Source organism: Bos indicus x Bos taurus, chromosome 18, assembly GCF_003369695.1.
Source record: "Bos indicus x Bos taurus breed Angus x Brahman F1 hybrid chromosome 18, Bos_hybrid_MaternalHap_v2.0, whole genome shotgun sequence".
NCBI classification, from domain to species: Eukaryota; Metazoa; Chordata; class Mammalia; order Artiodactyla; family Bovidae; genus Bos; species Bos indicus x Bos taurus.
In genome coordinates this window covers 5211991-5284079 of record NC_040093.1, presented here as the reverse complement: position 1 = coordinate 5284079, position 72089 = coordinate 5211991, and the positions used below count along the sequence as shown (strand labels likewise).

The window sequence follows — 72089 nt, the reverse complement described above, 5'->3', positions numbered from 1 at the left end:
ATCCAGGTTTTCGAAAACTATTTCCATTGAAGCAAATCTTCCAACACCATGTGACGAAGGATGAATTCCTCGCTGCTCCTTAGACCTCTCTGAATCATCATCTCCATCCATTCATACCTACCTGAGTTCAGTTCAGTTCAGTCACTCAGTCGTGTCTGACTCTTTGCGACCCCATGAATTGCAGCACTCCAGGCCTCCCTGTCCATCACCAACTTCTGGAGTTCACTCAAACTCATGTCCATTGAGTTGGTGATGTCATCCACCCATCTCATCCTCTGTTGTCCTCTTCTCCTCCTGGCCCCAATCCCTCCCAGCATCAGGGTCTTTTCCAATGGGTCAACTTTTCCCATGAGGTGGCCAAAGTACTGGAGTTTCAGTACTTTAGCATCAGTCCTTCCAATGAACACCCAGGACTGATCTCCTTTAGGATGGACTGGTTGGACCTCCTTGCAGTCAGTACTTTAGCATCAGACTTTAGCATCAGTCCTTCCAATGAACACCCATGACTGATATCCTTTAGGATGGACTGGTTGGACCTCCTTGCAGTCCGAGGGACTCTCAAGAGTCTTCTCCAACACCACAGTTCAAAAGCATCAATTCTTCAGTGCTCAGCTTTCTTCACAGTCCAACTCTTATTTGAGTTACTAATGTTGAAAATTCTGCTCGATGAATGACAATTTTGAACCACAATGAAATAGAATAGTAAGGTAAGAATTCATACTTAAGTTGGAACTTTAATTGTTTTACATATTTTAACAGGTCTAATAGGATAGTAACCTTTCATGTGGTCTGGGCTTGTGTTGGAAATGAGAGAGAAATAAAGTTTATTAGAATGGGGGATGCTGTTAGAACAGCAGGCCAGCTCAAGGGAGAACAGATGTTGAACAGGGGTCCTTAGTCCACTTTCTAGCCAAGGTATGAGGAGTGGGATAGGGGTCTTGCAGATCATTTGCTGAATGGATGAGGCACATATAATGGGTGGAGGAAGAGTAAGAAAGATACTTTCTCATTATTGGGTAGGAGGGGAGAGAGTTTATACTGCTTAGGAGGACCTGAAATCCATCAGTAGTTACAACATGGGGGAAGGAAAGATGCTAAGAGTCTTGTTTTTCTGTTCTTGCACTCCAAGGCCCTCCTTGGTTTTATCTGCACTATAGTCCCTGGGTCACCACATACCTCCTTCTCTTTATTTTTAGGGCCAATTCTTTGGTCCTTGTTGATGCCCTGGTCATGTCTAACTACACATTTCACTTCTCACACATTTGGTAATGCAGTTTCAAGGAAAAGGGGGTGATGACCACTCTGGCTTCTTCAGGCTGAGCAGGGGAACATGGGGCTCTGGGTTCCCTTTGCCTACTCTGACAGGGAGCATTTATGGAAAGAGATGAGAGTCCATGGAATGATAAGGTGACTTGTTTCAGCATTGTCTAGGTGTTAGTCAGGGGATATTCTTGCACAAGCACTTGGAAACTTGTGGTATTTTAGAAGAAACAAACTGTACAAGAAAGTTAAAGGTACATGGCCCAAAGATGAAGAGAAGTAGAAAAGCTGCTCAGGGGCTAGCTGCCAGCTGCCGGGAGCCGGAGGCTAGCCAGGAGAACCAGGACCAGACATTGGTTTGTGACATTAGTGTTTCTCTAGGTAAGAGAAGAAGCCAGAATTGGGGCTCATAAAATCTTTACCTGAAAACATCTCACTCTCGGAAGGCCAGTTCTGGGTTTTTCCCAGGGCACAGAGTGCCTTATTTCTGATCTCTACTCTCAACAGCTTTCGGGGGCTGTTGAAGGTCAGCAGCTTGCAGTGGTCATGATGTCATCTTTGTAGAGACAGCTGGCAGAGTCCAGTTAGCAGGGTCCTTTCAGAGCCACAAATTTGACCATGCTTTGGGGGCATTTCTTGTCCACTGTGTCCTGCGGCACTGGGAAGGCTCATTCCCAGGTCTAGGGAAGGTTCCACTGATAGGCCACTCAATGTGCTGTTTCTAGAGCACGCCTTGTGAGGAGCAAAATCTCTGGACCATACCTGTCTTACTAGCCTCTTGGTCCAGGAAAATATTCCCTTTTCTTGCTTCTTCCTGTATCTAGAGTTACATTATTACAATCACTGATAGCATTTGGAACTGCATATCAGCATTTTATCACAGGCTCAGTCACACATTGAGTAACATAAGAATCAATCTTCTGAAAGAAGCAGCATAGAAAATAATATAGCTATAGCTAGCAGTTATTATTAAGTTATTAGAAGGTCATAAGTAAGAATGATAAGTCAAGAACTTTCATTAGGTAGAGCAGTATACCCCAGGTCATCTGACTTCATTTGTTAAATGACTAAAGCCTGGTGTTACACTCCTGTTTGTACATCATGGAGCATCTCATCTTTATCTGAAGATTGCTTCCTGAGATTAGCTTTAGAAACAGTGTCCTTTTTAATAACTTATTGAATGTTTTAGAAATATAACATAACAAGGAACTATCTCAGAAGTGAGTCTTGGTAAACACTAGACCTTAATTAACAAAACCAGAAACTTAGTTCAACAATGAAAAAACGTTAATATTCAATGAGACGTATTTTTTTCATTATGAGGGCATTAACCCTGTAGCCAGGGAAGGCTTTAACCCATCAAATAGAAATGAAGTTTGTCAGGGAGCCGGGAAAAACCAGGCAGCCATCTTGGATTTCCCATAGCACTGACTCTTTGATTTACAGCTATTGTTTACCCATTTTTAAATCCGCAATTTAGGACAAGTCAATGGCACCCCACTCCAGTACTCCTGCCTGGAAAATCACATGGATGGAGGAGCCTGGTAGGCTGCAGTCCATGGGGTCCCAAAGAGTCAGATACGACGGAGCGACTTCACTTTCACTTTTCACTTTCATGCATTGGAGAAGGAAATGGCACCCACTCCAGTGTTCTTCCCCGGAGAATCCCAGGGATGGGGGAGCCTGGTGGGCTGCCATCTATGGGGTCACACAGAGTCAGACACAACTGAAGCGACTTAGCAGCAGCAGCAGCAGCAGCATGGCCATGTTTTAATGACATCAGGACAGCAAAATCTAACCGTGAGGGGTTATTTTTGTAGAACAAGAATGAGCTTTGTCTACATGTACCATAGTCTTAAGTAATGCTTATTTACTTTACCAAAGTAAAAAAAAAAGATTTTTTAAATGAACATAAATGACTTAAAGGTAAAGAAATTCATAATGTCTTCTTGAAAGCTGCATTATAATAAAAATGTGTTCTATTAACATAGAGATTAGACTAAATTTCAGTCCGGTGCCAGCCGACCAGATAAGAAACAGACAAAATTGTTTATCAGGTAACCTTAGAAAAATCTTTTCCATAAATCTTGAAATAGCAGTATTCTTGCAAAGGCATCAGAGTGAAACCATACAGTTCAGTTCAGTTCAGTTCAGTCGCTCAGTCAAGTCCGACTCTTTGCGACCCCATGAATCGCAGCACGCCAGGCCTCCCTGTCCATCACCAACTCCCGGAGTCCACTCAGACTCATGTCCATCGAATCAGTGATGCCATCCAGCCATCTCATCCTCTGGCGTCCCCTTCTCCTCCTGCCCCCATCCCTCCCAGCATCAGAGTCCTTTCCAACGAGTCAACTCTTCACATGACGTGGCCAAAGTACTGGAGTTTCAGCTTTAGCATCATTCCTTCCAAAGAAATCCCAGGGCTGATCACCTTCAGAATGGACTGGTTGGATCTCCTTGCAGTCCAAGGGACTCTCAAGAGTCTTCTCCAACACCACAGTTCAAAAGCATCAATTCTTCTGCGGTAGGCCTTCTTCACAGTCCAACTCTCACATCCACACATGACCACAGGAAAAACCATAGCCTTGACTAGACAGACCTTTGTTGGCAAAGTAATGTCTCTGCTTTTCAATATGCTATCTAGGTTGGTCATAACTTTCCTTCCAAGCAGTGAGCATCTTTTAATTTCATGGCTACAGTCACCATCTGCAGTGATTTTGGAGCCCCCAAAAATAAAGTCTGACACTGTTTCCACTGTTTCCCCATCTATTTCCCATGAAGTGATGGGACCGGATGCCATGATCTTAGTTTTCTGAATGTTGAGCTTTAAGCCAACTTTTTCACTCTCCATTTTCACTTTCATCAAGAGGCTTTTGAGTTCCTCTTCACTTTCTGCCATAAGGGTGATGTCATCTGCATATCTTGAGGTTATTGATATTTCTCCCAGCAATCTTGATTCCAGCTTTTGTTTCTTCCAGTCCAGCGTTTCTCATGATGTACTCTGCATATAAGTTAAATAAACAGGGTGACAATATACAGCCTTGACATACTCGTTTTCCTATTTGGAACCAGTCTGTTGTTCCATGTCCAGTTCTAACTGTTGCTTCTTGACCTGCAATCAAATTTCTCAAGAGCAGGTCAGGTGGTCTGGTATTCCCATCTCTTTCAGAATTTTCCACAGTTTATTGTGATCCACACAGTCAAAGGTTTTGGCATAGTCAATAAAGCAGAAATAGATGTTTTTCTGAAACTCTCTTGCTTTTTCCATGTTTAATTCTGATTAAACTGCAACTGACAATGTAGCCTGGTCATTGCTGTGACTTGTAACACTTTCACAGGATAAGGAGAATCATAGTTGACCACATTTTATTAGGGCGTATCAGATCTATATGAACTCACATAATTTTAAGATATCTATATTAGTAACATCCACCGTACAGCACAATCTGAGAAGATTTATCACCCCTTCAACAGGACTTCCCGTGTAATTTAACATGTCCAATGAACCCAGGTAGTTTAATAGCTCCCTGGGACGTCTCAGGGGCCCTCTGAAGCATTCCAAAGTCAGCTAGACGCCAAGTTATTTAGGAAGTTTTATCAACAAATATCAAAAGGGATTATAACACTCAGTCAGATAAATCATATTGATCACTGGGAAACAATATATTCACTTAACCAAAGTAACAAAGAAGATTTCTTTTTCTTTTTTCTTTCTTTCTTTTTTTTTTTTTTTTTTGAAGTTTTGAAAACTTTTATTTTATATACAAAGAGCTAGTATTATTTCTGCCTAAGGTTGATGTGCTGGATGAGCCATCTAAGCAAGTTCGGTTAGTCCAACTTAATGAAGCCAATGTCCTTCGTATACTGGCGGAAACACTGGCGGCACATATTGAGGCCGCATTTCCGGATCAGACCGTGCCGGTTTGAGCAGACCCGGCTAGAGCGAGAACCCTGGCGGAATTTTCTCGGATGGCTCCAGTACAGCTGCTGGTGACCCATGTTGCTTTCTCGGCTGCAACGAGGTAAAAGGCCAAAGAAGATTTCAAAGGTAAGCATAGAACAGATCACTTTAGAGGTAAAGAAACTTAAAGTCCATCATGAAAGGCAGTTCAACATATCAAGAAAACTTGTATTTATGCACAAAACTCTTCCCTTGGGGTCCACTGGCCATAAAACCTTCTTATCACTTTCTGTACCCATTACTTTTTTCTCCCATCCTGAAACAGCCACCTATAAGTGAGATTTACTTCCTTTTTCCTTCATAAAGTGTAATTTCATTCCTCATACCTTCTTTACTGAAAATATACATGCTACTTTCCTTAAGCAATCAAGAACTTAAGCATTCTATAAATTGGTGAACATAAATACCAGTGATAATTTCTGAAAATAATTCTGGAGAACATCTCAGGATGTCATCAAATATTATTCATGAATAGTCCAAAATCTCTAGTTTCTCTGTAAGAGGAAGTTAGTCCTCAGTAAGGAATGTTTCAGAATCTTATTTAATTTTGAAATCATCTAGCTATTTAATAAATTTCCATCACTTAGTTTAGCACAGCTCTAGGAATTCAGGTTACCACAATCTAAAGACTGTTTTAGACAGACATTTCTAAAGTATAATTATTCTTAAAAGAGTGTATCTAAAAGCTCATATCTCTTTTGCATTTTCTTTGAAGTTTTTTTTTTTCCCCCACTAGACGTACTTTGCTGGCTGACACACTTGCAACAGATAAAACAATATAACAATATTTAACTTATAATAAACTTAGGCACAATGAAAATACTATTCTTAATGACTCTTAGACATATCTATATTAGATTAGCAAACAAACATTAATACTAGATATTGAATATTGAATAATTCCCAGTTAACATGAATCTGAAATTCATTTAGGTTAATTTTTCTTGTAGTTAGAACTGTCTGATTTGTAAGTGCTTACTTTTCATGAGGAGCTACCCCACGTCCGAGGTCAGGGGCAGTGGCCAAGAAGAGCTATCACACATCCGAGGTCAGGGATGGCGGCCTAGAGGAGCAACCTCACATCCAAGGAGTGGCGGCAAGTGGAGCTACTCCACGTTCAAGGTTAGTAGGTGTGGCGGTGAGGAGATACCCCTCGTCCAAGGTAAGGAGCAGTGGCTGCGCTCTGCTGGAGCGGCAGTGAAGAGATAACCCACGTCCACGGTAAAAGAAACCCAGGTAAGACGGTAGGTGTTGCGAGAGGGCATCAGAGGGCAGACACACTGAAACCATAATAACAGAAAACTAGTCAATCTGATCACAAGGACCACAGCCTTGTCTAACTCAATGAAACTAAGCCATGCTAGGTGGGGCCACCCAAGACAGACGGGTCATGGTGGAGAGGTCTAACAGAAAGTGGTCCACTGGAGAAGGGAATGGCAAACCACGTCAGTATTCTGGCCTTGAGAACCCTATGAACATTATGAAAAGGCAAAATGATAGGATAATGAAAGAGGAACTCCCCAGGTCAGTAGGTGGCCAATATACTACTGGAGATCAGTGGAGAAATAACTCCAGAAAGAATGAAGGGATGGAGCCAAAGCAAAAAGAATACCCAGCTGTGGATGTGACTGGTGATAGAAGCAAGGTCCGATGCTGTAAAGAGCGATATTGCATAGGAACCTGGAATGTAAGGTCCATGAATCAAGGCAAATTGGAAGTGGTCAAACAAGAGATGGCAAGAGTGAATGTCGACATTCTAGGAATCAGGAAACTGAAATGGACTGGAATGGGTGAATTTAACTCAGATGACCATTATATCTACTACTGCGGGCAGGAATCCCTCAGAAGAAATGGAGTAGCCATCATGGTCAACAAGAGTCCAAAATGCAGTACTTGGATTTAATCTCAAAAATGACAGAATGATCTCTGTTCATTTCCAAGGCAAATCATTCAATTTCACAGTAATCCAAGGCTATGTCCCAACCAGTAACACTGAAGAAGCTGAAGTTGAACTGTTCTATGAAGACCTACAAGACCTTTTAGAACTAACACCCAAAAAAACATGTCCTTTTCATTATAGGGGACTGGAATACAAAAGTAGGAAGTCAAGAAACACCTGGAGTACCAGGGAAATTTGGCCTTGGAATACGGAATGAAGCAGGGCAAAGACTAATAGAGTTTTGCCAAGAGAACACACTGGTCATAGCAAATACCCTTTTCCAGCAACACAAGAGAAGACTCTACACATGGACATCACCAGATGGTCAACACCGAAATCAGATTGATTATATTTTTTACAGCCAAAGATGGAGAAGCTCTATAGAGTCAGCAAAAACAACACTGGGAGCTGACTGTGGCTCAGATCAAGAACTCCTTATTGGCAAATTCAGACTTAAATTGAAGAAAGCAGGGAAAACCACTAGACCATTCTGGTATGACCTAAATCAAATCCATTATGATTATACAGTGGAAGTGAGAAAGAGATTTAAGGGCCTAGATCTGATAGATAGGGTGTCTGATGAATTATGGATGGAGGTTAATGACATTGTACGGAAGACAGGGATCAAGACCATCCCCATGGAAAAGAAATACAAAAAAGCAAAATGGCTGTCTGGGGAGGCCTTACAAATAGCTGTGAAAAGAAGAGAAGTGAAAAGCAAAGGAGAAAAGGAAAGATATAAGCAACTGAATGCAGAGTTCCAAAGAATAGCAAGAAGAGATAAGAAAGCCTTCCTCAGTGATCAATGCAAAGAAATAGAGGAAAACAACAGAATGGGAAAAACTAGAGATCTCTTCAAGAAAATTAGAGATACCAAGGGAACATTTCATGCAAAGATGGGCTCGATAAAGGACAGAAATGGTATGGACCTAACAGAAGCAAAAGATATTAAGAAGAGGTGGCAAGAATACACAGAAGAACTGTACAAAAAAGATCTTCACGACCCAGATAATCATGATGGTGTGATCACTGACCTAGAGCCAGACATCCTGGAATGTGAAGTCAAGTGGGCCTTAGAAAGCATCACTACGAACAAAGCTAGTGGAGGTGATGGAATTCCAGTTGAGCTATTTCAAATCCTGAAAGATGATGCTGTGAAAGTGCTGCACTCAATATGCCAGCAAATTTGGAAAACTCAGCAGTGGCCACAGGACTGGAAATGGTCAGTTTTCATTCCAATCCTAAAGAAAGGCAATGCCAAAGAATGCTCAAGCCAGGCTTCAGCAATACGTGAACCGTGAACTTCTTGATGTTGAAGCTGGTTTTAGAAAAGGCAGAGGAACCAGAAATCAAATTTCCAACATCTGCTGGATCATGGAAAAAGCAAGAGAGTTCTAGAAAAACATCTATTTCTGCTTTATTGACTATGCCAAAACCTTTGACTTTGTGGATCACAATAAACTGTGGAAAATTCTGAAAGAGATGGGAATACCAGACCACCTGATCGGCCTCTTGAGAAATTTTTATGCAGGTCAGGAAGCAACAGTTAGAACTGGACATGGAACAACAGACTGGCTCCAAATAGGAAAAGGAGTACATTAAGGCTGTATATTGTCACCCTGCTTATTTAACTTATATGCAGAGTGCATCATGAGAAACGCTGGACTGGAAGAAACACAAGCTGGAATCAAGATTGCCGGGAGAAATATCAATAACCTCAGATATGCAGATGACACCACCCTTATGGCAGAAAGTGAAGAGGAACTCAAAAGCCTCTTGATGAAAGTGAAAGTGGAGAGTGAAAAAGTTGGCTTAAAGCTCAACATTCAGAAAACGAAGATCATGGCATCTGCTCCCATCACTTCATGGGAAATAGATGGGGAAACAGTGGAAACAGTGTCAGACTTTATTTTTTGGGGCTCCACAATCACTACAGATGGTGACTGCAGCCATGAAATGAAAAGACGCTTACTCCTTGGAAGGAAAGTTGTAACCAACCTAGATAGCACATTGAAAAGCAGAGACATTACTTTGCCAACAAAGGTCCGTCTAGTCAAGGTTATGGTTTTTCCAGTGGTCATGTGTGGATGTGAGAGTTGGACTGTGAAGAAGGCTGAGTGCTGAAGAATTGATGCTTTTGAACTGTGGTGTTGGAGAAGCCTCTTGAGAGTCCCTTGGACTGCAAGGAGATCCAACCAGTCCATTCTGAAGGAGATCAGCCCTGGGATTTCTTTGGAAAGACTGATGCTAAAGCTGAAACTCCAGTACTTTGGCCACCTCATGTGAAGAGTTGACTCATTGGAAAAGACTCTGATGCTGGGAGGGATTGGGGGCAGGAGGAGAAGGGGACGACCAAGGATGAGATGGCTGGATGGCCTCACTGACTCGATGGACGTTAGTCTGAGTGGACTCTGGGAGATGATGATGGACAGGGAGGCCTAGCGTGCTGCGACTCATGGGGTCGCAAAGAGTCGGACACGACTGAGCGACTGAACTGAACTGAAACTTTACTTCAGTTTATGTAGTTCAGATTTTAACTAATAAAACACAGACAGATTCACAGAGACAACACTATGAAAAGGTGATAGAAGCTTCTGTAACTGTAACGAATACTGAAGACAAAAACTTTTAGTCACTCAGTCATGTCCAATTTTTGTGACCCCCATGGACTCTAACTTGCCAGATTCCTCTATCCAAGAAATTCCCAAGCAGGAATACCAGGGCGGGTAGTCATTCTCTTCCACAGAAGTTCTTCCAAAAAATGAATAAGGAAAAGAAAAAGAAGAAGAAGAAGAAGAAGAAATTGATCAGGTCATGTTAATATTTTCACACATACAGTCCAGTTCAGTTCAGTCACTCAGTCAGGTCTGATTCTTCATGACCCCATGGACCACAGCATGCCAGACCTCTCTGTCCATCACCAACTCCCAGAGACTACGCAAACTAATCTCCACTGAGTACAGACATACACTCAAATGGGGCTATATGCTCATTAAGAGTAAGTTTCATGTCACTAAACTCAGGAAACTTTGAATGGATTAAAAATGTATATAATGTTTAAGGATTATATTCTTTATTTGCACTGACTATATTTTAAATTTTAATACAGTTGAGCATGGGTTAGAACTAATAAGATTCTTGTAAACATTTTGGAAAATACAAAGCTGTGATGAGACTCTGTGATGTGAGCATGGACTGTACAGGAAAAGATCAGACCTGGGCTTGGAATGAAAACCCCCACTCCCAAAACCCAGGATCTTGGCTGAACACACGTGAGTGTTCATTTTACAAAGCAAAAGAAAGAAAGAAGACATTAAATTACTCCGTTAATTGTGATAGTTTAGAGACATCCCTCACTTTTTCTTTCCAAGACACTTGTTCGAGTCAAATGGAAAAAAAAAAAAAATCCATAGCATGGGAATCTCACAGAAACACTTAAACCAGTCAACATGAGTCATGGGGTAAGAAGTACATGGAAGAATGCATAATCACTGCATTTTGGCACTATTATGGAAACTATAATCTGAATCTATCATTAAAAATGTTAGTTTGGGGACTTCGTGACGATCCGGTGACTAAGACCCTGAGCTCCCAATGCAGGGAGCTCTGGTTCTTTCCTTGATCAGCAAACTAGATCCCACATGCTGTAGCTAAGAATTTACATGTCACAACCAAAGAACCTGAAAACAACAAGGATGACTGAAGATCCTACTTGCCACAACGAAGACCCAGTGCAGACAAATAAATAAATAATTTTTAAAAGTGTTATATGTGAATTTCACTTCATATATGCCTTTCCTGATCTGTGGCCTAATTTTGGAAGGACTGATGCTAAAGATGAAACTCCAATACTTTGGCCACCACATGTGAAGAGCTGACTCACTGGAACAGACTCTGATGCTGGGAGGGATTGAGGGCAAGTGGAGAAGGGGACGCCAGAGGATGAGATGGCTGGATGGCATCACTGACTCGATGGACATGAGTCTGAGTGAACTCCGGGAGTTGGTGATGGACAGGGAGCCCTGGGGTGCTGCGTTTCATGGGGTCGCAAAGAGTCGGAAACGACTGAGCGACTGAACAGGATCGACCCAATTACTGGGCTAGCTGACACACATTTTGAGGGTTTTTGAAACATGGCGGGTGAAGACCAACATTTAGGAGCCCTGAGCTGCGGCCTCACACTCTGCACTCCTGAGACCTCTCTGGAGCTGAGGATTAGGGCGGGAACTTGGAGAAAGAAAGGTTGCTGGGCTGCTTGCCTGGGGAGGGGCTCTTTCTCGGATGGGTGTGGCCCTCCACCGCCTCTGCCTGTGCCCTTGGGGGAGGGGTGGTGGGGAATGCGTGCTTGGCGGGAATCACCTGGGGGCCTTGGGTTCCTGCAAAGCTTTGTTCTCAGAACTCTTCCCAAAGATGCCTTGCCTTTAGCGTGCTAAGTCTGACTCTTTGGCACCCCATGAACTGTAGCCCGCCTGGCTCTTTTGCCAATGGGGACTCTCCAGGGAAGAATACAGGAATGGGTTCCATGCCCTCCTCCGGGGGATCTTACTGATCCAGGAATGGAACTCACCTCTCTGGTGTATCCTGCATTGCCAAGCGGTTCTTGACCGCTAGTGCCACTTTGGAAGGCACAGGATACCCTGAGTACTTAGGGTTTTTTCACTACCCTCTGCAGCCTGAGCAAACATGTTTTCACAAAATGATTTGCACTGTGACCACCTGTCTGCAGGCAAGGGATCTCCAACTTCAGAGACCAGGAGGCTGAAAGTGTTTCCATTGTTGCAGAAACGGAGCACCGCACTCGGAGAGTTGGAGAACTCGGGTTTATTATGCCGGCGGGCCCCAAGAACTTAACACTCCAAGCTCTGAGCCCCAAACAAAGGGGTTACAGAGTTTTTATACTTGGGCAGGCATGATTAAGAGAGTTTGCAGATTTGCAGGGGCTAGGGCAATTGGAAAGAACAGGACAAGGGTGAGTGAGATAAATTCCAGTTCCTAGTATTTTGAAGTCCCCACTTTTTGAGACCTATGTGATTAAGACTTTGCAAAGAGCAAGCCGAGTTACAGAGGAAAAAGGAGCAGGAAGTTATGCAAAAATTTGACATTTCCCTCTTCATTGTCCCGCTTGATGTTTCTATCACTCATTGTAGAAAGCATCATCTTATGTTCGATAGGATATTCAGAGCTCCAGATCAGTTAGGAGACTATACTGAGCTATTAACATCTGTAACTTTCTGGATCAATTCGAGAGGTTATGAACTGGGTAATATCTCTGAGAACACAAGGGGTAAACAAAAGCACCTCTAAGAACATGAAGAGAGGACCGGTTAAAGGGAGAAGCCACGATGCCCAGCTCCAGATATTGTTCCAATTACTTCAGGAATTTTCTAGTTCCTCTCTGCTTTTCATGATTCATTCCCTTAGTTGTTAGGCCATGTCTCTTACTATTTCTAACTGGTTTTTATAAAAGCAGCATTCTTAATTCAAGAAGAGGCAGAGGCCTGCCTTTTCAGCTGTCAATAGGTCTAGCCCTCTCCTATTCTATAAAGCCACCTCAGCCAAAGAATCTAGCTGGTCCTGTAAGGCCACTAAAGATGTGGCTACTCTCTCAATGTCGTCTCTGTGTAGTAGCCACGCGTTCTGGGAAACGAACTCACTCAGAAAGACAATGCAGATAGTGTAGTGCAGTTTATTACACAGGCGGGCTCAAGGCAGAGTCTCCTCTTACCCAAGCACCCCGACCAGTTTTTGTGAAAGCCTTACATACCCTACGTGTATAAGGTTCCCTGAAACTAGTCTGAACAAAGGAAAAAGAAAGATACAATCAAAGTTAACCCGCAATCATATGCCTTAAGCCTAGGTAGTTAACAGTCGACAATTATCAATAGGCCTGTGGTCATACCCAAGTAAGCATAATAGAACGTATGATTCTATTCAGTTACACAGATAATTAGGACATTCTTTTAGGCCACAGAGAGCCCTGGGCCTCTTCCTTCCAGGGGGCCTGGTTTTCTAGTGGATATTTCATTTCCATAGATACTGGGCATATAGCTCAAGGTCCACAGTCCAGCCCAAGATGGAGTCCTGCTTTCAAGATAGAGCGTGTTCTGTTTCCTCCTTCATGTGAAGTCCTTGGATAGTATATGGTAGAAGGTGATTGATGAAGCAATCCTCCTGTTCCAATACTTATCCCAGCCAAGATTTCGGGACCAAAGTAGGGGATAAACTGGATGGGTCTTTTTGACCGCACGTGTGCTGTCAGAGGCACCGTGAGAGTCTGGTTGTTAGGGCCAGTATTCATCTGGAGAGTGAGGAAAGCTAAGGTGCAGATACCCATCCACTGATTGGGAGACATAAGTAAGCATCGGTCCCACAAACCAAGAAAAGGCCTTGATAGGGGCGGCACCATATTGTGTCTGTGGGAAGAAGAGTGGGCCACTCACCTACAGTTTGATTACATTCGTCCCTGGCTAAATTACCTACAGCTTCAGTTCTTCCATCATTTGTAAATCATTTGCCCCCTCGCCAGTGTTAGCAATGGAGTTATATACTTTTAATTATTACAGTTAATCAAAACAATGTCCGAAGGTTGTAAAAACCTCACTAGATCCACTCCAATAATTTACATTGTAAGATAACACGATTGGCCAGAATATTTTTTTCCCAGAGACTGTCCTCAAGCAGGATATACGATTGTTGTATAATCCTCAGAAATGTAGAGGAAAAAAAAAAAAAAAAACCTTTTTCCTTTCTTCCTCCTTGAGAATTCCAGATCCTTCTCTCCTGGGGAACCCCCGGACTTAAAAACCTACCTAGAAATTGACTCTCGGTGGGATTGAAGGGGGTCTGTGAATAGACCCTGGGGTTCAGCAAGACTGCTGGTCTCAAGTAAGGTGGTCATCTCGTGCAGGTGCTCATAGGACTGCTGGTCTGAGCTCAAGGAACTGCAGGCTGCCTGCTCCCAGACAGATGCTGAAGCAGCAACAGCATGGAGCAGTTTAGGGAAACTGTCAACAATACTCTGTATCATCCTTCTTATTAGAATCGTCACAGTGTCCAAGTAGTTTAAAAATGGGAGAAGAAATACAACATAGAAGTGAGGGAATATATATGAAGTTATGAGAAGTTTAAAGCCAGTGAGTCAAGTAATTTCCACATATGACATCTCTCTGGGCTACCAAACAGTTCATTGTGGTCTCTTCACTACAGCCTTAAATAACGTTGGAGAGGTTACTGTTGGTGGTGGGTTAACACTTCATTCATTACAATCAACCGAAACACGAAAAGCCATTCAGTTTTATTAATAACCCACAAACTGGAATCAAGATTGCTGGGAGAAATTTCAATAACCTTAGATATGCAGATGACACCATCCTTATGGCAGAAAATGAAGAGGAATTCAAAAGCCTCTTGATGAAAGTGAAAGTGGAGAGTGAAAAAGTTGGCTTAAACCTCAACATTCAGAAAACGAAGATCATGGCATCTGGTCCCACCGCTTCATGGGAAATGGATGGGGAAACAGTGGAAAGAGTGTCAGACTTTATTTTATGGGCTCCAAAATCACTACAGATGGTGACTGCAGCCATGAATTTAAAAGACGCTTGCTCCTTGGAAGGAATGTTATGAGCAACAGAGATAACATATGCAAAGCAGAGACATTACTTTACCAACAAATATTTATCTAGTCAAGGCTATGGATTTTCCTGTGGTCATGTATGGATGTGAGAGTTTGACTGTGAAGAAGGCTGAGCGCCGAAGAATTGATGCTTTTGAGCTGTGGTGTTGGAGAAGACTCTTGAGAGTCCCTTGGACTGCAAGGAGATCCAACCAGTCCATTCTGAAGATCAGCCCTGGGATTTCTTTGGAAGGAATGATGCTAAAGCTGAAACTCCAGTACTTTGGCCACCTCATTGGAAGAGTTGACTCATTGGAAAAGACTCTGATGCTGGGAGGGATTAGGGGCAGGAGGAGAAGTGACAACAGAGGATGAGATGGCTGGATGGCATCACTGCCTCGATGGACGTGAGTCTGAGTGAACTCCGGGAGTTGCTGATGGACAGGGAGGCCTGGCGTGCTGTGATTCATGCGGTCGCAAAGAGTCAGACATGACTGAGCGACTGATCTGATCTGATCTGATCTGATGTATTAATTGCAAACATAGTTGAAATAAAACCTTTTACAATCCACGGCGTGATCCATGATTAAGTACAGATCAAAAGTACAGAGAAAGATATTCATTTCTCTGTTATAATGATGTGAGACTTGTGATTTTTATGGCTTACCAAACAAAGGCTAGGAAGCACTTAGCAAGCATGGTATACACTAATTCCATGCCTTTTGCAGGAAGAGTTTCCAATACATTTCGAGGTTATCACAAAAGCTGTGTTTATTTCAACAGTGTCAAGTAATAATCATGACCTGTGTTGATATTATAAAGATACATCAATATTGCAGTGAACTGTCATTGTGTTCTTCTTAAAATCAAGGATATTACAATTGAAACCTTACAACCAACTTCTACTTACTTTACAACATGGAAAGGTTAAATGATCACTACATTATGGCAACCTCCAGATATTTCACATCAATGAAAAACACGTCCATTTAGATGGTCATTGTCCATTTTACAGTACGGTATCCTTCATCTTCTAATGGAGGATAGATAGAAGTGGTTGCAACACAATACAAAAAGGCTAATCTGTAATAAACCATCAAAAATCTATGTCTGCAAACACACTAGAAAGAAAGCATAGTATGGATGATTTGAGGGCTTAATAACATTCACTTCAAATAATCTCAAATCACGTCATTATTAACAAGCATACATACATTACTAAGAATTGTAACTTTCTAACCATCAACCTTCATCTCACGATTTATGCTAATATATCCACCGTCTATATGTGTTTTAACTATGGAGTACTCACTACAGTCATTCTCCTTCAGAGAAACTTCAGAAAAGAGGACTGATGAAATGCCTTCTAGTATGCAATCTCTGATATTTATTTCGATTTAAATTTTGATTAAATACCTCTCTACATATTCGTTACATCATCTCCATAGGCTTCTCGTATAAACTCTTGTGTTTTCTGATGCACATTTAGGGAAAATCTCTTCCATCACTTGTGCTATTACTAGCGTTTCTCTCTAGTGTGTGTTCTCAGATGTTTAGAGAGATGATCACTCCGACTAAAGGCTTTGCCACATGCTGTACATTTATAAGGTCTCTCTCCAGTATGAATTCGCTGGTGTGTAGAAAGCGTTGAGTAGCGACCAAAGGCTTTGCCACATTCAGTACATTTATAAGGTCTCTCTCCAGTGTGCACTCGCTGATGTTGAGTCAGCAATCAGCGACGATGAAAGGCTTTGTTACATTCTTTACATTTATGAGGTCTCTCTCCAGTATGAATTCGCCAATGTTGAGTAAGTGTTGAGTTGCAAGCAAAGGCTTTGCCACATTCAACATATGAATATGGTCTCTCCCCAGTATGTATTCGCTGATGTTTAGTAAGCCTAGAACACATAATAAAAGCCTTGCCACATTCTGTACATTGATAACGTCTATCCGCGGTATGAATTCGGTGATGTTGACAGAGGTCCGATCTCGTAATAAAGGCTTTTGCCACATTCTTTATACTTGTATGGTTTCTCCCTAGTATGGATTCGATGATGTACAATTAACTTTGAATGACAAATAAAGGTTTGGCCACACTGTGTACAATGATAAGTTTTCTCTCCAGTATGAATTTGCTGATGTTAGGTAAGATGTGAGCTAAGGATAAAGGTTTTGATACGTTCTTTACATTTATAAGGCCTCTCTCCAGTATGAATTCGCTGATGATAGGTTAGATCTGAATTTTGAATAAAGGCTTTGTTACAGTCTTTACATTTATAAGGTCTCTCTCCAGTATGAATTCCCTGATGTTGGGTAAGTTGTGAGCGATTGATAAATGTTTTGTTACATTCTTTACATTTATAAGGCCTCTCTCCAGTATGAATTCGCTGATGATAGGTTAGACTTGAGCGTTGATTAAAGGCTTTGTTACACTCTACATTTATAAGGTCTCTCTCCCGTATGAATTCGCTGATGTTTAGTAAGATTTGCGCGCTGAATAAAGGCTTTGTTACACTCTTTACATTTATAAGGTCTCTCTCCAGTATGAATTTTCTGATGTTTAGTAAGATGTGAGCGCTGAATAAAGGCTTTGTTACACTCTTTACATTTATAAGGTCTCTCCCTAGAATGAACTCGCTGATGTTTAGTAAGAAGTGAGCGACTATGAAAGGCTTTGTTACATTCTTTACATTTATAAGGCTTCTCTCCAGTATGAATTCGCTGATGATAGGTTAGATGTGAGGAAGAGACAAAGGCTACACTACATTCTGTACATTTATAAGGTCTCTCTCCAGTATGAATCCGCTGATGTTCAGTAAGACTTGAACTGTAAGGAAAGGCTTTGCCACATTCTGTACATTTATAAGGTTTCTCTCCAGTGTGAATTCGCTGATGTTGAGTAAGATGTGAGCGACGGTTAAACGCTTTGCTACAATCTGTACATTTGAAAGGTTTCCTTCCTGTATGGATTTTCCTATGTTTACTTAGATTGGATGCTTTACTAAAGACATTTCCACATATATTACACTTATTTTCTTTCTGTGGATTCTGAACCGTCTGCTGTTGAATAAGTTCTGAAGACTGATTAGAAACCTTACCATATTCACGAAAAGTCCTCTCTTCACTACAAGTACTCTTATCTAGAGAAAAACGTGCCATTTTATCAAAGGTATTTCTAAATGTCTTACTTTTAGAATCTTTGTTTGAAGATTCAGGTTCCTGATGTTTCATAAGGTTTGAGTCTCCTTCAACCGTAGACCCAGTTTCACTGCCTGAATACCTTCTCACTCCACCATAAATACTCCTGTGATTATTGGAGCTGGAGCTCTTACTTAAGGTCTGACTCATTTTATTATACATGCAAAGCTGCTGTGTATTAACCGTATCACGATATGTACTGAACAATGATGGCTGGATGGCATCTCTTTCATTATCATCAACATTATACACCTTGGAATGGAGAGAAAATATCTCTTGTGGGAACAAAAATGACCCCCTGCTCACAGATCCCTCAAATTGATTAAATTGTGAGTTTGACCTCTCATTGTTAAATTGTAGGTATTCAGACATGCTTGAATGCATATTTAGTCGAAGCCTACCTTCAGAATTGTCTGAAACAGTATTTGCAGTAGAGACTAGATTACCTTTCAGATTTTCCATATCCCCTTTTAGAGAACTTTTATTTTTCAAAAAACGATGGGCATTTTTTCTTAAACACTTACATTTCTCAGCAGACGTTGAAGACTGAACTTGGTGTTTTTCCAAATTTGACTCACGTTGCTCATTTCTTTTTGCAGTAACATTAGCATTATGTATAACTATCTCCATTTGTTTATGTCCATATAAACATCCTCTCTGTCTTTCATTTACCCTCGTATATTGCCTGTCTTTTATTAAATTTAAGTTTCCGAGGTGAAATGTCTGACATATTCCTAGGTTTCCTTTGGGGAATACATCTTCTAATGCTGGATTCTTCGGCATCAAATCCTGGGTATCTTGTGGAGACACAGCTGAAAGATACCAAATAACAAGTAATTTTCCCTGCTCTTCTCAGTGAATCTCTTTAAAGATTAGAGAAAATTGATGACCATCGCTAGTTTAAAAGTAAAATAGAGACCGAAGGATCAAGATGCCTGAGGCTTAGGCAGATGTGGAGCTCATCTCTCTCTCCACAAATGAGTGAGAAATGGAACAATTCTCACAGAGTCCAGCTGAACACTAGCAGAGGCCCTCGGAAATCTGAAAAGACAAGAAAGATTCCTGCTGAGCTACGTAGGACAAACGAAAGAGGAGAGCAGGAAGAAGGAAAAGGAAGAGGAGAGAAATTGGGTTGGGGCCTGCAACCCTGTGGGGAGATGAAAGTGAGGAGAGGTCTCCATATCCCGGGAAGCCCCTCACTGGGGGAGCTCAGTCTGGACAGAAGGAGAGCCTCATTCTCTGTGGGAAGAGAACACAGCAACCAGCGTGTGGCAGCAGGACAGAGTGAGACCTGCACACAGGGTACTGACCCCAGCCTTGCCCATCCAGCCTTAGAGGCTTTTCCACCAATGCAGACAAGTGCTGGGTGCTGAAAGGTGGGGTTTGGAGAGCAGATTGAGGCAGACGACTGCTGTTGGCTGTGAGGAAACAGCCTGAAGTGATGGGAGTGAGGGAGGAGCTCTGCAAACGGGATGCTTGTGGTCGAAGCCTGAACCACCAGAGAACAGAGCGCCATTGGTGAGTGATGCCCAACCAGGAAGCCCATTGCATCCCTTGTCCCTTAGACCGGCCCCTGCTCAGCAGGGACTATGAAGAACTCCACCCATGTAGGTCATTTGATCCCCCAGCCATGGGCTCCCCCATCGACCTCCTCCACAATCAACAGGCCCCTGTGCTCTGGGGCAGCCTCAGGAGCAGAACCTGTGAGTTGGCCACACACACGGATGGAGCTGAAAGTACAGCTGAACCCCAGAGATTAAGAAGAAAAGATGAAACCTCTCCTCCCAGCGACACAAGCCATGGTCTTACACTCACAACCGGCTTTGTAACCTTAGCCCCTTAAATACCAGGGCTCTCTCATTCATGGCAGGTGTAGCTTTGGCAGCTGTACACTTTGTGGGCTCCCACACAAAGGGGCTGGGCCAGGACAGAGCCTGAGCCGCCCCATAACACCACAGTGGCTCCAGCTCCACGTTGAATGCAATCCCAGGACCTGACTTCACTGAATCTACGCTGGTGACCTTGTGAAAACAACATCTGAGAGACCACAGGGCCACGGGCCATCATGCCCTCGGTTAGGGTGGGGCCAAGAGCAGTGCCAACACTACATAACGTGAGAGCATGCAGAATGCAGGAGAGGGCACAACAGGGCAAAGCCTGAGGTGAACATCCCCAGAAGAGTAATACGTAGTGACTTCTCTCCCAGTGTGTGTGCTCCAGTCCCAGCAGCCTGGTACCACAGATCAGAATCACAGCTAAGAATCAGATCTGGGGGCTCTATCGCACCACGCAGGGAGTAGGCACCAACAGAAAGAGGGCAGTAACACCCACAGAACAAGGGAACAACAGCCCTGAATATTCCCGGCGGGCTCCGGTCACAGTTACCAGCATCAAAGCACAGGTCAAGAGAGGATAAGGGCACAAACCTCTGGACCAACCTCACCCACCAAGGGACAGATACCAGAAGGAAGACTAACTAGGTTCCTGAACCCGTCAAAACAGAGACCACAAACAGAACGCTGGACAAAATGAGATGGCACAGAAATACGTTATAGGGGAAGAAACAAGATGAAAACCCCCAAGGACCACTGAACTAAGAGGTAATAGGCAATCTAATGATTAATTCTTGCTTTTAGTCATCTTAAGTGGAGACACCAAACACTCACTTTCAGAAATCCTAGGTGCCAGTAATTTTTAATTCCACTTCTTGCCACACATGTTTCTGAGAATGGCCTATTAGATGTTTCAATCTACAAATCATAAGTGATAGTGACAGAGAACTAACCAGAAACAGAGGACACATAGGGAAATGTCCGAGGAAGCTGGAAACAAATAAGAGAAACTTAATACAGTACTAGTTTTAAGAAATTAAAAAAGAAGAGGGACTTTAAAACTATGACTGAAACAGGGAAGTCTACTCATTGCTCTGTGGGACCTAAATGGGAAGGAGATCAATAGAACAGTAAAGACTAGAGATCTCTTTAAGAAAAATAGAGGTACTGGGACTACTTCATGCAAAGATGGGAAGAATAAAGGACAGAAATGGGATGGACCTAAAAGAAGCAAAAGATATTAAGAGAAGGTGGCAGGAATACATTGAAAAACTATACAAAAAAAAGATCTTAATGACTGAGATCACCACGATGGTACAATCACTCACCTAGTAACGGACATCCTGGCGTCCAAAGTCAAGTCGGCCTTAGAAGGCATGACGACCAAAAAGCTAGTGCACGTGATGGAACTCCAGCTGAGCTGTTTGAAGTTAAACGATGATAGTGCTAACGTTCTGCACTCGATAAGCCAGCAAATTTGGAAAACTCAGCAGTGGCCTCAGGACAGGAAAAGGTCAGTTTTCATTCCAATCACAAAGAAAGGCAGTGCCAAAGAACGCTCAAACTACTGCACAATTTCCCTCGTTGCAAACAATAGCAAAGGCTCAAAATTCTCCAAGCCAGGCTTTAACAGTACATGAACCGAGAGCTTCCAGCACTTGAAGCTGGATTTAGAAACGGCAGAGGAACCAGAGATCAAATTGCCAGCATCCCTTGGATCGTATAAAAAGCAAGAGAGTTCTGGAAAAACAACTACATCTGCTGTATTGACTACACCACAGCCTTTGATTGCATGGATCACAAGAAACTGTGGAAAATTCTTAAAGAGATGGGAACACCAGACTACGTTACCTGCCTCCTGAGAAACCTGTATGCATGTCAAGAAGCAACAGTGAGAACTGGACATGGGGCAACGGACTGATTGCAAATGGGGAAAGATGTACGTCAAGCCTGTATATTGTCAGCCTGCTTATTTAATTTATATGCACAGTACATCATGTGACATACCGGGTTGGATGAAGCACAAATTGGAATCAAGATTTCAGGGAGAAATGTCCATAATCTCAGATATACAGATGACACCACCCTTATAACTGAAAGTGAAGAGGAGTTGAGGAGTCTCTGGATGAAACTGAGAGAGGGTGAAAAAGGTGGCTTGAAACTCAACCTTCAAAAAACGAAGATCATGGCACCAGTCAGATCGTTTCATCGCAATCGGCGGGAGAAACAGTGGAAACAGTGATAGACCTTATTTTTGGGGTCTCCTAAATCATTGTAGATGGAGACTACAGCCATGAAAGTCAAAGAGCCTTCCTCCTTGGAAGAAAAGCTATGACCAACCTAGGCAGCATATTAAGAAGCAGAAACATTACTTTGCTGACAAAGGTCCATCTAGTCAAAGCCATGGTTTTGCCAGTAGTCATGTATGGATGTGAGAGTTAGACCATGAAGAAAGCTGAGCACCGAAGAATTGATGCTTTTCAACTGTGGTGTTGGAGAAGACTCTTGAGAGTCCCTTGGACTGCAAGAAGACCACACTACTCCATCCTAAAGGAAATCAGTCCTGAATACTCATTGGAAGGACACGGTGAAGCTGAAGCTCCGATACTCTGGCCACCTGATGTGAAGAACTGACCCACTGAGAAAGACCCTGATGCTAGCAAAGATTGAAGATGAGAGTCAAAGGGGACCACAGAGGATGAGATGATTCGATGCATCGTGGACTCGATGGACATGAGTTTGAGCAGGCTCTGGGAGTTGGTGATGGACAGGGAAGCCTGACTTGCTGCAGATCATCATTGCAGACTCAGAATCGACTGAGCGATGCAACTCAACGGATATGTATAATTGATTCTCTTTGCTGTATAGGAGTACAAAATTGGAAAACAGCTATATTCCAATTAGAACTTTTAAAAAATATTTCTTTATATAATTTAAAAATTGTCATAGTTTGAATCAACCAAAAACAATATAGTGGAAAATGTGCTAAGATTTTATGTTAATTTACTTTAAAATTCTTGACTTAACAGGATAACATATTTAATACATTTGAATCAGTTCTAATGAGGTGGATCAAACAGGAGCCTATTATACAGAGTGAAGTAAGCCAGAAAGAAAAACACCAATACAGTATACTAACGCATATATGTGGAATTTAGAAAGATGGTAACAATAACCCTGTATACCAGACAGCAAAAGAGACACTGATGTATAGAACAGTGTTTTGGACTCTGTGGGAGAGGGAGAGGGTGGGATGATTTGGGAGAATGGCATTGAAATACGTATAATATCATATATGAAACGAGTCGCCAGTCCAGGTTCGATGCACGATACTGGATGCTTGGGGCTGGTGCACTGGGATGACGCAGAGGCATGGTAGGCGGAGGGAGGAGGGAGGAGGATTCAGGATGAGGAACACGTGTATACCTGTGGCGGATTCATTTCAATATTTGGCAAAACTAATACAATATTTGAAAGTTTAAAATAAAACTAAATTAAAACATTTTTTAAAAATTAAAAAAAAAAGAATAACGTATTTTAGCATGTTAGAATTGGGGCAAATCCACTAAAGATATTTAATATGAGATTATACAAGGAAAAGAGAAACTTCGAAGTCAACTTGAGATGTGCATTCTTTCATTGTCCTGAGGTTTTGCTTTCAGCAGTGAAAAATTACTTGAGTTTGAAATGTATTTAGAAGGTCCTATGTGTCACTCCAAAATTTATTTTTCTGGGCTCCAAAATCATTGCAGATGGTGATTGCAGCCATGAAATTAAAGACGCTTACTCCTTGGAAGGAAAGTTATGACCAACCTAGATGCTGCTGCTGCTGCTAAGTCTCTTCAGTCGTGTCTGACTCTGTGCGACCCCATAGACGGCAGGCCACTAGACTTCCCCGTCCCTGGGATTCTCCAGGCAAGAACCCTGGAGTGGGTTGCCATTTCCTTCTCCAATGTATGAAAGTGAAAAGTGAAAGTGAAGTCGCTCAGTCGTGTTCGACTCTAGCGACCCCATGGACTGCAGCCTATCAGACTCCTGCGTCCATGAGAATTTCCAGGCAAGAGTACTGGAGTGGGTTGCCATTGCCATCTCCAACCTAGATAGGATACTCAAAAGCAGAGACATTACTTTGCCAACAAAGGTTCATCTAGTTAAGGCTATGGTTTCTCCTGTGGTCATGTATGGATGTGAGAGTTCGACTGTGAAGAAGGCTGAGCGCCGAAGAATTGATGCTTTTGAACTGTGGTGTTGGAGAAGACTCTTGAGAATCCCTTGGACTGCGAGCAGATCCAACCAGTCCATTCTGAAGGAGATCAGCCCTGGGATTTCTTTGGAAGGAATGATGCTAAAGCTGAAACTCCAGTACTTTGGCCACCTCATTGGAAGAGTTGACTCATTGGAAAAGACTCTGATGCTGGGAAGGATTGGGGGCCAGAGGAAAAGGGGACGACAGAGGATGAGATGGCTGGATGGCATCACTGAGTCAATGGACATGAGTCAGAGTGAAATCTGGGAGTTGGTGATGGACAGGGAGGCCTGGCATGCTGCGATTCATGGGGTCGCAAAGGGTCGGACAGGACTGAGCGACTGATCTGATCTGATTTGATGTGTCGCTCCCAGTGGAAAGGAAATTATAAACCAGAGAACAAAAACCCATCCCCAGTATTGCGAGAAGTTTGGCAGTTTGTCTACCAATCCACACACATTTCTGTCTAGAGGTAGAAGGAAACTTTAAAAGGATTCTCATATAGTTACTCAGAAATGGGCAGAGTTTTTCTAGGGCCCCCAAGAAATCGAAGAACAATGAATGAATGCAGTTTGTCACAAGCCAAGAGGAGACTATTAGTTCACACTGTGATGGAAAAAGCAGTCACTGGAGATAATTTCATGAATGATTTAAGAGACAGAATGGGGCAGGTGATACATTTCTATGATAGTAGCAGACACAAACTCAGGTTTTTGAAAACCATTTTCACTGAAGCAAATCTTCCAAAACCATGTGATGAAGGATGAGTTCCTCGATGCTCCTTGGACCTCTCCAACCATTCATACCTACCTGGGTAAATGACTGTTGTCCCCATTCTCCTTATATTCCTGGGATCCTTCAATGGTTCCAGAAAAGTGACCAAGTCAAGGTTAGACACAAGCCCTGTTCATCAGAGAAAGGAATATTTGTGTTGTTAGAGATTCATCAGTATCGAATCCAGTATGTATTCAGGTGAGACGAGAATGCATTTTGTTCTAGAAAACGATTTCCTTAAATACTTTATTCAAAGCAGCTATACAATACTAACTGACACCTAACAATCAGATCCTGAGATTCTGGTCAAGTAGTACTAAGACAAAGTAAGTAGTGTCAATGTGAGATTAAGAGAGGGTGCTACTATTTAATACCACAGAACTTACACAATTACGACAAACCTAGACGGAAGGAGGCAGAGTACATCAAGGAAGAAAAACTTCACCAGCATAACGACTCATCATGAATCATCCCCTTTCTTTCTAAACTCACAAATACCCATTTTTGCCCTAGAAAGCAGAGATCTGAAACTTCTGTGGGAAGCAGAACATTTCAGAAGACATTCTTGACATGACGGAACTAAAACCCAGTGGGTAGATAAGGGATTCTGGAAGGCAGTTATCCTCACCCAAGGAGGCCAGGTTCCCATAGTTCTCTAACATCACATCCCTGTACAATTCCCTCTGACTGAGGTCCAGGCATTCCCACTCCTCTTGAGTGAAGTCTATGGCCACATCCTGGAACGTCATCCATCCCTGAAATACAAAATACAGATACCAATAGGCCGTGGGAAGTCTTCCTAATGTGATCCAAGATGAAAATGGCAAGTTCAGAGTCCTGGTCGAGGTTTAGTGGCTTCGCTGGTATTACAAAATACATTTTTTACACAGTACTCCTTTCTACCCAATTTCTAAAGTGAACAAAAGAGGATGAGTGATGATCCACAATCCATTAGAGAAACTACTCTCATCTGAAAGAGCAATTATAAAATAATCAGGGCAGTATGAGCATATTTATTCTTCAGTGTTCTCCTCGTGTAACACAGTATAAATTGTTTATCAAAGAAACAGGATTTTTTTTCTTTTCTTAATGTATTCTGAACCAAGAGTTCTGAAGTGGGGCCAAAGTGCCACATTTTTAGCAAGGTTATTTGAGTTAGTAATGTTGAAAATTCTGCTCGATGAATGAGGATTTTGAACCCCAATGAAACAGAATACTAAGGTAAGAATTCATACTTAAGTTGGAACTTTGTTTTACAGACTTCAACAGGTCTAATAAGATAGTAACCTTTCTCGTGGTCTGGGGTCGTGTTGGAAAAGAATTTCCAGACTTGAGACATAATGAGAGGGAAGTAAAGTTTATTAGAATGGGGGACACTGTTAGAAGAGCAGGCCAGCTCAAATGAGAACAGATGTTGAACAGGGGTCCTTAGTCCACTCATAGCCAGGGTACAAGGAGTGGGATAGGGGTCTTGCAGATCATTTGCTGAATGGATGAGGCACCTATACTGGGTGGGAGAAGAGTAAGAAAAACAATTTCTGCTTATGGGGTAGGAGGAGAGACTGTTTATACTGCTCAGGAGGACCTGAAATCCATCAACAGTTACAACATGGGGGAGGGAACGATGCTAAGTGTCTTTTTCATTCGTGCATTCCAAGACCCTTCTTAGTTTTATCTGATCTTTAGTCCCTGGGTCACCATATATCTCCCTCTTTCTTTTTATGGCCAATTCTTTGGCCCTTGTTGATACCCTGTTCACGGCTTACTATCTACCCATTTCCCTTCTCATATTTGGGAATCCAGTTTCAAGGAAAAGAAGGCAAAGACCACTCCGGCTTCTTCAGGCTGAACAGAAGCGCCATGGGGCTCTGGGTTCCCTTTGCCTACTCTGTCACGGAGCATTTATGGAGGGAGATGAGAGTCCATGGAATCATAAGGTGACTTGTTTCAGCATTGTCTAGGTGTTGGTCAGGGAATATCCTTTAGGACCACTTGGAAACTTGTGGTATTTTAGAAGAAACAAACTGTACAAGAAAGTTAAAGGTACATGGGCCAAAGATGAAGAGAAGTACAAAAGCAGCTCAGGGGCTAGCCAGGAAAACCAGGACTGGACATTGGTTCGTGACGTTAGTGTTTCTCTAGGTATGAGAAGAAGCCAGAATTGGAGCTCATAAAATCTTTACCTGAAAACGTCTCACTCTTGGAAGGCCAGTTCTGGGTTTTTCCCAGAGCAGAGTGCCTTATTTCTGATCTCTACTCTGAACTCCTTTTGCAGGGTGTTGAAAATCAGGAGCTTACAGTAATCATGATGTCATCTTTGTAGAGACAGCTGGCCGAGTCCAGTCAGCAGAGTCCCTTCATAGCCACATATTTGGCCATGCTTTGGGGGCATTTCTTGGCCATTCTGTCCTGTGGCACTGGGAAGGCTCATTCCCAGGTCTAGGGAAGGATCCATTGATAGGCCACTCAATGTGCTGTTTCGAGAGCGGGCCTTGTGAGTAGCAAAATCTCTGGACCATACCTGTCTTACTAGTCACTTGGTCCAGGAAAATAATCCCTTTTCTTCCTTCTTCCTTCTTCCCATATCTAGAGTTACATTATTACAATCATTGATAGCATGTGGAGCTGCATATCAGCGTTTTATCACAGGCTCAGCCACACATTAAGTAACATAAGAATCAATCTTCTGAAACAAGCCACATAGAAAATAATATAGCTAGAGCTAGCAGTTATTAGTCAGGACTAAGTAAGAAGGAAAGGTCAAGAACTTTCATTAGGTAGAGCCCAGTATACTCCAAGTCATCTGACTTCACTTGTTAAATGACTAGCCAGATGGTAATCTCCTGCTTGTATATCAGGGGGCATCTATTCTTTATCTGAAGACTGCTTACTGAGATTAGCTTTATAAACAAACTTAGAGTATCCTTTTTAATAACACAATTAAATCTTTTAGAAATATAAGATAAGAAGGAACTATCTCAGAAGTGAGTCTTAGTGAACACTAGACTTTAATTAACAAAACTAGAAACTTACTTTAGCAATGAAAAAAAGTTAATATTCAGTGCAACATAATTTTTTCATTATGAGGGTATTAACCCTGTAGCCAGGGAAGGCTTTACCCGTCAAATAAAAATGAGGTGTGTCGGGGAGCCGGGAAAAGCCAGGCAGCCATGTTGCATTTCCCATAGCCCTGACTCTTTGATTTACAGCTATTGTTCACCCATTTTTAATTCCATGATTGACAAGCAGACCATGGCCATGTTTTAAGGACATCAGGATGGCAAAATCTAAGCATGAGGGGTTATTTTTGTAGAAGAATGAGCTTTGTCTACATGTACCATTATCTTAAGGAATGCTTATTTACCAAAGTAACAAAAGATTTTAAAAATGAATATAAATCACTTAAAGGGAAAGAAATTCATAATCTCTTATTGAAAGCTGCATTCTAAGAAAACTTTGTTCTATTAACATAGGGATTCAACTAAATTCCAGTCTCGTACCAGCTTACCAGATAGCAAACAAGACTTGTTTATTGGTTAACCTTAGAAAAATCTTTTCTATAAATCATGAAGTTGCAGTATTCTTACAAAGGCATCAGAGTGAAACCACAAAAGCCATGTTTAAATCTGATTAAACTGCAGTTGACAGTGTAGCCTGGTCACTGCTGTGACTTGTAACACATTCACAGGATAAGTAGAATTATAGTTGACCACATTTAATTAGGGCATATCAGATCTATGGTGACTTCCCTGGTGGCCCAGCAGCTAAGACTCTGAACTCCCAAGGCAGGGGACCCAGGTTCGAACCCTGGTTGGGCAACAAGACCCTGCGTGCTGCAACTACGATCTGGCGCGGCCAAATAAATAAATATTTGGGCTTCCCTGGTGGCTCAGACGGTAAAGCGTCTGCCTGCAATGAGGGAGACCTGGGTTCGATTCCTGGGTCGGGAAGGCCGCCTGGGGAAGGAAATGGCAATCCACTCTAGCACTCTTGCCTGGAAACTCCCATGCATGGAGGAGCCTGATAGGCTACACCCCATGGGGTCGCAAAGAGTCGGACAGGAGTGGGTGACTTCACTTCACTTCACAGATCTATATGAACTCACGTAATTTTAAGATATCTATATTAGTAACATCCACCATACAGCATAATAAGAGGAGATCTGTCACCCCTTCAACCGCACTTCCCATGTAATGTAACATGTCCAGTGAACCCAGGTAGTTTAATAGTTCCCTGGGATGTCTCAGGGGCCTCTGAAGCATTCCAAAGTCAGCTAGAAGTCAAGTTATTTAGGAAGTTTTGTGGACAAATTTCAAAAGGGGTTATAACACTCAGTCAGATACAATCATATAGATCATGGGGAGACTATTCACGTAGCCAAAGTAACGAAGATGGCATAGGTAAACAGAACAGATCCCTTCAGAGGTAAAGAAACTTAAAATCCAGTATCAAAGGCAGCTCAACATCTCAAGAAAACTTGTATTTCTGCACAAAACTCTTCCCTTGGGGTCCACTTTCCATAAAATATTCTTACCACTTTCTGTACACATGACTTTGTTCTCCCATCCTGAAACTGCCAGCTGTAAGTCAGATCTATTTCCTTTTCCCTTCATAAAATGTAATTTCATCCCTCATACCTTCTTTAGTGAAAATACACATCCTACTTTCCTTAAGCAACCAAGAACTTAAGCATTCTATAGATTGGTGAACATAAGTACCAGTGATAATTTTTATAAAAAAATTTCTAGAGACCATCTCAGGATGGCATCAAGCATTATTCATGAATAGTCCAAAATCTCTACTTTCTCTGTAAGAGGAAGTTAGTCCTCAGTAATGAATGTTTCAGGATCTTATTTTATTTGGAAATGACCTTGCTAGTCAATAAACTTCCATCACTTAGTTTAGCACAGCCCCAGAAATTCAGGTTACCAAAATCTAAAGAATGTTTTAGACGGACATTTCTAAAATATAATTATTCTTAAAAGAGTGTCTCTGAAAGCTCCTATCTCTTTTACATTTTCTTTGAGTTTTTTTTTTTTTTTTTCTCTTTTTTCTTTCCTAAAGGTACTTTGTTGCTGAGTCACTTCAGTCCTGTCTGACTCTGTGCGACCCCATAGACGGCAGCCCATCAGGCTCCCCCATCTCTGGGATTCTCCAGGCAAGAACACTCGAGTGGGTTGCCATTTCCTTCTCCAATGCAGGAAAGTGAAAAGTGAAAGTGAAGTCACTCAGTCCTCTCCAACTCTTAGCGACCCCATGGACTGCAGCCTACCAGGCTCCTCCATCCATGGGATTTTCCAGGCAAGTATACTGGAGTGCGGTGACATTGCCTTCTCCAAGAGGTACTTTGCTGGTTGACAAAGTTGTAACAGATATAAAAATATAACAATATTTAACTTATAATAAACCTAGGCACAATGAAAATACTCTAATGACCCTAGACATATCTACATTAGATTAGCAAACAAACATTAATACTGGATATTTAATATTGAATATTTCCCAGTTCACGAGAATATGAAATTCATTTAGTTTAATTTCCCTTGTAGTTAGAATTGTCTGATTTGTAAATGTTTACTTTCCTTTTGGCCAATAGCCAATTAAATTAGAACTCATTTACAACTTCAGCATTAAAAAAAAAAAAAAGTGCATACTGAGATATACATAAATCCAGACAATAGACAGAGATCTCAGAGTTTCCTGCTTGAGATTTAAAAGGTCATTTTGACCCTCTTTGTTTGTTTCTTTGGGTTGAAGTTCTGATTTGCCCAAGGCTGAGTCAGGTCTAAGGCAAAGTGGACAGTGTATTTCAAGGACACGGAAAGGCCTAACTTCAAGCTTTGCCCTAGGTAGGACTTTTAACAAGCTAGTTGTTTTTAAATGCATATGCAAAAAGAGCCAGCTTTTCAGTTTCCAAGGGAAAGGAAATTTCATTTTAACCAGTTTTCTCCAGAGTCTAAAGAATATCACGGCCATCCTGTGTCAAAAAGTCATCTTTCCTTTCTGTAGTCTTAGTTTTATAGCTAAAATATAGACCAACTAATGCTCAAATTGACTCTGATCTTTCAGCTGATAAAAATTTTGGACTGCCCCTCTGGTGGGAAGTGATGTCTTTGGCCCATTAGAAGAATCTGAAGGGTTAAGGGAATTTGCAGGAGTGGGGGAAGCTTGGTCCTTCCCAGACCTGAGAAACAGGAGTAGTCAGAAGGGAATTTTTTAGGATGTTCAGGAGTGGGGGAAGCTTGGTTCCCTCTCCACCTGAGAGATCAGCTTCCTTAGAAGGGGATTCTTCAGAATGTTAGGACAGTTTTTGATCCTTCAGGCTTTGGAATATAGAAGAAAGAGCTGGACCAAAGGGAACCTCAGAATGCTTTCCTAGAGATCCTGTGGATATGAAAGGCCGAGTAGGGATCATCTAGGAAATCTGATGGAGAGACACAGAGAGGGACAGGAGACAGGGAGTCAATAGAACGGAAGGAAATTCTGAGTCTTTCTCATCTTTGGCAAAACCTAGTGTGCCACTCAGAGGCCATTTCTGGGGCTCCCCCATTTGTATTGGAGCCAGGCCTTTTGGAGGGTCAAACTTTTCCAGTTTCTGACAATGTAGCCAAGGGTTGAGAATGAGAGAGCCTCCTGGGATATAACAGAAACCACTCTTAGCCTATCTACCATAGAATGGGAGTACTGAGAGTCACTGGCTGACAGAAAGGCGTCCCTTTTTCCCCAGTGGTCTCTCCGAGTGACTAATGGCACAGAACGGCCGATTGACCCAACAGTCGTGTGCCACAGTGAGAGGTGACCGCTGAGAACCCTGAAGCTAAGTCATCAGGTGACAGGGGCAGAGATAGACAGAGATTCCCTGCAGCAACCAGGTGACTCACCATTTGGTGATTCCCTCAAAAGAGAAGGCACTCTTGGGATGGCTCAGAGGCAACACCCAGGCTCCTGTAAATCAGCCCGGGAAAAAGGGAAAGAAGTGAAAGCGACAGGGAAGAAGGCTGAGGAATCCGCTGTACAATATATCCGGGAGGCGGTGGCCAGGTGAAAATGGTCTCTGTTTGGGCTCAACCACTATGTTCCTGACACGGTGGAAGGAAGTTGTCATGCTGGGGGTGGATGCCCTTGAAATAATGCAAAATCAGTAATGGTGTTCTTACACCTTTTGGCACATATTTTATCAAACAGCCATTGAATAGCAGAGCTTAAACTTTACTTCAGTTTATTTACATTAGATTTTAACTAATAAAATTTTAACTAATGACAGATTCAGAGACAGCTCTAAGAAAAGGTGAGAGAAGTTTTTGTAACTGTAAAGAATACTAAAGACAAGAAAAGTTTCATTCACTCAGTCATGTCCAATTCTTGTGACCCCATAGATTCTAACTTGCCAGGTTCCTTTGTCCAAGAAATTCCCAAACAGGAATACTGGACTGGGTAGTCATTGCCTTCCACAGAGTTCTTCAAAAAAAACTAACCAAAAAAAAAAAAAGAAGAAGAAAAGAAAATTGATCAAGTCATGCTAATATTTTCATACATACAGTCCAGTTCAGTTCAGTCGCTCAATCGTGTCCACCTCTTTGGGATCCCATGGATCCCGGGGCTTCCTGTCAGTCACCAACTCCCGGAGCCTAGTCAAACTCATCTCCACTGAGTACAGACATACACTCAAATAGGGCTATATACTCATTAGGAGGAAGAGAGAAAAAGTTTCCTGTCACTAAACTCAGGTAATTATGAATGGATTAAAAATGTGCTGTAGTTTTAATACATTTTAAAATACAGCAATGAGCTGTATTTTAAATTTTAATACAGTTGAGCATAGATTAGGACTAATAAGATTCTTGTGAACATTTTGGAAAATACAAAGCTGTGATGAGACTCTGTGATGTGAGCATGGAGTGTACTGGAAAAGATCAGGCCTGGGCTTGGGATGAAAACCGCCACTCCTCAAACCCAGTATCTCTGCTAAACACAGGTGAGTGTTCAAGTCAACTGGAGAAAAACAAATTCATAGCATGGGAATCTCACAGAAACACCTAAACCATTGAACATGTCATGGAGTAAGAAGTACATGGAAGAATGCATTATCATTGCATGGGTATTTTGGCACTATTATGGAAACTATGATCTCAATCTATCATTAAAAAATATTAGTTTGGGCACTTCGTGATGATCCAGTGACTAAGATTCTGAGATCCCAATGCACAGCGCTCTGGTTCTTTCCTGATCAGGAAACTGGAACCCACATATTGTAGCTGAGTTTACATGTCAGAATCAAAGAAGCTGAAAATTACGATACTGAAGATCCTACCTCCCACAACGAAGACCCAGTGCAGCCATATAAATAAATACATTTAAAATGTGTCATAGGCAGATTTCACTTCATATATGCCTTTCCCGATCTGTGGCTTAATTTTGGAAGGACTGATGCTAAAGCTGAAACTCCAATACTCTGGCCACCGCATGTGAAGAGTTGACTCATTGGAAAAGACTCTGATGCTGGGAGGGATTGGGGGCAGGAGGAGAAAGGGACGACAGAGGATGAGATGGCTGGATGGCATCACCTGCTCCATGGACATGAGTTTGGGTGAATTCTGGGAGTTGGTGATGGACAAGGAGGCCTGGCGTGCTGCGATTCATGGGGTCGCAAAGAGTCGGACACGACTGAGCGACTGAACTGCACTCAAGTGAACTGCACTACTTTTAAGTAGCTAGTTTCACTTATCGATAGAGCGCAGTCTCTGCAACGTTTTTATTTCTGAAACTTTTCTGAAGAACTGTGGACCACTGAGTTCACTCTATAAGGACAATCTGTAACTCCGGTTCTAACGAGCTGAAGCTGCATCCATATGTAAATTCACACAGCATTTCCCCTACTTCACGATGATCCTAACACCAGACCACATCCCAGTGGGGATCTCTGGTACCAGTGCCTCCCCGTGCTGATCTCGCACAAAGGGCATATAGTGAACAACTCAACGTCACTAATTCATTTCGAGAATTCATCATGCTCTAGAGAAAGCCGGGATACAGACAATGGATAGGAGGCTCTGGGATTTAACGGAGAAGTTAATCTAAAGAGCAGTTCTTCACTATTATAAGAAAAAAAGGGGGAAATAAGAAGGCGACACCAAATCCCCCAGGGAGAAAACTTAGACTCAGAGAACTAAAGGTTTGCAGGTTCTCAGTCCAGGCATTTCAGGAGGAAAAGCAGACACATTCCCAGACCCGGGACAGGACACTTACCTGAGAAGCTGCCATTTCCTCCTCTTCTTCCTGCTGCCGTGAGTCTTTCCTGGGGATGTTATTTCAAAAACTCACATCCACAGCTTGAGAAAATACCTTCAAAGGCATCCACACAGCTCTTTCACCTGCAACTGATGAAGTGAAACTGAAGAAAGAACCTTCCTGTTTCCCCCGCCGTTTTCTGAGCCTTTTTTTCGCTTCCTCCGTTCCAGATCTGTAGGCGGCAATCAAGACTAATCTGATATGCTAATCACATTTGGTGTTTGGTGCTTACCTTTGGTGCCTCTCCTTGCAGACCACCCCTGAGAGCTCTCCTTTCTTCGTGCATTACAGAGAGCAGGTCACAGTACAATTCACGGGAGACTATGGACCCGACCACTGGGCTAGCTGACACACATTATGAGGGTTTTGAAACATGGCGGGTGAAGACCCCATTTAGGAGCCCTGCGCTGCAGCCTCACACTCCGCACTCCTGAGACCTCTCTGGAGCTGAGGATTAGGGCGGGAACTTCGAGAAAGAAAGGTTGCTGGGCTGCTTGCCTGGGGAGGGGCTCTTTCTCGGATGGGTGTGGCCCTATGTCTCCTCTGCCAGAGCTCTTGGGGGAGGGGTGGTGGGGAATGCGTGCTTGGCGGGAATCACCTGGGGGCCTTGGGTTCCTGCAAAGCTTTGTTCTCAGAACTCTTCCCAAAGATGCCTTCCCTTTATCTGCTAAGTCTGACTCTTTGCCACCCCATGAACTGTAGCCCGCCTGGCTCTTTTGCCAATGGGGACTCTCCAGGGAAGAATACAGGAATGGGTTCCATGCCCTCCTCCGGGGGATCTTCCTGACCCAGGAATGGAACTCACCTCTCTGGTGTATCCTGCATTGCCAAGCGGTTCTTGACCGCTAGTGCCACTTTGGAAGGCACAGGACACCCTGAGTACTTAGGGTTTTTTCACTACCCTCTGCAGCCTGAGGAAACATGTTTTCACAAAATGATTTGCACTTTGGCCACCTGTCTGCAGGCAAGGGACCTCCAACTTCAGAGACCAGGAGGCTGAAAGTGTTTCCATTGTTGCAAAAACAAAGCACTGCACTGGGAGAGTTGGAGAACTCGGGTTTATTATGAGGGCGGCCCCAAGAAATTAACACTCCAAGCTCTGAGCCCCAAACAAAGGGGTTACAGAGTTTTTATACTTGGACAGGCATGATTAAGAGAGTTTGGAGATTTGCAGGGGCTAGGGCAATTGCAAAGAACAGGACAAGGGTGAGTGAGATAAATTTCAATTCCTAGTATTTTAAGTCCCCAGTTTGAGACCTATGTGATTAAGATTTTGCAAACAGCAAGCTGAGTTACAGAGGCAGAAGGAGCAGGAAGTTATGTAAATATTTGACATTTTCCTCTTCATTGCCCCCTCTTGATGCTTCTATCACTCACTGCAGAAAGCATCATCTCATGTTCAATATGCTATTCAGAGCTCCAGGTCAGTTAGGAGACTATATTGAGCTATTAACATTTGTAACTTTCTGGATCAATTCAAGAGGTTATGAACTGGGTAATATCTCTGAGAACACAAGGGGCAAACAAAAGCACCTCTAAGAACATGAAGAGAGGACCGGTTAAAGGGAGAAGCCACGATGCCCAGCTCCAGATATTGTTTCAATTACTTCAGGAATTTTCTAGTTCCTTTCTGCTTTTCATGATTCATTCCCTTAGCTGTTAGGCCATGTCTCTTACTATTCCTAATTGGTTTTTATAAAAGCAGCATTCTTCATTCAAGAAGAGGCAGAGGCCTGCCTTTTCAGCTGTCAATAGGTCTAGCCCTCTCCTATTCTATAAAGCCACCTCAGCCAAAGAATCTAGCTGGTCCTATAATGCCACTGAAGATCTGGCTGCTCTCTCAGTGTCGTCTCTGTGTTGTAGCCATGCGTTCTGGGAAACGAACTCACTCAGAAAGACAATGCAGATAGTGTAGTGCAGTTTACTACACCGATGGGCTCAAGGCAGTCTCCTCTTAGCCAAGCACCCCGACCAGTTTTTGTGAAAGCCTTACATACCCTACGTGTATAAGGTTCCCTGAAACTAGTCTGAACAAAGGAAAAAGAAAGATACAATCAAAGTTAACCCGCAATCATATGCCTTAAGCCTAGGTCGTTAACAGTCGACAATTATCAATAGGCCTGTGGTCATACCCCAGTAATCATAATAGAACATATGATTCTATTCAGTTACACAGATAATTAGGACATTCTTTTAGGTCACAGAGAGCCCTGGGCCTCTTCCTTCCAGAGGGCCTGGTTTTCTAGTGGATATTTCATTTCCATAGATATTGGGCATATAGCTCAAGGTCCACAGTCCAGGCCAAGATGGAGTCCTGCTTTCAAGATAGAGCGTGTTCTGTTTCCTCCTTCATGTGAAGTCCTTGGATAGTATATGGTAGAAGGTGATTGATGAAGCAATCCTCCTGTTCCAATACTTATCCCAGCCAAGAACTTGGAACCAAAGTAGGGGATAAACTGGATGGGTCTTTTTGACCGCATGGGTGCTGTCAGAGGCACCATGAGAGTCTGGTTGTTATGGCCAATATTCATCTGGGGAGTGAGGAAAGCTAAGGTGCAGATACCCATCCATTGATTGTAGACATAAGTAAGCATCTATCCCACAAACCAAGAAAAGGCCTTGATAGGGGGGCACCATATTGTGTCTGTGGGAAAATGAGTGGGCTACTCACCTTCTACAGTTTGATTACATTCGTCCCTGGCTACATTGCCTACAACTTGAGGTCTTCCATGATTTGTAAATCATCTGGAGCCTTTTGAGTTAACTCAATTGCCTTTAAGATTAGCCCTTGTAAGGATGGATCTATAAGAGTTCCCATGGCTGTTGCAATATTTCATGGTACTGGTGTAGCTAAATACCGTGGAGCTCCTAAGGATGAGCAAAGCCAGCAATCCCTGGCCAGCAGGGGGATGGTGTCCTTTAGAACGTGAAGAGTTGCGTTGAGAACCTGGTACAGATGAAGGTCTAAGGGGGAGTTAACTCTGTAACCTCAGTCATACTGCCAACAGGCAGAGGCTGACTTTTAAGGGCTAAGTTGGTCTGTGATTTCATTAGTCTGCATTATTGTCCCTGTCCAGTAGGTTTTTCCATTTATTTGGCAGACAGACAGCTGTCCTGTCTTGTAACATCTACGTGGCATTTGGGGGTAGACGGAGGCCCAGGAGCATGATGGCAATGCCATGGTGTCGGGATGCCCCTGGGGTTTGGATCCTCTGGTGGGGAAAGGTAGCGGCAGTGGAGGACATAACTGGGAAACATTTTTGGCACCAGGACCCTGGATATACATCACCTGATCAGAAAGACAGTAAGTGATCTGCCTATAGGATAGGCTATCTATACATTGTTCTAGCTGATGGTTGAATAGGCGATTTTCCAAGGGTTGACCTTAATGTTGACAGGTGCATGATGGAGAAGGAACGGCTCCATCTGTTACGGCAAGGGACAGCAAAAGGCTCCAAAGCAGCCTGCACATAACAGGTAACTGAGCACAAGCAAAAGGTTTTCTCCCCATCTTTGGGTGGTCACCACTATAGCAACTGAGCCTATCGTGAAGGGGGTCAGCTATACTGTGAGCAATTTAGATAGTAGGGAGAATCGATGATAAGAAACAACTAATTAGAATGAAGCTTGCCACTACAGTGAGATAACAGATGGCTAACTGCAGCTTCTGACCCAAATTCTACACTTGCGCTGTGACTGAAACTAGTCCTGTAGTGAACAGCACAGCAGTAATACCAATCAGGGATAGAGGCCAGGGTTGACAATAGAAATCCATTAATATCTGGATAGCCAGATCCTCAAGCTTCTGCTGAGCATTGACCAGCGAGCTGCCGCAGTGTGGCTAGAGCAAGGCTGAGGAATCCTCAAGCGTCTGCCGTGTGTGGACTAGTCAGCTTCTGGAGCGACTAGAGCAGGGCTCAGCGTCTTTGGTGGGTGAGAACTTTGTTTTTGGAACAAGACCTTGACGGGATTTCCGGGGTCCTGAACTGTTTTCCAGCTGTCCCCATCAGAGGAAGTTGCTGCCTTCTTGACTCTGCTGTGGTGGATCCAAGGGATGATGCCTGTAACTTTAACAGCAGTAAGGTTGCCCAGACAACCATGTGAGGGCCTGTCCCAACTGGCTGACTTGGTCCTTTTCCCCAATACTCTTATCTCATCTCCTGGCTGGTAAGCATGAACCGAATTGCCCAAAGGAATGGGTGCCCTTTCTAGGGTTCTCAGGCGATATGGTGGAAGACTTGTCCCAGGATCTGAAGGTGTTGGGACATCTCCAGGTGAGCTAGTTGTTGGGGTCTTCCCTTGAGTTTTCCTGTCACTGGGGGTTTCTCCCATATAAGATCTCAAAGAGAGAATAGCCTAAGTACTTAGGGTGCATCGGGCTTGGAGTAAAGCTTGGGGGTAACATGTTGACCCAAGAAAACTGGTCTGCTGACAGACTTTAGCTAATGTAGGGCTGAGGGTACAATTCATGCCTTCAACTTTTCCTGAGCTCTGAGGCCTGTAAGACGTGTCAAACTTCCATTTGAGTCCCAGTGTGCAGGATAAAGTTTGGATTATCTGAGACACAAAAGCTGGCCCATTGTCAGACCCTATGGAGAGAGGCAGCCTATAACTCAGGATCATGTCTCTTCACAGGGCCTTGGCCAGTTCTCGTACCTCTTTAGTGCACGTGGGGTAGGCTTCAGCCCATCCCGAGTAGGTGTACACTACCACAAGGAAATACTTATAGCCCCTAAAAGGCTTGACATCAGTAAAGTCCACTTCTAGATCTTCAAAGGGCAGTGTCCCAACGGTCAGCATGCCTGGGTTGGGTCTTCATCCTTGGCTGGCATTGTTCTGGGCACAAGTCACACAGCTAGGACTGATCTGAACACACAGGGCTGGGAGCTTAGAAACGAAATAGTAGCAGCTCAGTAAGCTCTCCAGCAGTTTTTCCTAAACAAGTTTTCTCCTGATGTTGTTGTGCCAGCTGGATTTCTATATTGCTGGAGACAAAGAGTCGTTGGTCTGTGAGTTTCCACCAGCCCTCCTTTTCTCTTATTCCTCCCTCGTTGAGAGCCCTTTGATCTTCTTCCTTGGTATATCTCGGGGATAGAGGCAATTCTGGGGCCATGAGGACCATAAACATGCACTCGGGGCCCACTGTGGGGCTCCGTTGGGTTGCCACCTCCTTGGCAGCCTGGTCAGCCAACTAATTCCCTTTGGTGATTGGATCAGTTCCTTGCTGATGGCCTTTACTATGGATGACTGCCACTTGGGAAGGCTTCCTGAGTGCTTCTAACAGCTGAAGGATTTCTTTTTTGTTTTTTAATCTCCTTTCCTCCCGCTGTCAATAGTCCCTTTTCTTGATAAAGGGCTCCATGTACATGTAAGTAGCAAAGGCATACCTTCCCTGGGTGTAGATGTTGACTTCTTTCCCTTCGTGTGCTCAGTGCCAAGGAGAGTGCACAGAGTTCCGCCCGCTGTGCTGCCCACCCTTGTGGCCAGGCCTCCGCCTTCCTGTCTCGTCAGTTGTTGTTATGCCAGAGCCTGCTTTGTGCTGCCCGTCTTGGATGAAACTGCTTCTGTCAGTGAACAGGTCCAGTTCTGGGTTCTAGAAGGGAATGTCCATCAGGTGCAGCCTGCTCGAGTAAATCCCACCTATGAGCTCCTCACAGTTATGACAGGGGTTCCTATTCCGTAGGGAAAAAGTGGTGGGGTTCAGTGTCGGCACAGTCTCGAGTTGGACCCGTGGGTTTTTGCAAAGCAGTTCTTGATAGTGAATCCTCCTGGAGTTGGCCAGACACTTGTGTGCCCTTTTCATCAGGGCAGTAACAGCATGGGGAACTTCTGCATTTACGTTTGGTCCTAGTGTAAGCTTACCTGCTTCTCTGGCCAGAATCACAGTGGCAGCTAATGCCCGGAGGCATTGCGGCCGTCCCGTGACCACTGGATCCAGTGCTTTGCACAGGCATGAGACTGGGCGCAGATTGGCCCAACTGCTTTAGTGAGGATCCCCAGTACAGTGTGATTTTTTTCATGTACAAAGAGGGTCAAGTCCCATGTCTCATCTGGCAGCCCTAATGATGGAACGCTCCTCAGTTCAGTTGCTCAGTCGTGTCCGACCCTTTGCGACCCCATGAATCGCAGCATGCCAGGCCTCCCTGTCCATCACCATATCCTAGAGTTCACTCAGACTCAGGTCCATCGATTTGGTGATGCCATCCAGCCACCTCATCCTCTGTCGTCCTCTTCTCCTCTTGCCCCCAATCACTCCCAGCATGAGGGTTTTCCCATGAGTGAACGCTTCGCATGAGGTGCCCAAAGTACTGGCGTTTCAGCTTAAGCACCATTCCTTCCAAAGAAAACCCAGCGCTGATCTCCTTGCAGTCTAAGTCAGTCTCAAGAGTCTTCTCCAACACCACAGTTCAAAAGCATCATTTCTTCAGCGCTCAGCCGAAGTCAGAAACCAGAGCCTTGACTAGATGGATATTTGTTGGCAAAGTAATGTCTCTGTTTTTCAATAAGCTATCTAGTTTGGTCAGAACTTTCCTTCCAAGGAGTAAGCATCTTTTAATTTCATAGCAGTAATCACCATCTGCAGTGATTTTGGAGCCCAAAAAATAAAGTCTAACTCTGTTTCCACTGTTTCCCCATCTATTTCCCATTAAGTGATGGGACCAGATGCCATGATCTTCGTTTTCTGAATATTGAGCTTTAAGCCAACTTTTTCACTCTCCTCTTTCACCTTCATCAAGAGGTTTTTGAGTTCCTCTTCACCTTCTGCCATAAGGATGGTGTCATCAGGATATATGAGGTTATTGATATTTCTCCCAGCAACCTTGATTCCAGCTTGTGCTTGGGTTTTTACTGAGACCAAGGCAATCCTTCCTGGGGTGGTGGTGGGGGGCGGTTCCCTGACTTTCAGTTTGTTCAGTTGGGAGTCCCGGGTATGGGGCCAAAGGAGGAGGACAGGAGGGAGCTGAAGGTTTCACAGTCAAATCTATACTCTTAGGACGTAAGTCCAGCATACCTCGCCGAAGGAAAAAGGCCAACACATATGTTACTTCTACCCATGTCCCCTGTTTTCTACAGAACCGATCTAATTGTGAAACAGTTTTATAATTCAGAGACCCTCCAACCGGTCACCGTTCGCCATCCTGCCACGGATACTGTGGCCATGCAGTATCACATAGGAAGATCAGGCGTGTCTTCTTTAAGCTCTGGGGATCAAATCTACCCCAGCTTCTCAGGGTACAGTTCAAAGAAGTGAGGCTGCGATTGTTAGCTCCCATCTGTAGGAGAGAAAAAAGTAACAAGCGCCATCTTTCTACCGTAGGCGTCCCTCCTTGCTCTAGAGAGGGGTGTAGACAGACGTTACACCAAAGCTTTCCTTCCGTGGTTGGACTTAGTCTGTCCCTTACCGACAGGGGTCGTACTTGTGCCTATCGATTCTACCACCGAGTCGGGCTGGAGGTGCACCAGGGGTAGACCTGATGTCATCTCAGACTTATGCCCAGCTCCTCACCATTAAAACCTTGCTTGCCTCTGATGCCACCTGGGGTGCAATCAGAGTAACCTTCAGGAATGCCTCCCAAGCTAAGACCGCTTTGGGAAACATTCGTCACCTGAGTGCGTGTGCACAACCCTGAGTATATTCCTGACCACAGTAAGACCAAACGATACGAATATAAAGCTGAGGTGTCCCTTCCAAGCATCACCACACCAGTATAAGAGATAGCAAAAGAGATGGGCAAGGGCTCTCCAGTGAGGAAAAACTGATTTTTGTTCTCGAGTTATTAGGGCCAGTCCTTCCAGTTCATCCTCAAGATTCCACAGAAAGAATAAGGAGTCGGGACAAAAGCTACTGGAAAGCCGCCTCTGGTCCACTAACAGCTAGTGTTGCCAAAGGAAGAAACCCATTGCACCTCCAATCTGAGTAACCTTTAACTTCAGATACTCATGGAGCTAGAGCTCCATCTAGCTTCCTGACTTTCCATACCTAGCGAGGCTAGGCGCTTCCTGACTACCAATCCAAGCTGGCGACCTAAGTAACCCTACACAGTAACAGCATAGATCACAAGCCCCTTCAAAGTCTAGGATCCGGCAGATTGGTTAATAGTTCTAATTCCCAAGAAGTCATGAAGTGGTCAGAGACTGGAAAGTTTGACCGAGAAATGAGAGTTCGATCCACACGCTTTGCCCATTTCTAGTCAGTGCCCGAAAGAGACACTGGATGCCTCTTGGCATTGGCACGTTGGTACAGGTTTCTGCCATAGCCATATGAGGTCACCGAGAACTGCAGAGCAGGGCTCCTCAGTTGATTCACGCAGGGTATCTCATTCATTCCCACAAGCACACTGTAGAGGTAGTGAAGTACAGCAAAAAACATGTTCACTAGCAGTAGAAATAACTACAGCTCCACGCATCCTCACCTTGTCCTGAAGAGTCCCGGAAGAGCCCCCAAGTTGAAAGGTTGTTGCTGAACCAAGAAACAAGCCTGGATTCTTGGCCTCCTGAGAGGAAGAACTCTATTCAGAGCCAGAGATGAGGCTTAATAATTCAGAGCTTGGTGTAATAGTTGTATTAAAGTATAAAAAAGAGAAAGCTTTTGACAAGACATCAGAAGGTGGCAGAAAAAGTGCTCCCTCGCCAGTGTTAGCAATGGAGTTATATACTTTTAATTAGTTATTGCAGTGAATCAAAACAATGCCCCAAGGTTGTAAAGACTTCACTAGATCCACTCCAATAATTTACATTGTAAGATAACACGATTGGCCAGAATTTTTTTTTTCCCCAGAGACTGTCCTCAAGCAGGATATATGATTGTTATATAATCCTCAAAAATATAGAGGGGAAAAAAAAAAAAAAAACTTTTTCCTGTCTTCCTCCTTGAGAATTCCAGATCCTTCTCTCCTGGCGGACCCCCGGACTTAAAAACCTACCTAGAAATTCACTCTCTCGGTGGGATTGAAGGGGGTCTGTGAATAGACCCTGGGGTTCAGCAAGACTGCTGGTCTCAAGTAAGGTGGCCATCTCGTGCAGGTGCTCATAGGACTGCTGGTCTGAGCTCAGGGAACTGCAGGCTGCCTGTTCCCAGACAGATGCTGAGGCAGCAACAGCATGGAGCAGTTTAGGGAACCTGTCAACAATACTCTGTATCATCCTTCTTATTAGAATCGTCACAGTGTCCACGTAGTTACAAAATTGGAGAGCAGATACAACAAAGAAATGAGGGAATGTATATGAAGTTATGAGAAGTTTAAAGCCAGTGAGTCAAATAATTTCCACATATGACATCTCTCTGTGCTACCAAACATTTCATTGTGGTCTCCTCACTACAGCCTTAAATAAGGTGGAAGAGGTTATTGTTGGTGGTGGGTTAACATTTCATCATTACAATCAACCGAAACATGAAAAGCCATTCAGTTTTATTAATAACCATGTATTAATTGTACACATAGTTGAAATAAAACCTTTTAGAATCCACGGCATGATCCATGATTAAGTACAGATCAAAAGTACAGAGAAAGATATTCATTTCTCTGTTATAATGATGTGACACTTGTGATTTTTATGGCTTACCAAACAAAGGCTAGGAAGCACTTAGCAAGCATGGTATACACTAACTCCATGCCTTTTCAAGGAAGAGTTTCTAATACACTTCGAGGTTATCACAAAAGCTGTGTTTATTTCAACAGTGTCAAGTAGTAATCATGACCTGTGTTGATATTATAAAGATACATCAATATTGCAGTCAACTGTCATTGTGTTCTCCTTAAAATAAGGATATTATGCTTGAAACCTTACAACCGACTTCTGCTTACTTTACAACATGGAAAGATTCAATGATCACTATATCATGGCAACCTCCAGATATTTCACATCAATGCCAAACACGTCCATTTAGATGGTCATTGTCCATTTTACAGTACGGTATCCTTCATCTTCTAATGGAGGATAGATAGAAATGGTTGCAACACAATATAAAAGACTAATCTATAATAAACCATCAAAAATCTATGTCTGCAAACACACTAGAAACAAAGCATAGTATGGATGATTTGAGGGCTTAATAACATTCACTTCAAATAATCTCAAATCACGTCATTATTAACAAGCATACATACATTACTAAGAATTGTAACTTTCTCACCATCAACCTTCATCTCACGATTTATGCTAATATATCCACTGTCTATGTGTTTTAACTATGGAGTACTCCCTACAGTCATTCTCCTTCAGAGAAACTTCAGAAAAGAGGACTGATGAAATGCCTTCTAGTATGCAATCTCTGATATTTATTTCGATTTAACTTTTGATTAAATACCTTTCTACATACTTGTTACATCATCTCCATAGGTTTCTCGTATAAACTCTTGTGTTTTCTGATGCATGTTTAGGACAATTCTCTTCCATCACTTTTCCATTACTAGGGTATCTCTCCAGTGTGTGTTCTCAGATGTTTACTGAGATGACCACTCTGACAAAAGGCTTTGCCACATGCTGTACATTTATAAGGTCTCTCTCCAGTATGAATTCGCTGATGATAGGTTAGATATGACTTTAGATTAAAGGCTTTGTTACACTCTTTACATTTATAAGGTCTCTCCCCAGAATGAATTCGCTGGTGTCGAGTAAGATTTGAGCAGTGAAAAAAGGCTTTGTTACATTCTTTACATTTATAAGGCCTCTCTCCAGTATGAATTCTTTGATGTTGGGTAACATGTGAGCGAAGGATAAAGGTTTTGTTGCATTCTTCACATTTATAAGGCCTCTCTCCAGTATGAATTTGCTGATGTTTAGTAAGATGTGAGCGCCGAATAAAGGATTTGTTACACTCTTTACATTTATAAGGTCTCTCTCCAGTATGAATTCGCTCATGTTGAGTAAGATTTGAGGGGTGAAAAAAGGCTTTGTTACACTCTTTACATTTATAAGGTCTCACCCCAGAATGAATTCGCTGATGTCGAGCAAGAAGTAAGCGACTATGAAAGGCTTTGTTACATTCTTTACATTTATAAGGCTTCTCTCCAGTATGAATTCGCTGATGATAGGTTAGATGTGAGGAACAGACAAAGGCTACACTACATTCTGTACATTTATAAGGTCTCTCTCCGGTATGAATCCGCTGATGTTCAATAAGACTTGAACTGTAAGGAAAGGCTTTGCCACATACTGTACATTTATAAGGTTTCTCTCCAGTGTGAATTCGCTGATGTTGAGTAAGATGTGAGCGACGGTTAAACGCTTTGCTACAATCTGTACATTTGAAAGGTTTCCTTCCTGTATGGATTTTCCTATGTTTACTTAGATTGGATGCTTTACTAAAGACATTCCCACATATATTACCCTTGTTTTCTTTCTGTGGATTCTGAACAGTCTGCTGTTGAATAAGTTCTGAAGACTGATTAGAAACCTTACCATATTCATGACAAGTCCTCTCTTTACTACAAGTACTCTTATCTAGAGAAAAATGTGCCATTTGATCAAAGGTATTTCTAAATGTCTTACTTTTAGAGTCCTTGTTTGAAGATTCAGGTTCCTGATGTTTCATAAGGTTTGAGTCTCCTTCAACCGTAGACCCAGTTTCACTGCCTGAATACCTTCTCACTCCACCATAAATACTCCTGTAATTATTGGAGCTGGAGCTCTTCCTTAAGGCCTGACTCATTTTATTATACATGCAAAGCTGCTGTATATTAACCATATCACGATATGTACTGAACAATGATGGCTGGATGGCGTCTCTTCCATTATCATCAACATTACACACCTTGAAATGGAAAGAAAATATCTCTTGTGGGAAGAAAAATGACGCCCTGCTCACGGATCCCTCAAATTGATTAAATTGTGAATTTGACCCCTCATTGTTAAATTGTAGGTATTCAGACATGCTTGAATGCATGTTTAGTCGAAGCCTACGTTCCGAATTATCTGAATCAGTTTTTGCAGTAGAGACTAGATTACCTTTCAGGTTTTCCATGTTCCTTTTTAGAGAACATGTATGTTTCAAAAAAGGAGGGACATCTTTTCTTAAAAACTTACATTTCTCAGTCGACGTTGAAGACTGAACTTGGTGTTTTTCCCAATTTGACGCACGTTGATCATTTATTTTTCCAGTAACATTAGCATTATGTATAACTGTCTTCATTTTTTTATGTCCATATAAACATCCTCTCTGTCCTTCATTTACCCTCATATATTCCCTGTCTTTCATTAAATTTAAGTTTCCAAGGTGAAATGTTTGATATATTCTTACGTTGGCTTTGGGGAATAGACCTTCTAATGCTGGATTCTTCGGCATCAAATCCTGGGTATCTTGTGGAGACATAGCTGAAAGATAACAAATAACAAGTAATTGTCCCTGCTATTCTCAGTGAATCTCTTTAAAGATTTAGAGAAAATTGATGACCATCGCTAGTTTAAAAGTAAAATAGAGACCCAAGGATCAAGATGCCAGAGGCTTAGGCAGATGTGGACTCATCTCTCTCTCCACAAATGAATGAGAAATGGAACAATTCTCACAGAGCCCAGCTGAACACTAGCAGAGGCCCTCGGAAATCTGAAAAGACAAGAAAGATTCCTGCTGAGCTCGGTAGGACAAAAGGAAGAGGAGAGCAGGAAGAAGGAAAAGGAAGAGGAGAGGAAGTGCGTTGGGGCTTGCAATCCTGTGGGGAGATGAAAGCGAGGAAAGGTCTCCATATCCCGGGAAGCCCCTCACTGGGGGAGCTCAGTCTGGACAGAAGGAGAGCCTCATTCTCTGTGGGAAGAGAACACAGCAACCAGCGTGTGGCAGCAGGACAGAGTGAGACCTGCACACAGGGTACTGACCTCAGCCTTGCCCATCCAGCCCTAGAGGCTTTTCCACCAATGTAGACAAGAGCTGGGTGCTGAAAGGTGGGGTTTGGAGAGCATATTGAGGCAGACGACTGCTGTTGGCTGTGAGGAAACAGCCTGAAGTGATGGGAGTGAGGGAGGAGCTCTGCAAACGGGATGCTTGTGGTCGAAGCCTGAAACACCAGAGAGCAGAGCGCCATTGGTGAGTGACACCCAACCAGGAAGCCCATTGCATATCTTGTCCCTTAGACCGGCCCCTGCTCAGCAGGGACTTCGAAGAACTCCACCCATGTAGGTCATTTGATCCCCCAGCCATGGCCTCCCCCATCGACAATCAACAGACCCCTGTGCTCTGGGGCAGCCTCAAGAGCAGAAGCTGTGAGTTGGCCACACACAAAGAAGGAGCTGAAAGTACAGCTGAACCCCAGGGATTAAGAAGAAAAGCTGAAACCTCTCCTCCCAGCAACACAATCCATGGTCTTACACTCACAACTGGCTTTGTAACCTTAGCCCCTACGGAGCATCTGAATCAAATACCAGGGCTCTCTCATTCATGGCAGGTGTAGCTTTGGCAGCTGTAAGCTTTGTGGGCTCCCACACAAAGGGGCTGGGCCAGGACAGAGCCTGAGCTGCCCCATAGCACCACAGTGGCTCGAGCTCCACGTTGAATGCAATCCCAGGACCTGACTTCACTGAATCTATGCTGGTGACCCTGTGAAAACAACATCTGAGAGACCACAGGGCCACGGGCCATCATGCCCTCGGTTAGGGTGGAGCCAAGAGCAGTGCCAACACTACATAACATGAGAGCTTGCAGAATGCAGAAGAGGGCACAACAGGGCACACCCTGAGGTGAACATCCCCAGAAGAGTAATACTTAGTGACTTCTCTCCCAGTGCGTGTGCTCCAGTCCCAGCAGCCTGGTACCACAGATGAGAATCACAGCTAAGAATCAGATCTGGGGGCCCTATTCCACCACGCAGGGAGCAGGCACCAACAGAAAGAGGGCATTAACACCCACAGAACAAGGGGACAACAGCCCTGAATATCCCCAGTGGGCTCTGGTCACAGTGACCAGGAATCAAGGAAATGATCAAGAGAGGATAAGGGCACAAACCTCTGGACCAACCTCACCCACCAAGGGACAGATACCAGAAGGAAGACTAACTAGGTTCCTGAACCCGTCAAAACAGAGACCACAAACAGAACGCTGGACAAAATGAGATGGCACAGAAATACGTTATAGGGGAAGAAACAAGATGAAAACCCCCAAGGACCACTGAATTAAGAGGTGATAGGCAATCTAATGATTAATTCTTGCTTTTAGTCATCTTAAGTGGAGACACCAAACACTCACTTTCAGAAATTCTAAAAATCCAGTAATTTTTAAATCCACTTCTTCCCACACATGTTTCTGAGAATGGCCTATTAGATGTTTCAATCTACAAATCATAAGTGATAGTGACAGAGAACTAATCAGAATCGGAGGACACATAGAAAATGTATGAGGAAGCTGAAAACAAATAAGAGAAACTTAATACAGTACTAGTTTTAAGAAATTAAAAAAGAAGAGAGACTTTAAAACTATGACTGAAACAGGGAAGTCTACTCATTGCTCTGTGGGACCTAAATGGGAAGGAGATCTATAGCACAGTAAAGACTAGAGATCTCTTTACGAAAAATAGAGGTACTGGGACTATTTCATGCAAAGATGGGAAGAATAAAGGACAGAAACGGGATGGACCTAAAAGAAGCAAAAGATATTAAGAGAAGGTGGCTGGAATACATGGAAGAACTATACAAAAAAAAAGATCTTAATGACTGAGATCACCACGATGGTATAATCACTCACCTAGTAACAGACATCCTGACGTCCAAAGTCAAGTCGGCCTTGGAAGGCATGACGACCAAAAAGCTAGTGCACGTGATGGAAATCCAGCTGAGCTGTTTGAAGTCCTAAACGATGATAGTGCTAACGTTCTGCACTTGATAAGCCAGCAAATTTGGAAAACTCAGCAGTGGCCTCAGGACAGGAAAAGGTCAGTTTTCATTCCAATCACAAAGAAAGGCAGTGCCAAAGAACGCTCAAAGTACTACACAATTTCCCTCATTTCAAACAGTAGCAAAGGCTCAAAATTCTCCAAGCCAGGCATTAACTATACATGAACCCAGTGCTTCCAGCTCTTGAAGCTGGATTTAGAAACGGCAGAGGAACCAGAGATCAAATTGCCAGCATCCCTTGGATCATGTAAAAAGCAAGAGAGTTCTGGAAAAACAACTACATCTGCTGTATTGACTACACCACAGCCTTTGATTGCGTGGATCACAAGAAACTGTGGAAAATTCTGAAAGAGATGGGAACACCAGACTACATTACCTGCCTCCTGGGAAACCTGTATGCATGTCAAGAAGCAACAGTGAGAACTGGACATGTGACAAAGGACTGATTCCAAATGGGGAAAGGAGTACGTCAAGCCTGTATATTGTCAGCCTGCTTATGTACTGTGTCAGCCTGCACAGTACATCATGTGACATACCGGGCTGGATGAAGCACAAATTGGAATCAAGATTTCAGGGAGAAATGTCCATAATCTCAGACATACAGATGACACCACCCTTATAGCAGAAAGTGAAGAGGAATTGAGGAGTCTCTTGGTGAAACTGAGAGAGGGCGAAAAAGGTGGCTTCAAACTCAACCTTCAAAAAACGAAGATCATGGCACCAGTCAGGTCATTTCATCGCAATCGGCGGGAGAAACAGTGGAAGCAGTGATAGACCTTATTTTTGGGGGTTCCTAAATCATTGTAGATGGTGACTACAGCCATGAAAGTAGAAGACTCTTCCTCCTTGGAAGAAAAACTGTGACCAACCTAGGCAGCATGTTAAAAAGCAGAAACATTACTTTGCTGACAAAGGTCCATCTAGTCAAAGCCATGGTTTTTCCAGTAGTCATGTATGGATGTGAGAGCTGGACCATGAAGAAAGCTGAGCACCAAAGAATTGATGCTTTTGAACTGTGGTATTGGAGAAGACTCTTGAGAGTGCCTTGGACTACAAGAAGACCACACCACTCCATCCTAAAGGAAATCAGTCCTGAATATTCATTGGAAGGACATGGTGAAGCTGAAGCTCCGATACTCTGGCCAGCTGATGTGAAGAACTGACCCACTGAGAAAGACCCTGATGCTAGCAAAGATTGAAGATGAGAGAAGGGGACAACAGAGGATGAGATGGTTGGATGCATCCTGGACTTGATGGACATGAGTCTGAGCAGGCTCTGGGAGTTGGTGATGGACAGGGAAGCCTGCCTTGCTGCAGATCATGATCGCAGACTCAGAGAGCCGTGGAACTGAATGGATATGTATAACTGATTCTCTTTGCTGTATAGGAGTATAAAATTGGAAAACAGCTATATTCCAATTAGAACTCTTAAAAAATATTTCTTTATATAATATAAAAATTATCATAGTTTGCATCAACCATTAACAATATAGTGGAAAATGTGCTAAGATTTTATGTCAATTTATTTTAAAATTCTATGACATAACAGAATAACGTATTTTAGCATGTTAGAATTGGGGCAAATCCACTAAAGATATTTAATATGAGATCATATAAGGAAAAGAGAAACTTTGAAGTCAACTTGAGATGTGTATTCTTTCATTGTCACGAGGTTTTGCTTTCTGAAGTGAAAAATTACTTGAATTTGAAATGTATTTAGAAGGTCCTATGTGTCACTCCCAGTGGATAGGAAATTATGAATCAGAGAACAAAAACCTGTCCCTAGTATTCCTAGAAGTTTGGCAGTTTGTCTACCATTCCACTCCCACATTTCTGTCTAGAGATAGAAGGAAACTTTAAAAGGACTGTCATACAGTTACTCAGAAATGGGCAGAGTTTTCCTAGGGCCCCAAGAAATTGAAGAACAATGAATGAATGCAGTTTGTCACAAGGCACGAGGAGACTTTTAGGTCACACTGTGATGGAGAAAAGTAATCACTAGAGATAAATTCATGAATGATTTAAGAGACAGAATGGGACAGGTGATACATCATTATGATAGTAGCAGACACAAACCCAGATTTCCGAAAACCATTTCAATTGAAGTAAATCTTCCAAAACCATGTGATGAAGGATGAGTTCCTCCCTGCTCCTTGGACCTCTCATCTGAGTCATCATCTCCAACCATTCATACCTACCTGGGTAAATGGCTGTTGTCCCCATTCTCCTTATATTCCTGGGATCCTCTAATTGCTCCAGAAAGGTGACCAGGTCCAGCTTAGAGACAAGCCCTATTTATCAGAGAAAGGAATATTTGTGTTGTTAGAGATTCATCAGTATCGAATCCAATATGTATTCCCGTGAGACAAGAACACATTTTGTTCTAGAAAACGATTTTCTTAAATACTTTATTCACAGTAGCTATACAATACTAACACACACCTAACATCAGATCCTGAGATTCTGGTCAAGTAGTACTAAGGCAAAAGTAAGTAGTGTCAATGTGAGATTAAGAGAGGGTGCAACTATTTAATACCACAGAACTTTCACAATTACCACGAACCTAGAAGGAAGGAGGCAGAGTACATCAAGGAAGAAAAACTTCACCAGCATAACGACTCATCATGAATCATCCCCTTTCTTTCTAAACTCACAAATACCCATTTTTGCCCTAGAAAGCAGAGATCTGAAACTACTGTGGGAAGCAGAACATTTCAGAAGACATTCTTGACATGACGGAACTAAAACCCAGTGGGTAGATAAGGGATTCTGGAAGGCAGTTATCCTCACCCAAGGAGGCCAGGTTCCCATAGTTCTCTAACATCACGTCCCTGTACAATTCCCGCTGACTGAGGTCCAGGCATTCCCACTCCTCTTGAGTGAAGTCTATGGCCACATCCTGGAACATCAGCGGTCCCTGAAATACACAGTACAGATGCCAGTAGGCCGTGAGAAGTCTTCCTTATGTGATCCAAGATGAAAAGGGAAAGATCAGAGTCCTGGTCGTGATTTAGTGGCTTGGCTGGTATTGCAAAATATATTTTTGACACAGTACTCCTTTCTACCCAATTTCTAATGTGAACAAAAGAGGATGAGTGATGATCCACAAGCCATTAGAGAAACTACTCTCATCTGAAAGAGCAATTATAAAATAATCAGGGCAGCATGAGCATATTTATTCTTCAGTGTTCTACTCGTGTGACATAGTATAAATTGTTTATCAAAGAAACAGGAATTTTTTTTTTTTTTAATGTATTCTGAACCAAGAGTTCTGAAGTGGGGCCAAAGTGCCACATTTTTAGCAAGGTTATTTGAGCTAGTAATGTTGAAAATTCTGCTTGATGAATGAGGATTTTGAACCCCAATGAAACAGAATACTAAGGTAAGAATTCATACTTAAGTTGGAACTTTGTTTTACAGACTTCAACAGGTCTAATAGGATAGTAACCTTTCTTGGGGTCTGGGATCGTGTTGGAAAAGAATTTCCAGACTTGAGACAAAATGAGAGGGAAGTAAAGTTTATTAGAATGGGGGACGCTGTTAGAAGAGCAGGCCAGCACAAATGAGAACGGATGTTGAACAGGGGTCCTTAGTCCACTCATAGCCAGGGTACAAGGAGTGGGATAGGGGTCTTGCGGATCATTTGCTGAATGGATGAGGCACCTATACTGGGTGGGAGAAGAGTAAGAAAAACATTTTCTGCTTATGGGGTAGGAGGGGAGCCCGTTTATACTGCTGAGGAGGACCTGAAATCCACCAACAGTTACAACATGGGGGAGAGAAAGTTGCTAAGGGTCTTGTTTTTTCGTTCCTGCATTCTGAGACCCTCCTTGGTTTTATCTGCTCTTTAGTCCCTGGGTCACCACATATCTCCCTCTTTATTTTAGGGCCAATTCTTTAGCCCTTGTTGATACCCTGCTCACGTCTTACTATCTACCCATTTCCCTTCTCATATTTGGGAATCCAGTTTCAAGGAAAAGGGGGCAAAGACCACTCCGGCTTCTTCAGGCTGAACAGAGGCGCCATGGGGCTCTGGGTTCCCTTTGCCTACTCTGTCACGGAGCATTTATGGAGGGAGATGAGAGTCCATGGAATGATAAGGTGACTTGTTTCAGCATTGTCTAGGTGTTGGTCAGGGAATATTCTTGCAGGACCACTTGGAAACTTGTGCTATTTTAGAAGAAACAAACTGTACAAGAAAGTTAAAGGTACATGGCCCAAAGATGAAGAGAAGTAGAAAAGGTGCTCAGGGGCTAGCCAGGAAAACCAGGACTGGACATTGGTTCGTGACGTTAGTGTTTCTCTAGGTACGAGAAGAAGCCAGAATTGGGGCTCATAAAATCTTTACCTGAAAACATCTCACTCTTGGAAGGCCAGTTCTGGGTTTTTCCCAGAGCAGAGTGCCTTATTTTTGATCTCTACTCTGAACTCCTTTTGCAGGGTGTTGAAAATCAGGAGCTTACAGTTATCATGATGTCATCTTTGGCAGAGTCCAGTCAGCAAGGTCCCTTCATACCACATATTTGACCATGCTCTGGGGGCATTTTTTGGCCATTGTATCGTGCAGCACTGGGAAGGCTCATTCCCAGGTCTAGGGAAGGATCCATTGATAGGCCACTCAATGTGCTGTTTCTAGAGCAGGCCTTGTGAGTAGCAAAATCTCTGGACCATACCTGTCTAACTAGCCTCTTGGTCCAGGAAAATAGTCCCTTTTCTTCCTTCTTCCCATATCTAGAGTTACATTATTACAATCATTGATAGCATGTGGAGCTGCATATCAGCATTTTATCACAGGCCCAGCCACACATTGAGTAACGTAAGAATCAATCTTCTGAAACAAGCGACATAGAAAATAATATAGCTAGAGCTAGCAGTTATTACTCAGGACTAAGAAGGAAAGGTCAAGAACTTTCATTAGGTAGAGCCCAGTATACTCCAGGTCATCTGACTTGCCTTGTTAAATGACTAGCCAGATGGTAATCTCCTGGTTGTATATCACGGAGCATCTATTCTTTATCTGAAGATTGCTTACTGAGATTAGCTTTAGAAACAAACTTAAGAGTATCCTTTTTAATAACACAATTAAATCTTTTAGAAATATAACATAAGAAGGAACTATCTCAGAAGTGAATCTTAGTGAACACTAGACTTTAATTAACAAAACTAGAAACTTACTTTAGCAATGAAAAAAAGTTAATATTCAGTGAAACATAATTTTTGCATTATGAGGGCATTAACCCTGTAGCCAGGGAAGGCTTTAACCCATCAAATAAAAATGAGGTTTGTCAGGGAGCCCAGAAAAGCCAGGCAGCCATGTTGCATTTCCCATAGCCCTGACTCTTTGATTTACAGCTATTGTTCACCCATTTTTAATTCCCTGATTGACAAGCAGACCATGGCCATGTTTTAAGGACATCAGGATGGCAAAAGTCTAAGCACGAGGGGTTATATTTGTAGAAGTATGAGCTTTGTCTACATGTACCATAATCTTAAGGAATGCTTATTCACTTTACCAAAGTAACAAAAGATTTTAAAAATGAATATAAATCACTTAAAGGGAAAGAAATTCATAATCTCTTATTGAAAGCTGCATTCTAAGAAAACTTTGTTCTATTAGCATAGAGATTCAACTAAATTCCAGTCTGGTACCAGCTTACCAGATAGCAAACAAGACTTGTTTATTGGTTAACCTTAGATAAATCTTTTCCATAAATCATGAAGTCGCAGTATTCTTACAAAGGCATCAGAGTGAAACCATAGAAGGCATGTTTAAATCTGATTAAACTGCAGTTGACAGTGTAGCCTGGTCATTGCTGTGACTTGTAACACGTTCACAGGATAAGTAGGAATTATAGTTGACCGCATTTAATTAGGGCATATCAGATCTATGGTGACTTCCCTGGTGGCCCAGCAGCTAAGACTCTGAACTCCCAAGGCAGGGGACCCAGGTTCGAACCCTGGTTGGGCAACTAGACCCTGCGTGCTGCAACTACGATCTGGCGCGGCCAAATAAATAAATATTTGGGCTTCCCTGGTGGCTCAGATGGTAAAGAGTCTGCCTGCAATGAGGGAGACCTGGGTGCGATTCCTGGGTCGGGAAGGCCACCTGGGGAAGGAAACGGCAATCCACTCTAGCACTCTTGCCTGGAAACTCCCATGGACCGAGGAGCCCATAGGCTACACCCCATGGGGTCGCAAAGAGTCGGACAGGAGTGGGTGACTTCACTTCACTTCACAGATCTATACGAACTCACGTAATTTTAAGATATCTATATTAGTAACATCCACCATACAGCATAATAAGAGGAGATCTGTCACCCCTTCAACCGCACTTCCCATGTAATGTAACATGTCCAATGAACCCAGGTAGTTTAATAGTTCCCTGGGATGTCTCAGGGGCCTCTGAAGCATTCCAAAGTCAGCTAGAAGTCAAGTTATTTAGGAAGTTTTGTGGACAAATTTCAAAAGGGGTTATAACACTCAGTCAGATACAATCATATAGATCACGGGGAAACTATTCACTTAGCCAAAGTAACGAAGATGGCATAGGTAAACAGAACAGATCCCTTCAGAGGTAAAGAAACTTAAAATCCAGTATCAAAGGCAGCTCAACATCTCAAGAAAACTTGTATTTCTGCACAAAACTCTTCCCTTGGGGTCCACTTTCCATAAAATATTCTTACCACTTTCTGTACACATGACTTTGTTCTCCCATCCTGAAACTGCCACCTGTAAGTCAGACCAATTTCCTTTTCCCTTCATAAAATGTAATTTCATCCCTCATACCTTCTTTAGTGAAAATACACATTCTACTTTCCTTAAGCAACCAAGAACTTAAGCGTTCTCTAGATTGGTGAACATAAATACCAGTGATAATTTTTATAAAAAAATTTCTAGAGACCATCTCAGGATGGCATCAAGCATTATTCATGAATAGTCCAAAATCTCTACTTTCTCTGTAAGAGGAAGTTAGTCCTCAGTAATGAATGTTTCAGAATCTTATTTTATTTGGAAATGACCTAGCTAGTCAATAAACTTCTGTCAGTTAGTGTAGCACAGCCCCAGAAATTCAGGTTACCAAAATCTAGAGAATGTTTTAGACAGACATTTCTAAAATATAATTATTCTTAAAAGAGTGTCTCTGAAAACTCCTATCTCTTTTACATTTTCTTTGAGGTTTTTTTTTTTTTTTCTTTCCTAGAGGTACTTTGCTGCTGAGTCACTTCAGTCCTGTCCGACTCTGTGTGACCCCATAGAAGGCAGTCCACCAGGCTCCCCCATCCCTGGGATTCTCCAGGCAAGAACAGTGGAGTGGGTTGCCATTTCCTTCTCCAATGCAGGAAAGTGAAAAGTGAAAGTGAAGGCGCTTAGTCGTGTCTAACTCTTAGCGACCCCATGGACTGCAGCCTATCCAGGTTCCTCCATCCATGGGATTTTCCAGGCAAGTATACTGGAGTGGGGTGCCATTGCCTTCTCCGAGAGGTACTTTGCTGGTTGACAAACTTGTAACAGATATAAAAATATAAAAATATTTAACTTATAATAAACCTAGGCACAATGAAAATACTCTGCCTAATGACCCTCGACATATCTACATTAGATTAGCAAACAAACATTAATACTGGATTTTTAATATTGAATATTTCCCAGTTCACGAGAATATGAAATTCATTTAGTTTAATTTCACTTGTACTTAGAATTGTCTGATTTGCAAGTGTTTACTTTCCTTTAGGCCAATTAAATTAGAACTCATTTAGAACTTCAGCATTAAAAAAAAAAAAAGAGTGCACACTGAGATATACATATATCCAGACAATAGACAGAGACCTCATAGTTTCCTGCCTGAGACTTAAAACATCTCTTTGACCCTCTTTGTTTGTTTGTTTGGCTTGAAGTTCTGATTTGCCCAAGGCTGAGTCAGGTCTAAGGCAAAGTGGACAGTGTATTTCAAGGACACGGAAAGGCCTAACTTCAAGCTTTGCTCTAGGCAGGACTTTTAACAAGCTAGTTGTTTTTAAATGCAAATGCAAAAACAGCCAGTTTTGCAGTTTCCAAGGGAAAGAAAATTTCATTTTAACCAGTTTTCTCCAGAGTCTAAAGAATATCACGGCCATCCTGTGTCAAAAGTCATCTTTCCTTTGTGTAGTCTTAGTTTTATAGCTAAAATATAGACCAACTAATGTTCAAATTGACTCAGATCTTTCAGCTGATAAAAATTTTGGACTGCCACTCTGGTGGGAGGTGATGTCTTTGGAACATCAGAAGAATCTGAAGGGTTAAGGGAATTTGCAGGAGTGGGGGAAGCTTGGTCCTTCCCAGACCTGAGAAACAGGAGTAGTCAGAAGGGAATTTTTTAGGATGTTCAGGAGTGGGGGAAGCTTGGTTCCCTCTCCACCTGAGAGATCAGCTTCCTTAGAAGGGGATTCTTCAGAATGTTAGGACAGTTTTTGATCCTTCAGGCTTTTGAATATAGAAGAAAGAGCTGGACCAAAGGGAACCTCAGAATCCTTTCCTACAGATCATGTGGATATGAACGGCCGAGTAGGGGTCATCTAGGAAATCTGATGGAGAGACACAGAGAGGGACAGGAGACAGGGAGGCAACAGAACGGAAGGAAATTTGGAGTCTTTCCCGTCTTTTGGCAAAACCTAGCGTGCCACTCAGAGGCCATTCCTGGGGGTCCCCCATTTGTATTGGAGCCAGGCCTTTTGGAGGGTCAAACTTTTCCAGTTTCTGACAATGTAGCCAAGGGTTGAGAATGAGAGAGCCTCCTGGGATATAACAGAAACCACTCTTAGCCTATCTACCATAGAATGGGAGTACTGAGAGTCACTGGCTGACAGAAAGGCGTCCCTTTTCCCCCAGTGGTCTCTCCGAGTGACTAATGGCACAGAACGGCCGACTGACCCAACAGTCGTGTCCCACAGTGTGAGGTGACCGCTGAGAACCCTGCAGCTAAGTCATCACGTGACACGGGCAGAGATAGACAGAGATTCCCTGCAGCAACCTGGTGACTCACCATTTGGTGATTCCCTCAAAAGAGAAGGCACTCTTGGGATGGCTCAGAGGCAACACCCAGGCTCCTGTAAATCAGCCCGGGAAAAAGGGAAAGAAGTGAAAGCTACAGGGAAGAAGGCTGAGGAATCCGCTGTACAATATATCGGGGAGGCGGTGGCCAGGTGACAGTGGTCTCTGTTTGGCCTCAACCACTGTGTTCCTGACACGGTGGACCGAAGTTGTCGTGCTGGGGGTGGATGCCTTGAAATAACGCAAAATCAGTAATGGTGCTCTTATACCTTTTGGCACATATTTTATCAAACAGCCATTGAATAGCAGAGCTTAAACTTTACTTCAGTTTATTTAGATTTTAACTAATGAAATTTTAACTAATGACAGATTCACAGGGACAGCTCTAAGAAAAGGTGAGAGAAGTTTTTGTAACTGTAAAGAATACTAAAGACAAGAAAAGTTTCATTCACTCAGTCATGTCCAATTCTTGTGACCCCATAGATTCTAACTTGCCAGGTTCCTTTGTCCAAGAAATTCCCAAACAGGAATACTGGACTGGGTAGTCATTGCCTTCCACAGAGTTCTTCAAAAAAAACTAACCAAAAAAAAAAAAAGAAGAAAAGAAAATTGATCAAGTCATGCTAATATTTTCATACATACAGTCCAGTTCAGTTTAGTCGCTCAATCGTGTCCACCTCTTTGGGATCCCATGGATCCCAGGGCTTCCTGTCAGTCACCAACTCCCGGAGCCTAGTCAAACTCATCTCCACTGAGTACAGACATACACTCAAATAGGGCTATACACTCATTAGGAGGAAGAGAGAAAAAGTTTCCTGTCACTAAACTCAGGTAATTATGAATGGATTAAAAATGTGCTGTAGTTTTAATACATTTTAAAATACAGCAATGAGCTGTATTTTAAATTTTAATACAGTTGAGCATAGATTAGGACTAATAAGATTCTTGTGAACATTTTGGAAAATACAAAGCTGTGATGAGACTCTGTGATGTGAGCATGGAGTGTACTGGAAAAGATCAGGCCTGGGCTTGGGATGAAAACCGCCACTCCTCAAACCCAGTATCTCTGCTAAACACAGGTGAGTGTTCAAGTCAACTGGAGAAAAACAAATTCATAGCATGGGAATCTCACAGAAACACCTAAACCGGTGAACATGAGTCATGGAGTAAGAAGTACATGGAGGAATGCATTATCATTGCATGGGTATTTTGGCACTATTATGGAAACTATGATCTCAATCTATCATTAAAACATATTAGTTTGGGCAGTTTGTGATGCTCCAGTGACTAAGACTCTGAGATCCCAATGCACAGAGCTCTGGTTCTTTCCCTGATCAGGAAACTGGATCCCACATGTTGTAGCTAAGAGTTTACATGTCACAATCAAAGAAGCTGAAAATTACGAGGATGACTGAAGATCCTACCTACCACAAGGAAGAACCAGGGCAGCCGAATAAGTAAATACTTTTAGAATGTGTCATAAGCAAATTTCACTTCATATATGCCTTTCCTGATCTGTGGCCTAATTTTGGAAAGACTGATGCTAAAGCTGAAACTCCAATACTTTGGCCACCGCATGTGAAGAGTTGACTCATTGGAAAAGACTCTGATGCTGGGAGGGATTGGGGGCAGGAGGAGAAGGGGACGACAGAGGATGAGATGCCTGAATGGCATCACCTGCTCCATGGACATGAGTTTGGGTGAATTCCTGGAGCTGGTGATGGACAGGGACTCCTGGCGTGCTGCGATTCATGGCGTCGCAAAGAGTCGGACACGAAGGAGCGACTGAACTGCACTCAAGTGAACTGCACTACATTTAAGTAGCTAGTTTCACTTATCGATAGAGCGCAGTCTCTGCAACGTTTTTATTTCTGAAACTTTTCTGAAGAACTGTGGACCACTGAGTTCACTCTATAAGGACAATCTGTAACTCCGGTTCTAACGAGCTGAAGCTGCATCCGTATGTAAATTCATCACAGCATTTCCCCTACTTCACGATGATCCTAACACCAGACCACATCCCAGTGGGGATCTCTGGTACCAGTGCCTCCCCGTGTTGATCTCGCACAAAGGGCATATAGTGAACAACTCAACGTCACTAATTCATTTCGAGAATTCATCATGCTCTAGAGAAAGCCGGGATACAGACAATGGATAGGAGGCTCTGGGATTTAACGGAGAAGTTAATCTAAAGAGCAGTTCTTCACTATTATAAGAAAAAAGGGGGGAAAATAAGAAGGCAACACCAAATCCCCCAGGGAGAAAACTTAGACTCAGAGAACTAAAGGTTTGCAGGTTCTCAGTCCAGGCATTTCAGGAGGAAAAGCAGACACATTCCCAGACCCGGGACAGGACACTTACCTGAGAAGCTGCCATTTCCTCCTCTTCTTCCTGCTGCCGTGAGTCTTTCCTGGGGATGTTATTTCAAAAACTCACATCCACAGCTTGAGAAAATACCTTCGAAGGCATCCACATAGCTCTTTCACCTGCAACTGATGAAGTGAAACTGAAGAAAGAACCTTCCTGTTTCCCCCGCCGTTTTCTGAGCCTTTTTTTCGCTTTCCTTCCAGATCTGTAGGCGGCAATCAAGACTAATCTGATATGCTAATCACATTTGGTGTTTGGTGCTTACCTTTGGTGCACTCTCTTTGCAGACCACCCCTGAGAGCTCTCCTTTCTTTTTGCATTACTGAGAACAGGTCACAGTACAATTCACGGGAGACTATGCACCCGACCACTGGGCTAGCTGACACACATTATGAGGGTTTTGAAACACGGCGGGTGAAGACCCCATTTAGGAGCCCTGCGCTGCAGCCTCACACTCCGCACTCCTGAGACCTCTCTGGAGCTGAGGATTAGGGCGGGAACTTCGAGAAAGAAAGGTTGCTGGGCTGCTTGCCTGGGGAGGGGCTCTTTCTCGGATGGGTGTGGCCCTATGTCTCCTCTGCCAGAGCTCTTGGGGGAGGGGTGGTGGGGAATGCGTGCTTGGCGGGAATCACCTGGGGGCCTTGGGTTCCTGCAAAGCTTTGTTCTCAGAACTCTTCCCAAAGATGCCTTGCCTTTAGCGTGCTAAGTCTGACTCTTTGGCACCCCATGAACTGTAGCCCGCCTGGCTCTTTTGCCAATGGGGACTCTCCAGGGAAGAATACAGGAATGGGTTCCATGCCGTCCTCCGGGGGATCTTCCTGACCCAGGAATGGAACTCACCTCTCTGGTGTATCCTGCATTGCCAAGCGGTTCTTGACCGCTAATGCCACTTTGGAAGGCACAGGACACCCTGAGTACTTAGGGTTTTTTCACTGCCCTCTGCAGCCTGAGGAAACATGTTTCACAAAATGATTTGCACTGTGACCACCTGTCTGCAGGCAAGGGACCTCCAACTTCAGAGACGCTGAGGCTGAAAGTGTTTCCATTGTTGCAGAAACGAAGCACCGCACTCGGAGAGTTGGATTACTCGGGTTTATTATCCGGGCGGGCCCTAAGAACATAACACTCAGAGCTCTGAGCCCCAAACAAAGGGGTTACAGAGTTTTTATACTTGGGCAGGCATGATTAAGAGAGTTTGCAGATTTGCAGGGGCTAGGGCAATTGCAAGGAACAGAACAAGGGGGAGTGAGATAAATTCCAGTCCCTAGTATTTTGAGTCCCCACTTTTTGAGACCTATGTGATTAAGGCTTGCAAAGAGCAAACTGAGTTATGGAGGCAGAAGGAGCAGGAAGTTATGTAAAAATTTGACATTTTCCTCTTCATTGGCCCCTCTTGATGCTTCTATCACTCATTGCAGAAAGCATCATCTCATGTTCGATAGGATATTCAGAGCTCCAGGTCAGTTAGGAGACTATACTGAGCTATTAACATTTGCAACTTTCTGGATTCGAGAGGTTATGAACTGGGTAATATCTCTGAGAACACAAGGGGCAAACAAAAGCACCTCTAAGAACATGAACAGAGGACCGGTTAAAGGGAGAAGCCACGATGCCCAGCTCCAGATATTGTTCCAATTACTTCAGGAATTTTCTAGTTCCTTGCTGCTTTTCATGATTCATTCCCTTAGCTGTTAGGCCATGTCTCTTACTATTCCTAATTGGTTTATATAAAAGCAGCATTCTTCATTCAAGAAGAGGCAGAGGCCTGCCTTTTCAGCTGTCAATAGGTCTAGCCCTCTCCTATTCTGTAAAGCCACCTCAGCCAAAGAATCCAGCTGGTCCTGTAAGGCCACTAAAGATGTGGCTACTCTCTCAATGTCGTCTCTGTGTTGTAGCTACGTGTTCTGGGAAACGAACTCACTCAGAAAGACAATGCAGATAGTGTAGTGCAGTTTATTACACCGGCGGGCTCAAGGCAGAGTCTCCTCTTACCCAAGCACCCCAACCAGTTTTTGTGAAAGACTTACATACCCTATGTGTATAAGGTTCCCTGAAACTAGTCTGAACAAAGGAAAAAGAAAGATACAATCAAAGTTAACCCGCAATCATATGCCTTAAGCCTAGGTCGTTAACAGTCGACAATTATCAATAGGCCTGTGGTCATACCCCAGTAATCATAATAGAACATATGATTCTATTCAGTTACACAGATAATTAGGACATTCTTTTAGGTCACAGAGAGCCCTGGGCCTCTTCCTTCCAGAGGGCCTGGTTTTCTAGTGGATATTTCATTTCCATAGATATTGGGCATATAGCTCAAGGTCCACAGTCCAGGCCAAGATGGAGTCCTGCTTTCAAGATAGAGCGTGTTCTGTTTCCTCCTTCATGTGAAGTCCTTGGATAGTATATGGTAGAAGGTGATTGATGAAGCAATCCTCCTGTTCCAATACTTATCCCAGCCAAAATTTTGGAACCAAAGTAGGGGATAAACTGGATGGGTCTTTTTGACCGCAAGTGTGCTGTCAGAGGCACCGTGAGAGTCTGGTTGTTAGGGCCAGTATTCATCTGGGGAGTGAGGAAAGCTAAGGTGCAGATACCCATCCACTGATTGGGAGACATAAGTAAGCATCTGGCCCACAAACCAAGAAAAGGCCTTGATGGAGGGGCACCATATTATGTCTGTGTGAAGAAGAGTGGGCAACTCACCTTTTATAGTTTGATTATATTTGTCCCAGGCTAAATTGACTACAGCTTCAGTTCTTCCATCATTTTTAAATCATCTGGAGCCTTTTGAGTTAACTCAATTGCCCTTAAGACTTGCCCTTGTAAGGGTGGATCTTTACGAGTTCCCAAGGCTGCTGCAATATTTCATGTTACTGGTGAAGCTAAATACCGTGGAGTTCCTAAGGATGAGCAAAGCCAGCAATCCCTGGCCAGCTGGGGGATGGTGTCCTTTAGAACGTGAAGAGTTGTGCTGAGAACCTGGTACAGATGAAGGTCTAAGGGGGAGTTAACTCTGTAACCTCGGTCGTACTGCCAACAGGCAGAGGCTGATTTTTTTTTTTTTTTTTTTTTCAGAGGCTGATTTTTAAGGGCAAAGTTGGTCCGTGATTTCATTTGTCTGCATTATTGTCCCTGTCCAGTAGGTTTTTCCATTTATTTGGCAGACAGACAGCTGTCCTGTATTGTAACATCTACGTGGCATTTGGGGGTAGACGGAGGCCCAGGAGCATGATGGCAATGCCATGGTGTCGGGATGCCCCTGGGGTTTGGTTCCTCTGGTTGGGAAAAGGTAGCGGCAGTGGGGGACATAACTGGGAAACATTTTTGGCACCAGGACCCTGGATATACATCACCTGATCAGAAAGACAGTAAGTGATCCGCCTATAGGATAGGCTATCTATACATTGTTCTAGCTGATGGTTGAATAGGCGATTTTCCAAGGGTTGACCTTAATGTTGACAGGTGCGTGATGGAGAAGGAAGGGCTCCATCTGTTACGGCAAGGGACAGCAAAAGGCTCCAAAGCAGCCTGCACATAACAGGTAACTGAGCACTAGCAAAAGGTTTTCTCCCCATCTTTGGGTGGTCACCACTATAGCAACTGAGCCTATCGTGAAGGGGGTCAGCTATACTGTGAGCAATTTAGATAGTAGGGAGAATCGATCATAAGAAACATCTAATTAGAATGAAGCTTGCCGCTACAGTGAGATAACAGACAGCTAACCGCAGCTTCTGACCCAAATCCTACACTTGCGCTGTGACTGAAGCTAGTCCTGTAGTGAACAGCACAGCAGTAATACCAATCAGGGATAGAGGCCAGGGTTGACAATAGAAATCCATTAATATCTGGATAGCCAGATCCTCAAGCTTCTGCTGAGCGTTGATCAGCGAGCTGCCGCAGTGTGGCTGGAGCACGGCTGAGGAATCCTCAAGCGTCTGCCGTGCGTGGACTAGTCAGCTTCTGGAGCGACTAGAGCAGGGCTCAGCGTCTCTGGTGAGTGAGGGCTCTTGTTTTTGGAACCAGACCTTGACGGGAAATCTGGGGTCCTGAACTGTTTTCTAGCTGTCCTCATCACAGGAAGTTGCTGCCTTCTTGACTCTGGTGAGGTGGATCCAAGAGATGATGCCTGTAACTTTAACAGCAATATGATTGCCCAGACAACCATGTGAGGGCCTGTCCCAACTAGCTGACTTGGTCATTTTCTTCCAATACTCAACCCTTACCTCATCTCCTGGCTGGTAAGCATGAACCGAATTGCCCAAAGGAATGGGTGCCCTTTCTAGGGTTTTCAGGCGATATGGTGGAAGATTTGTCCCAGGATCTGAAGGTGTTGGGACACCTCCAGGTGAGCTAGTTGTTGGGGGCTTCCCTTGAGTTTTCCTGTCACTGGGGGTTTCTCCCATATAAGATCTCAAAGGGAGAATAGCCTAAGGACTTAGGGTGCATCGGGCTTGGAGTAAAGCTTGGGGGTAACATGTCGACCCAAGAAAACTGGTCTCCTGACAGACTTTAGCTAATGTAGGGCTGAGGGTACAGTTCATGCCTTCAACTTTTCAAAGCCGCCTCTGGTCCACTAACAGCTAGTGTTGCCAAAGGAAGAAACCCATTGCACCTCCAATCTGAGTAATCTTTAACTTCAGATACTCATGGAGCTAGAGCTCCATCTAGCTTCCTGACTTTCCATACCTAGCGAGGCTAGGCGCTTCCTGACTACCAATCCAAGCTGGAGAACTAAGTAACACTACACAGTAAGGGCATAGATCACAAGCCCCTTGAAAGTCTAGGATCTGGCAGATTGGTTAATAGTTCTAGTTCCCAAGAAATCATGAAATGATCAGAGACTGGAAAGTTTGACCAAGAAATGAGAGTTCGATCCACACGCTTTGCCCATTTCTAGTCATTGCCCGAAGGAGACACTGGGTGCCTCTTGGCATTGGCACGTTGGTACAGGTTTCTGCCATAGCCATATGAGGTCACCGAGGAACTGCAGAGCAGGGCTCCTCAGTTGATTCACGCAAGGTATCTCATTCATTCACACAAGCACACTGTAGAGGTAGTGAAGTACAGCAAAAGACATGTTCCCTAGCAGTACAAAGAACTACAGCTCCACGCATCCTCACCTTGTCCTGAAGAGTCCCGGAAGAGCCCCCAAGATGAAAGGTTGTTGCTGAACCACAAAAGACGCCTGGATTCTTGGCCTCCTGAGGAGAAGAATTCTATTCGGAGCCAGAGACGAGGCTTAATAGTTTAGAGTTTTTGCATAATAGTTTTATTAAAGTATAAGAAAGAGAAAGTTTTTGACATAGACATCAGAAGGTGGCAGAAAGAATGCCCCCTCGCCAGTGTTAGCAATGGGGTTATATACTTTTAATTAGTTATTACAGTGAATCAAAACAATATCCAAAGGTTGTAAAAACCTCACTAGATCCACTGCAATATTTTACATTGTAAGATAACACGATTGGCCAGAATATTTTTTTCCCAGAGACTGTCCTCAAGCAGGATATACGATTGTTATATAATCCTCAGAAATGTAGAGGGGAAAAAAACAAAACAAAGCTTTTTTCCTTTTTTCCTCCTTGAGAATTCCAGATCCTTCTCTCCTGGCGGACCCCCGGACTTAAAAACCTACCTAGAAATTGACTCTCTCGGTGGGATTGAAGGGGGTCTGTGAATAGACCCTGGGGTTCAGCAAGACTGCTGGTCTCAAGTAAGGTGGTCATCTCATGCAGGTGCTCATAGGACTGCTGGTCTGAGTTCAGGGAAGTGCAGGCTGCCTGCTCCCAGACAGATGCTGAGGCAGCAACAGAATGGAGCAGTTTAGGGAACCTGTCAACAATACTCTGTATCATCCTTCTTATTAGAATCGTCAGTGTCCAAGTAGTTACAAAATGGGAGAGGAGATACAACAAAGAAGTGAGGGAATGTATATGAAGTTATGAGAAGTTTAAAGCCAGTGAGTCAAGTAATTCCACATATGACATCTCTCTGTGCTACCAAACAGTTCGTTGTGGTCCCTTCACTACAACCTTAAATAAGGTGGGAGAGGTTACTGTTGGTGGTGGGTTAACATTTCCATCATTACAATCAACCGAAACACGAAAAGCCATTCACTTTTATTAATAACCATGTATTAACTGCACACATAGTTGAAATAAAACCTTTTACAATCCACGGCATGATCCATGATTAAGTACAGATCAAAAGTACAGAGAAAGATATTCATTTCTCTGTTATAATGATGTGAGACTTGTGATTTTTATGGCTTACCAAACAAAGGCTAGGAAGCACTTAGCAAGCATGGTATACACTAATTCCATGCCTTTTCAAGGAAGTTTCTAATACATTTCGAGGTTATCACAAAAGCTGTGTTTATTTCAACAGTGTCAAGGAATAATCATGACCTGTGTTGATATTATAAAGATACACCTACATTGCAGTGAACTGTCATTGTGTTCTTCTTAAAATCAAGGATATTACTATTGAAACCTTACAACCGACTTCTGCTTACTTTACAACATGGAAAGATTCAATGATCACTACATCATGGCAACATCCAGATATTTCACATCAATGCCAAACACGTCCATTTAGATGGTCATTGTCCATTTTACACTACGGTATCCTTCATCTTCTAATGGAGGATAGATAGAAATGGTTGCAACACAATATAAAAGGCTAATCTTTAATAAACTATCAAAAATCTATGTCTGCAAACACACTAGAAACAAAGCATAGTATGGATGATTTGAGGGCTTAATAACATTCACTTCAAATAATCTCAAATCACGTCATTATTAACAAGCATACATACATTACTAAGAATTGTAACTTTCTCACCATCAACCTTCTTCTCACGATTTATGCTAATATATCCACTTTCTATGTGTTTTAACTATGGAGTACTCCCTACAGTCATTCTCCTTCAGAGAAACTTCAGAAAAGAGGACTGATGAAATGCCTTCTATTAGGCAATCTCTGATATTTACTTCGATTTAACTTTTGATTAAATGCCTTTCTACATATTTGCTACATCATCTCCATAGGCTTCTCGTATAAACTCTTGTGTTTTCTGATGCACATTTAGGGAAAATCTCTTCCATCACTTGTGCCATTACTAGCGTTTCTGTCTAGTGTGTGTTCTCAGATGTTTAGAGAGATGATCACTCCGACTAAAAGCTTTGCCACATGCTGTGCATTTATAAGGTCTCTCTCCAGTATGAATTCGCTGGTGTGTAGAAAGCGTTGAGTAGCGACCAAAGGCTTTGCCACATTCAGTACATTTATAAGGTCTCTCTCCAGTGTGCACTCGCTGATGTTGAGTCAGCAATGAGCGACGATGAAAGGCTTTGTTACAGTCTTTACATTTATGAGGTCTCTCTCCAGTATGAATTCGCCAATGTTCAGTAAGTGTTGAGTTGCAAGTAAAGGCTTTGCCACATTCAACACATGAATATGGTCTCTCCCCAGTATGTATTCGCTGATGTTTAGTAAGCCTAGAACGCGTAATAAAAGCCTTGCCACATTCTGTACATTGATAACGTCTATCCGCCCTATGAATTCGCTGATGATGACAAAGGTCCGAACTCGTAAAAAAGGCTTTGCCACATTCTTTATATTTGTATGGTTTCTCCCTAGTATGGATTCGATGATGTACAATTAACTTTGAATGACAAATAAAGGTTTGGCCACACTGTGTACAATGATAAGTTTTCTCTCCAGTATGAATTTGCTGATGTTGGGTAAGATGTGAGCTAAGGATAAAGGTTTTGATACGTTCTTTACATTCATAAGGCCTCTCTCCAGTATGAATTCGCTGATGTTTCATAAGATGTGAGGGCAGAAAAAAGGCTTTGTTACACTCTTTACATTTATAAGGTCTCTCCCCAGAATGAATTCGCTGATGTCGATTAAGAAGTGAGCGACTATGAAAGGCTCTGTTACATTCTTTGCATTTATAAGGCTTCTCTCCAGTATGAATTCGCTGATGATAGGTTAGATGTGAGGAACAGACAAAGGCTACACTACATTCTGTACATTTATAAGGTCTCTCTCCAGTGTGAATTCGCTGATGTTCAGTAAGACTTGAACTGTAAGGAAAGACTTTGCCACATTCTACACATTTATAAGGTTTCTCTCCAGTGTGAATTCGCTGGTGTTGAGTAAGATGTGAACGACGGTTAAACGCTTTGCTACAATCTGTACATTTGAAAGGTTTCCTTCCTGTATGGATTTTCCTATGTTTACTTAGATTGGATGCTTTACTGAAGACATTCCCACATATATTACCCTTGTTTTCTTTCTGTGGATTCTGAACAGTCTGCTGTTGAATAAGTTCTGAAGACTGATTAGAAACCTTACCATATTCACGAAAAGTCCTCTCTTCACTACAAGTACTCTTATCTAGAGAAAAACCTGCCATTTGATCAAAGGTATTTCTAAATGTCTTACTTTTAGAATCCTTGTTTGAAGACTCAGGTCCCCGATGTTTCATAAGGTTTGAGTCTCCTTCAACCATATACCCCGTTTCACTGCCTGAATACCTTCTCACTCCACCATAAATACTCCTGTGATTATTGGAGCTGGAGCTCTTCCTTAAGGCCTGACTCATTTTATTATACATGCAAAGCTCCTGTGTATTAACCATATCACGAGATGTACTGAACAATGATGGCTGGAGGGCGTCTCTTCCATTATCATCAACATTATACATCTTGGAATGGAGAGAAAATATCTTTTGTGGGAAGAAAAATGACCCCCTCCTCAAGGATCCCTCAAATTGATTAAATTGTGAGTTTGTCCTCTCATTGTTAAATTGTAGGTATTCAGACATGCTTGAATGCATGTTTAGTCGAAGCCTACCTTCAGAATTGTCTGAATGAGTATTTGCAGTAGAGACTAGATTACCTTTCAGATTTTCCATGTTCCCTTTTAGAGAACAAGTATGTTTCAAAAAAGGAGGGACATCTTTTCTTAAACACCTACATTTCTCAGTCGACGTTGAAGACTGAACTTGGTGTTTTTCCCATTTTGGCACACGTTGATCATTTATTTTTCCAGTAACATTAGCATTACGTATAACTGTCTTCATTTCTTTATATCCATATAAACATCCTCTCTGTCTTTCATTTACCCTCGTATATTCCCAGTCTTTCAATAAATTTAGGTTTCGGAGGTGAAATGTTTGACATATTCTTAGGTTGGGTTTGGGGAATACATCTTCTAATGCTGGATTCTTCAGCAACAAATGTTGGGTGTCTTGTGGAGACATAGCTGAAAGATACCAAATAACAAGTAATTTTCCCTGCTTTTCTCAGTGAATATCTTTAAAGATTAGAGAAAATTGATGACCATCGCTAGTTTAAAAGTAAAATAGAGACCCAAGGATCAAGATGCCTGAGGCTTAGGCAGATGTGGACTCATCTCTCTCTCCACAAATGAATGAGAAATGGAACAATTCTCACAGAGCCCAGATGAACACTAGCAGAGGCCCTCGGAAATCTGAAAAGACAAGAAAGATTCCTGCTGAGCTACGCAGGACAAACGAAAGAGGAGAGCAGGAAGAAGGAAAAGGAAGAGGAGAGAAATTGGGTTGGGGCCTGCAACCCTGTGGGGAGATGAAAGTGAGGAGAGGTCTCCATATCCCGGGAAGCCCCTCACTGGGGGAGCTCAGTCTGGACAGAAGGAGAGCCTCATTCTCTGTGGGAAGAGAACACAGCAACCACCGTGTGGCAGCAGGACAGAGTGAGACCTGCACACAGGGTACTGACCCCAGCCTTGCCCATCCAGCCCTAGAGGCTTTTCCACCAATGCAGACAAGTGCTGGGTGCTGAAAGGTGGGGTTTGGAGAGCAGATTGAGGCAGACGACTGCTGTTGGCTGTGAGGAAACAGCCTGAAGCGATGGGAGTGAGGGAGGAGCTCTGAAAAGGAGATGCTTGTGGTCGAAGCCTGAACCACCAGAGAGCAGAGTGCCATTGGTGAGTGATGCCCAATCAGGAAGCCCATTGCATCCCTTGTCCCTTATACCGGCCCGTGCTCAGCAGGGACTATGAAGAACTCCACCCATGTAGGTCATTTGATCCCCCAGCCATGGCCTCCCCCGTGGACCTCCTCCACAATCAACAGACCCCTGTGCTCCGGGGCAGCATCAAGAGCAGAACCTGTGAGTTGGCCACACGCACAGATGGAGCTGAAAGTACAGCTGAACCTCAGGGATTAAGAAGAAAAGCTGAAACCTCTCCTCCCAGCAACACAATCCATGGTCTTACACTCACAACCGGCTTTGTAACCTTAGCCCCTACGGAGCATCTGAATCAAATACCAGGGCTCTCTCATTCATGGCAGGTATAGCTTTGGCAGCTGTAAGCTTTGTGGGCTCCCACACAAAGGGGCTGGGCCAGGACAGAGCCTGAGCTGCCCCATAGCACCACAGTGGCTCCAGCTCCACTTTGAATGCAATCCCAGGACCTGACTTCACTGAATCTATGATGGTGAACTTGTGAAAACAACATCTGAGAGACCACAGGGCCACGGGCCATCATGCCCTCGGTTAGGGTGGGGCCAAGAACAGTGCCAACACTACATAACATGAGAGCTTACAGAATGCAGGAGAGGGCACAACAGGGCACACCCTGAGGTGAACATCCCCACAAGAGTAATACTTAGTGACTTCTCTCCCAGTGCGTGTGCTCCAGTCCCAGCAGCCTGGTACCACAGATCAGAATCACAGCTAAGAATCATCTGGGGGCTCTATACCACCACGCAGGGAGCAGGCACCACCAAAAAGAGGGCAGTAACACCCACAGAACAAGGGAACAACAGCCCTGAATATGCCTGATGGGCTCTGGTCACAGTGACCACCATCAAAGCACAGATCAAGAGAGGATAAGGGCACAAACGTCTGGACCAACCTCACCCACCAAGGGACAGATACCAGAAGGAAGACTAACTAGGTTCCTGAACCCATCAAAACAGAGACCACAAACAGAACGCTGGACAAAATGATATGGCACAGAAATACGTTATAGGGGAAGAAACAAGATGAAAACCCCCAAGGACCACTGAACTAAGAGGTGATAGGCAATCTAATGATTAATTCTTGCTTTTAGTCATCTTAAGTGGAGACACCAAACACTCACTTTCAGAAATCCTAGGTGCCAGTAATTTTTAATTCCACTTCTTGCCACACATGTTTCTGAGAATGGCCTATTAGATGTTTCAATCTACAAATCATAAGTGATAGTGACAGAGAACTAACCAGAAACAGAGGACACATAGGGAAATGTCCGAGGAAGCTGGAAACAAATAAGAGAAACTTAATACAGTACTAGTTTTAAGAAATTAAAAAAGAAGAGGGACTTTAAAACTATGACTAAAACAGGGAAGTCTACTTATTACTCTATGGAGACCTAAATGAGAAGGAGATCAATAGAACAGTAAAGACTAGAGATCTCTTTAAGAAAAATAGAGGTACTGGGACTACTTCATGCAAAGATGGGAAGAATAAAGGACAGAAACGGGATGGACCTAAAAGAAGCAAAAGATATTAAGAGAAGGTGGCAGCAATACATGGAAGAACTATACAAAAAACAAAAGATCTTAATGACTGAGATCACCACGATGGTACAATCACTCACCTAGTAACGGACATCCTGGCGTCCAAAGTCAAGTCGGCCTTGGAAGGCATGACGACCAAAAAGCTAGTGCACGTGATGGAAATCCAGCTGAGCTGTTTGAAGTTAAACGATGATAGTGCTAACGT

At 43.1% G+C, this 72089-nt stretch overlaps 2 protein-coding genes and 2 pseudogenes across 4 annotated transcripts; all 4 read right to left on the bottom strand.

Moving 5' to 3' along the window:
- Positions 1 to 4996: 4996 nt before the first annotated feature.
- LOC113876068 lies at positions 4997 to 5287 on the bottom strand (annotated as a pseudogene).
- An 11818-nt stretch (positions 5288 to 17105) lies between these two features.
- On the bottom strand, positions 17106 to 51839 carry LOC113876059 (zinc finger protein 160-like). Its single transcript, XM_027514888.1, has 3 exons — positions 51721 to 51839; positions 51129 to 51221; positions 17106 to 18782 (listed from the first exon to the last, which is right to left on the bottom strand). Exons 1-3 carry the CDS (start codon positions 51836 to 51838, stop codon positions 17200 to 17202), a joined length of 1794 nt encoding a protein of 597 aa, XP_027370689.1. The 5' UTR covers position 51839; the 3' UTR covers positions 17106 to 17199.
- On the bottom strand, positions 24405 to 34560 carry LOC113876065 (putative protein ZNF720). Of its 3 annotated transcripts, XR_003506410.1 has the most exons (4): positions 34343 to 34560; positions 34069 to 34199; positions 25451 to 25577; positions 24405 to 24951 (listed from the first exon to the last, which is right to left on the bottom strand). XR_003506410.1 is itself a non-coding variant. In XM_027514892.1 (3 exons), exons 1-3 carry the CDS (start codon positions 34081 to 34083, stop codon positions 24731 to 24733), a joined length of 363 nt encoding a protein of 120 aa, XP_027370693.1. In that variant the 5' UTR covers positions 34084 to 34560; the 3' UTR covers positions 24405 to 24730. The 3 variants fall into 3 exon arrangements, 2 of the variants coding, with proteins under 2 accessions (XP_027370693.1, XP_027370692.1); XM_027514892.1 differs by having other exon boundaries at positions 34069 to 34560; XM_027514891.1 differs by lacking the exon at positions 34069 to 34199.
- Positions 51840 to 66673: 14834 nt separating the features above from the next.
- Positions 66674 to 72089, bottom strand: part of LOC113875828 — a 9981-nt pseudogene continuing 4565 nt past the window's right edge.

Coding starts and splice junctions, on each gene's coding strand:
- LOC113876065 (XM_027514891.1), bottom strand. CDS start 34,396: ATGCACGAAGAAAGGAGAGCTCTCAGGGGTGGTCTGCAAGGAGAGGCA. Junction 25,578..34,342: donor TGCAAGGAGAGGCACCAAAG/GTAAGCACCAAA, acceptor TTTGTATTTCAG/GGATGGATGACGTTCCAGGA. Junction 24,952..25,450: donor TGGGAACCTGGCCTCCTTGG/GTGAGGATAACT, acceptor TCTGATGAACAG/GGCTTGTGTCTAACCTTGAC.
- LOC113876059 (XM_027514888.1), bottom strand. CDS start 51,838: ATGTTCCAGGATGTGGCCATAGACTTCACTCAAGAGGAGTGGGAATGC. Junction 51,222..51,720: donor TGGGAACCTGGCCTCCTTGG/GTGAGGATAACT, acceptor TCTGATAAATAG/GGCTTGTCTCTAAGCTGGAC. Junction 18,783..51,128: donor GACAACAGCCATTTACCCAG/GTAGGTATGAAT, acceptor GGTATCTTTCAG/CTGTGTCTCCACAAGATACC.